We start from the raw sequence: 72,089 nt of genomic DNA on the forward strand, positions 1-72,089 counted from the left end.
CGAAATCTGATATTTCGCGAAATACCAAATTTCAGCCAAAATTTCGCTTCGAAATTTCTAGAAAATGGCATTTTTTTAAAAAAATGTAACAAAATTTCGGAATTTCAGTCCCAAATTTCGAAGCTTAATAACAAATTTCAGATTTCGGTGGGGTCCGAAATAGGTACCGAAACCGAAATTTAAAACCATGTTTATGACTTCCATTTTACACTATAAGCAATGGCCCAAGTAAGAAAAAGGGACGAATGTATCATTTCCCATTTTTTAAAATGAAGATAAGGCTGATGGTATATGTTGTTCCATCAAACATCAGATCATAGGCTGTTTTTTAAAATTTTAATTAACAAATCATTTGTATCCATAACCCATGATTATATGTTTGATTTTTGTTTAATATAATTTATTATCATGTCATAATTTTTTGAACTTTTATTGATTTATATCTCTGGATGCCCCACCTTAGCCATAATTCCATCTGATCGCCATGCCTTACAGAAAAATCTCCATAGTGAAATGGGTTTTCTTTTTTCATTATGATTAAAGGCGATGGCAACTTGCACTCACACATATGGCATATGTGTAACAGGGCGAATTAGCACTCGCCCCACCTTTAATAAATCTGGGCCGTTCATCTAGTGAGTCAGATGAGAAAGGTGGGTTCAGATCAAATTGGACGATGTAAGTCCATTTATTTTTAAAAAGAAGAGAGGGAAGTTCATAGCACCATTTTATTAACCATGGAAAACATCCTAAGAACTCTTCTTTAGTGTTTCTGTATGGGGTTATCTTAAAAAAAAATACATTGGAGCCCATTTTATTCATTGATCCAAACCATTTATTTGTTGGATGATACGTACTTGTTATGGTGTATATATGATTAAGTTACAAAGCAGTTATCGTGGTATTATGCATTTTAGATAACAAGGTGTTAGCTAGTTACTTGGTTATGTGTCATGTAAGTGGGTTAATTATCAGGGTATTGATGTGGAGCTCTCTTTGTGTTTGTATTTTTAGTTCTTTATTTCAATGAAATGGAGGAAGAGAATTCTGCAACACCAAAGGCTGTGTTCTTTAACTATTCTCCAGAATAGTTTTTCGATTAGTTTGCTCCGATTAGATCATCGTCACAGCCAGAAAAAGAAAGATCCGGCAAAAAGAAAAGATCGGCATGTTAGAGTCATCGCTCATAGTGTGGCCCACATTACTTTTAATCCATATTTATGAGTCTTATTAATCATGGTTTTAGATGATTAAACTTAATCCCGTTGAGTTCAAAATTAGAAAGGAAGTGTTGCATTGGGAGACCAAGCCCTAATCCCATTATTATAAATATGTCTTTGCTTAATAGGAGCATGACACTTACTATAGAAAGGTGATATTTAGGGTCTCTCTTTGTTGGTCCCTGATCTTCCAAGGCAAACCTATTGATGACACCCAAAATCTGACTGCGCGAACTAGTTTGGCAGAACCTGGAATCCTGCGCTCACAGAAAAAGCGTCGGTGTTCCTGGAGTTGTGGCTCCGAACAGCCACTTCGACACTCAAGTCAGAAATAGGCAATCATGGACAATGGACGATGAATGGAGGAAGGCCAAATCAAGTTACCAAACCAAAGGGGGAGAAGGAGAAGTGACTGAATGCCTTCGCTTGAGTGTGTAGACCCTTTTTTATAGGGAGGGAGATCCATGATCTTGGAGATATCAATTAGGCCTTTAATTTAGCCCACGTGGAGCGTGATAGATGGAGAATAAAATCGTGGAGATATGATTTTGGATGATTCTGGGCGGAGATCTTGGATGGTGGCCTGGGAGGGATGTTTGAATTTTGAATATCGCGTCTGGCATGCAACGGTAGTCCGGATTGGTCGCACAATGGCGAGATTCCCGTGATTGTGTTTGACTTCTTTTGAGGTTCGTTACCGTATGAAGGTGTAGTCTTATGGGTGTGGTTCGTTAAAGAGTGTTGCTGTGGAGGTCAACGGGATCTAGTCGAATGACGAATGATGGATTTGAGGGTCGGTACTGTGTATACCGATTTTACCCATAACACCTATATATGATTCCATTTATCTGATCATTAGGACATAGATTGGAAGATCCTTGCAATAATCAATGGAGCAACTTCATCGGCCAGATCGAGTGGATTGCAAAGCATCATCAGTCTGATCATCATGGCCAAGTTATGATCGATTTTCGCACTTTGGTTTGATAATAAAGTTCTAAATCGGCAACCATCCACAATAAAGGAGTGTATCAATCAGAACGTTTGAATCACTTTTTTTGGAGTAAATTTTCAAGCCCTAGCCAATCCAAGTGGGACCCATTTGGTGGGCGGTCCTGATCAATAATCTGATTATCCAGATTTACAATACGAGTTGAATTATGAAAGGGAAATGATATATTCTTACCCACGCCATCCCCTTGTATTGTAAAATGAGTAGTCGTAATATAGACCAGAGGCGGTGGCCCAGGGATGAAAAGGCAGTAACTACAGTAATGTGGAGTTTTCTACTGTTAAAATTTTTTATGAAGAAACAAACGCAATACAACTCAAACACACCCATGCAATCCACACAAAGCTGTACAAACACCAACATACATAGAAGGCAGTAAAGCAACAACTGGTTTGCATTAAAACCTTCCAATCTAAATACATCTACCTACTATTAATCCCACCAAAACAAACTATCTCACAACATATAAATATCTTAACCTCCATCTTCAAAAAATCATATTCCCGCCAATAACTTAACCACCCTAATGCAATATTCTCAAGCCACCAAAAAATCGAATTCCAGCAGCAGCTCCGGCGCCGGACGTCCACCTCCGGGGCGCCACCCTTTCTACCGGGGAGTAAGGCGTCGGAGCTCCGGCAAATGGGTGTCGGAAATCCGTGAGCCGAAGAAGCCGAAACGAATTTGGCTCGGCTCGTTCCCCTTGCCGGAGATGGCGGCCGTGGCTTACGATGTGGCCGCATTAGCCGTCAAAGGGCGTGAAGCCGAGCTGAATTTCCCCGGCTCGGCTTCCGAGCTTCCGGTCCCGGCTTCTAAGTCCCCACGTGACATCCAAGCGGCCGCAGCTGCCGCCGCAGCTTCTTTTTCGATGTTTAAAGGTGCAGAGAATAATTCAATAGTCTCCGATGAACAACCACCGCCTTTTTCGAATGAGTTTATGGATGAAGAAGTTATCTTTGATATGCCCAATCTTCTTAGAAATATGGCTGAGGGAATGTTGGTTAGCCCTCCTCGTCTCGATGACACCGGAGATGAATTCGCAGGTGAAAATTCCGGCGATCAGAATCTGTGGAATTATCCCTAATTAGGAGTAGCCATGAATTATCCCAAGTTAAGTTGTTTGGATTTCACGGATGATGCTTAGATCAAAGCCAAAAGCCAAAACCCATGAGAAGTTGATCAGTCTTGGTGTTTTGCATATAGGAATGTGTGGGACTTTGTTCTGTATATATAGTGTTTGGTATCTCCATTTCAGCTTCAGTTGCACCCTCTATCTGTTGATAATCTAATAAGATTCATGAAATTAATCTTCACATTATCATCCAATCAGTAGATAAAGAGTCATACATCAATACCCATTAAAAAACATCTTGAGATTACTTTGAAGGCAAGTTGTAGTCATTGCACCACTGACCCATTTCTTGGATTCATCTTGGAATGCTGCAAGAGGGGAAATAACCCATATGAGAAATATTAAGTATTTTGTTTTACTTCGTTTCCCTCTGGATCAACAATGCAAAGAGACAAAAAGGAAGCCTTTTTATCATGAAAATTGTGGAATTTATCTGTAGCTTTAACTCATCACCCACAAGCCATGAGATCATATTAATATGTGAATTATCACAATTTTATGACTTCTACTGTCATTTTAATCTGGAAGTATGAGCTGTGAATTATTTTTATGACCCTGAATCTCCCCACCCAATTGCCATTAAGGGGACATATAAATTTGAAGTACAACGCAGATCAAGAACCACTTGGAATGCCACCAAATTTAGCCCCCATATTTGCATATAAGAATATTTTAATTTGATCCTATCAACAAATGGGGCACTAAGGTCTCTTTGGAAGCTATTAAACAGTTCATATTCAAATTACGGATGCAGGCCAAAATGCGGCCGAAGCAAATCCTAGTCAACTTGACATGTCGCATTCGAATACTCAGTTGACACGGGCTCAGATAAGAACATGGTCAAGGTTAAAGGGAGTCGACTCAGATGAGTAGATGAGGACCATATCATTTGTAAAACTCTCATAACCATTATTTGCTAATAATCATAATTAGCTTCAAAACCATTTGTAAACAAGATTATATGCAAATAATTTTCAGACGTATCCAAAGAGGTCTTAATTCTCTAATCTGAAATTGTAAAATGACCAAACGAATAGGAGTGGGACGGGATCGATGTATCTGTCCACAACCCACAAATTTTAGATTGATTTGAACCCATGTTTCGCAAATTCAGGATTTCTCTTTTTCCTCTAAGACTAAGAAAAATTATAAGTAAATATAAATAAATAAATGAGGATACAATGAATTGCACGTTTGAGATTGTTCATTAGCAACAAATCCCAGATCGAGTTGCACCTTCATGGCCTTGATTTCATCTAACACAAAGAGAACTGTAAAATCTGATGCAGGAAACACCCATGAAACACTTCAAATCAAATGCTAGAAACTTGAATTGTTGACCCAGTGAAGAAGGAATTGAAGGGGGAGAGAATTAAAATTGTGAGAGTTTTAGTTTAGTTCTCTATAGCTGCCTTAGATAAAAAGGAGAAGGGAAAACAAAGTTTCAAAAGGTTGGTGAAGAATTACAATCTATGGTTGGAGTTTAGTCAATTAGAATTATGAAGATGTTGACAGTTAGTTTTTTCCTAACCATGATAAAATCATATATTGTTTTCATTTTTACAGTTTTTTATATGATGCATACAGATACCTGGCCATATTTTTCAAAAAGTATAGTGGGGGCCACCTTTTTCGAAGATCTAAACCGTTCATTTTGATCGATACGACTTAGATTGGCTGGGTCCCGAAAATCATCATCAAAGGATAATCCTGATCCTCCGATCTCTACAGCATCTATAATGTGCCGTCATATGGATCGAAGTGTTAGGTTCATGTTTTTGTGATCAGTTTTTTCGGTTGAATCTATTTATATTGAGGCCATCCAAAGGAGTGGCTCCACTATAAAAAAAAATTTAAGAAAAAAAAAAAGCAAGTACCTGTGTGGAGATCACATATATAAAACTTATTTACATATATGGCTTGTATTAACTAGTAATAAACAATGTGGTTAAGGAGGAAAGCTTCCTACCACCCGGACCCAGCCATTGTAATTCTTTAGGATGACAAAGCAACACGTGGCATTATGTTATTGGGCAACTTGCACATTTTAGCCCATAAATGTCAATGGTGTGCTCTCACTTTCCACTCAACAACATAAATGGAAGATTGAGTAACAAAAAAAAAATGGAATTCCTTGCACAATTGTTTTGTTGGCCTTGAATTCAAGTGGTATGGCCAAGCTCCCCAATCAAGATTCTTATCTTTGGCTAGTAGGTTTTTCTTCTGGATGAAGCTTGAATTAGCAAAAACATGGTACTCTACACGGGCCAAGACTCTAGCATTCAAGCTTTTGCAACTATATTTTGAAGCAACTATATTATGGAGCATGGATTTAAGTATTATTAAGGTTAGGGTCACTGCTGTTACACATTGTTGGAGGGGATGAAAAAATTTCCAAGGAAAATAATTCTAGGGCCGTGTTGGTTTTCAATTTTCGAACTTGGAAATTTTAGAACTTGGAAATTTATTTTGGGCAATGATAAATTCGCACCACGAGTGGGATAATTCGCACCCCTGTAACATACCTCCTTTAAAGGGGTGTGAATTTATCATCGCCTTTTTTTTTCATAGTAAATGAGTTATCAAGTGCTGGAAAATTCATTTTTCATTGATAAAATTTCCAATAAAAATTCTCCATGCATCCAAACTGCCCCTTAGAATTGCTCCTAGAAATAGGGGTGCAACTTGGGTCGGGCTCAACCCGAACCTTACGGGTTCAATCCGATTTTGGCTCGGGTCGGGTTGCCATTTTCTCGGGTTGGGTTGAGTTAGGGTTGGGAAAAGCCAACCCGATTTAAATTCAGGTTGGGTTAGGGTTTAGGCCTTGGCAACTCGACCCGACCTCCGTCATCTAATTTTATCATTATTTTCTCAAGATTATGTTTTTCTTTCTTGTACTTTTTCTGTTTGGTCGTAGATGAACCCGATCCCAACCCGACTCATCCCGAACCCAACCCAACCTAATTTGGAGGCGGGTTGGGTTAGGGTTGACCATCCTCAACCCGAGGCTTGGGTTGGGTCATATTAGGGCTGAGGGAATGCTATCCCGGGTTGGGTTACTATTGGGGGTAAGTTCGATATATACAGTACCGACCAAAAGACCACCTCACAAAACACATTCGACATAAGCCCATGAAAGGAGACCATCGGAACCAACCTCACCCCGAAACCACACCACACATGCAACGGATGCATCCAGAATCATCGATACCGACACTCCAAAAGAATAGAGCACAACCGCGAAAATCCCGCAAGTGAGCATGGAATCCGGCTGACTGTTACAAGAAACCCGTTGTCCACGTCAGAGAGATGAATCAAAGGTTCCCGCCAGGACCGTCACCCAATCCGCTACACGTGGGGGGAATTAAGGACATGACTGGCGTCATGGGCATCATGGGTCTCCTCCCCTATAAAAGGGCATCCACACACTCAAACTGGGCATCCAATTGATTCCCCCATCTTGCTGTTAATTTGTTCTGGTTCCCACACTTTCCCTTCGTCCTCTTTGTCTATGTTGCCCATCTCTGACTTGAGTGTTGAAGTGGCCGCCAGGAGCCACAACTCCGGGCCCGCTGACGCTTTGTTTGTGAGCGCAGGATCACAAGTTCTACCAAACTAGTACGAGCAGCTGGATTTTGGGCACCATCAGTTACCTAGAAATACCTACGACAAAATAAGCATATAGTGGAGGAAACAATTTTGTGGATTTTTCAGCTGCAGAGAATGTAAAGAAGGAAAGAAACGGGAGGAACGTGGTCGGAAAATCTGACCCACGACACTGTTTCTAAAAATACAGCATAAATGGTGGTGAAGAATCAGATTTTCCTAAGCTAAACAAAATCTCCCCAGAGAGATCTAACTCCGTAGAAGTCCCCACGGGTGATTGCACACATCCTTAGGGTCCAAGGAAAATAATTCTAGGGCCGTGTTGGTTTTCAATTTTCGAACTTGGAAATTTTAGAACTTGGAAATTTATTTTGGGCAATGATAAATTCGCACCACGAGTGGGACAATTCGCACCCCTGTAACATACCTCCTTTACAGGGGTGCGAATTTATCATCGCCTTTTTTTTTTCATAGTAAATGAGTTATCAAGTGCTGGAAAATTCATTTTTCATTGATAAAATTTCCAATAAAAATTCTCCATGCATCCAAACTGCCCCTTAGAATTGCTCCTAGAAATAGGGGTGCAACTTGGGTCGGGCTCAACCCGAACCTTACGGGTTCAATCCGATTTTGGCTCGGGTCGGGTTGCCATTTTCTCGGGTTGGGTTGAGTTAGGGTTGGGAAAAGCCAACCCGATTTAAATTCAGGTTGGGTTAGGGTTTAGGCCTTGGCAACTCGACCCGACCTCCGTCATCTAATTTTATCATTATTTTCTCAAGATTATGTTTTTCTTTCTTGTATTTTTTCTGTTTGGTCGTAGATGAACCCGATCCCAACCCGACTCATCCCGAACCCAACCCAACCTAATTTGAAGGCGGGTTGGGTTAGGGTTGACCATCCTCAACCCGAGGCTTGGGTTGGGTCATATTAGGGCTGAGGGAATGCTATCCCGGGTTGGGTTACTATTGGGGGTAAGTTCGATATATACAGTACCGACCAAAAGACCACCTCACAAAACACATTCGACATAAGCCCATGAAAGGAGACCATCGGAACCAACCTCACCCCGAAACCACACCACACATGCAACGGATGCATCCAGAATCATCGATACCGACACTCCAAAAGAATAGAGCACAACCGCGAAAATCCCGCAAGTGAGCATGGAATCCGGCTGACTGTTACAAGAAACCCGTCGTCCACGTCAGAGAGAGGAATCAAAGGTTCCCGCCAGGACCGTCACCCAATCCGCTACACGTGGGGGGAATTAAGGACATGACTGGCGTCATGGGCATCATGGGTCTCCTCCCCTATAAAAGGGCATCCACACACTCAAACTGGGCATCCAATTGATTCCCCCATCTTGCTGTTAATTTGTTCTGGTTCCCACACTTTCCCTTCGTCCTCTTTGTCTATGTTGCCCATCTCTGACTTGAGTGTTGAAGTGGCCGCCAGGAGCCACAACTCCGGGCCCGCTGACGCTTTGTTTGTGAGTGCAGGATCACAAGTTCTACCAAACTAGTACGAGCAGCTGGATTTTGGGCACCATCAGTTACCTAGAAATACCTACGACAAAATAAGCATATAGTGGAGGAAACAATTTTGTGGATTTTCAGCTGCAGAGAATGTAAAGAAGGAAAGAAACGGGAGGAACGTGGTCGGAAAATCTGGCCCACGACACTGTTTCTAAAAATACAGCATAAATGGTGGTGAAGAATCAGATATTTCTAAGCTAAACAAAATCTCCCCAGAGAGATCTAACTCCGTAGAAATCCCCACGGGTGATTGCACACATCCTTAGGGTCTATGGGCGGAGCCACATATAGCATGAGGAACCCCCCCCCCCCCCCCTCGCACTCAATGACTTGCAATAGCCATTATATATGCAAATACATATGGATTTTACCGGAGTTCAGGAACGCCGCTAAAAAAGAGAATTCATTTACCGGCCTTCGTGAACGCCGGTAATAGTAAGCGGCCCCCCAAGTGTAAATTCCTGGCTCCGCCCCTACTTAGGGAATAGTCCCGTCCTAAAAATTGGGGTGGTGATACCCTATGTCACCAAAAGAAAGAAAAAATGAAAGCCTTGCCGAACAAGCCCAACATGGCAGTTCTAATCCAAGCAAAATCTCTGCCAAAGCCGGGATTTCGGGCAACCAAATAGAGCCTAAACCTTTTGCACAAGAAACCGATGTTGCGTTTTAGTAATGTAAGACCTCGTCACTCTACCAGCTAGACTTCTATTACAAGTCATTATTTTATCCACGTGGCATCATGAGAGCCAAAATTAGAGATCATCCATGTATTTTATGAGGTAGAATACAAAAGTTTGTTTATTCTATAAAATGCATTAGTTGTATTGGCATGCAAGTAGGGACAAATTAGTAATTTCATGTATGCGAGGGGTTACGAATTCAAGTGTACCAAACTCATACTAATTAATCACATTTGCTAGGTTATGATAGATAGCCTCCAAAGAGATGTATATATAATTTAGGGGTGTAAACGAGCTCGGCTCGGGCTCGAACCAGGCTCAGGCTCGGGCTCGGCTCGGCTCGGTCAGGCTCGGCCAGGCTCGCGAGCCTTACCGAGCTCGGGTTATATTATGTTCACACCCCTCATCTTCCCTGGACAGCCCTACTAGTGTAATTTGACTACTTTTTTTACACTATGGGGGGTGGTCCTAGTAACAAATGGGATTCCAAAAATGAAGTGACATATTTTGCCCCCCCTCCTTTCACTCCCTGGACAACCCTTTTAATGTATAAATTAATATATAATATATATATTTAAATATATTAAATTCTTAACGAGCCGAGCCGAGCCGAGCCTGGCCTAAATTAGGCTTGGCTCGTTAAGCTTAATGAGCCTGGTGAGCTGGCTCGGCTCGGCTCGGCTCGTTAAGGATTCGAGCCGAGCCTCCGAGCTCGAGCGAGCCTCCTAGCCCGAGCCAAAATTGACACCCTTAATATACATTAATGTAAGGGCAAATTAGTAAATTAGGAGTGATGAGGTGGAGATGCAGCCATTTTAGGAAAAGACAAATAAGAAGGGGTGGAAATATCATTTCCCTTTGGGTGTATGAAATACTTTTTGTCGTGTGTTGAGCCCACCACATCGGTTCCGTCCATCATATGGGCCACCACCAAAGAATACAGATGTACGATCCAATTTCTTGTTGAAAATTCTCCAATTTGATCGAAGAATTAGGATCATCCATCTGGCATGAGATCAAGACATCTAGTATAATCTAGCGGTGGCCCACAGGATAAATGGTTCAGATCACTCTAAACAATCATGTATAGAAGAGTATCAGTTGCTCGAGTGGCTACATAAAAGGGAAGGATCCAATGAAGGAGCTTAATTTTGAGAAAGGGGCTGTATTTACCAAAACAAGGGCAGTAAATATGAGTCCTTATTTTAATTCCCGATTTACCCTTTTTGTCGCTTCCTAACAATCTTGGTCGGCACTTTGTATTCGCCGCGTGTACGCCACGTGTCGGTGCGTGGCGGTTTGAACTTGGTGCTGAAGAAAAGGCAGAACGGAACTTTTGTGAGATGGTAATATTGGCACTACTTAGTTTTGATAATGGAACTAACTCACGTTGCCTTTTATTAATAAAGTAGCCGTGATGACATCAGATGGTTGTAGAATGACGAATCCAACTTCTTACTATTCCTAAAATGCCCTTACAAGTTTAAATACTTGCACCCATTTTTTTCGTCTGACATCTCTTTGGGCTAACTTGATAAGAAATTGAGGAATGCTAAACTCAAGGGTACCCTTGCAAGGTGGGCTAAAAGGGCGTCCCATTGGCTATATGGGATGAGAAGGGTACATACAACATTTTCTCTAAGTTTAAATGTGGACTATTTTTTTTGACGGATTTGCTAGTGTCCATCACAGAAGGCATCTCGCGGATAGCCTTTTGAATGTGAGAGCAGCCACCTCATGAATGAAGACAAAATATGCTGAAAAGTGAGCCTTGGTAGTTACTTTCACATGCAACAGTCCATCCGTGAAATGCCTTCTGCGATGGACGCTAGCAAATCCCTCTTTTTTTAATTTTGGTAAGAAAAAAACACTTTTAAAAAAAAATATTTAATGACAAACTATAATAATTAGAATTTTTAAAATATTATTTTAATAAAAATACTAACATATTTTGTTGTGCATATGTCTTGTATTCGGGCAATAATTCATCTTCTTAACTGACTAATGTGCATGACACACGCAAGTCGAGCTGGTCGTGTAGGGGTGGCAGCACCCTTGCTACAGTTTTCGGATGCCTGAAAAAAAAAAAAATTATTTTCAATTTTCCGTTTAAGAATTTCCTTAAATTTTTTGACCTAGGGGTAATAATATATGTATATAAGCCACATAATAGGGTTACAGAGTGTGAGCTAGGTTAATTTCTGCATTTCTTCGCCGAGTGGAAAGGAAAGAGCGAAGTTGTGTAACCCTAATTGAAATAATGAAATTCTCTTCTCTCGTACGAACTTCGTAAATCTTGTGTTTCTGCTTTGTGTATCTGTATTTCTTACATCTGATCTCTAGATTATTTACCGAGCTCTTGTGGACAGATGCAATATAGCATCATAGAAGAATCATGCTAGTGACCGGCTGTCTGTCAAAAAAATGAATCCAAAATCTAATATAGATTATGAATATGTTCTCGAGAGGCCGGTGGCCCATATTTGGCTAGTCGGACTCTCCTCCGAGTCCTAGGCGTGCAACTTGGGTCGGGTCGGGTTGAGCTTTTGAAATCGACCCTAACTCAACTCTATTTTAGGGTAAAGGCTCAACTCAAAATTCCAAAAATAGAAATGAGTTCCACCCTTACCTCCCATATTATAGGCCAGACAGAGAAATAGAATTTCAGGTCAGTGTTCATTGCATTTGGACGCATATAATAGTTTTGAGAGGAATTCTAAACTATGGGGGACCCTTGCATAAATAAGATGAAAGGGCGCCCCCATCGGTTGAAAGTCAACCAATGGGGGCGCACTTAAGTTTAGCATTTCACCGACTTTTAATGGTTGTGGTATTTATATGAAAGTTAATCCAAGGAAGGTATTTTTATCATTTTTGACATTATTCTGTTTTCTAAGAGGAAACCAACAGCATCTTACCTTGAAAAAAAGAAATAAATCAAATAGAGTGATTTGAACGTCCAAAAGCATGAGTTAATCATATGGTCTGCAATTGTCTATGTAAACGAATAAAATTACTAGTTTACTCTTTTTTCATAAGAGAGATGAATTAGCTAAACTACTAAATTCCTCAGCTTTTACTGTCAAGTACCGTGCGAGCGGTACTGCTTGTTGGATCAAATATCAAGGGTGGGAATTGATGAGAAGTTCATAGAAATAGGAAACAAAAAACTCTGCTCAAAACAGGATCAATATTTTCCGGATTTTTTGCAACTTCCCATCATGGAGAAAGTTGTTTCTTCCGGGATCTTGTTTCTTGATTTTTCAAGGACTTCACACTTGAAGATGCTCGATTTATCATGAAAATAAAGTCCTTGCAGACCAACGTGCAGGAAAGTTTTCCTCACTTTTGAGAGTTTAGAGTAAAGGTGGTAAAATCAACCAAACCGAACCGAAACCAAACTAAAAATTCGGTTTTGGTAAATTTTGGTTCGATTTCGCTCAGGTAGAACAAAACTGATGATTGGTTCAGTTCGGGTTCGGTTTCGGTTTCGGTTTGGTTTCGGTTCGGTTTGGTTTGGACAATGATAAATGCGCCCTTTTTTTCATAGGAAAATGATAAATGTGCCCATTTTCATCGGTTCCGTTTCGGTTTGGAGGTAAGCTTGTGCGGTTCGGTTTCGGGGTCAAACCGAACCGTTGCCACCCAAGTTTAGAGGCTAATTTTGTAATTTCATTTAATATCGGCAATAGGCGTTACGAAACACGTGATGACAAGAGCTTGCAAACGTACCGTGGAATCTTTCCAGTTTTGTAAAACGATTTTGGGTCAAAACGTGTCATCTAAAAACCGATCTTTCATAGACACGTGTCGGTGTGATTGACGGTCAGTTTGAATATAACCCGCTAGATTCTCGGATTTGCCTGTTGAAACGTACTTCCAAAATAGCCCTTAAACTTGATCTTAATAACGAAAACTAACCCATCTTGTTAATTTCGTCAAACTCTAGAATTTCATCTTTTTGAGACCAAAAGCATGAGAAAAAAAGTGGGACATGAAAAGTAAGGGTGCAGCTTTGGTCGGGTTTAGAAATCATGGGTCTTGGGTTGGGACAGGTTTTAGGTTGAAAATCTACCCATTGGGTTGGGTTGAGTTGGGTTGGGTCTGTGTTTAAAGTAAAAAAATCCGAAACCCAAAACTTGACCCAACTCATATAGGTGTACTAATGACTTTCTTAAATATATCTTGAATAATCTAACAAATTATTTTCTCATATATTGATATAATTGTTTTCGTTGAGATGTTCATGTTTGTCATTTGAAAAATTAATTTCCGTTTTTTAAATTTATAAACTTGATGGTATAAATTTAGAGAAATTTGGTATGAACATTTGTTGTTTCCTACTTGAAATTAGTCACAATCCAACGCTAAAAACTAAAAGCCTGTCCCCAGAAAGTAGGGTCAGGTTTATGATTCTTGTGTTTTCCCGTAAAAAATTAGACCTAACAAGACCTAAGATAGAATTTTGGTATGCAAATTTGTTGTTTCCTACTTCAAATTAGTCACAATTCAATGCTAAAAAATAAAAGCCCGACCCCAGAAACTATCTCAAGTAGGGTCATGTTTATGAATCTTGTGTTTTCCTGTAAAAAATTAGACCCGGCCCAACCCAAGATAATTTCTCAAGTAGGTTAGGGTTTTGGAAAACCCAACTTGCCCAACCCAAGTTGCAACCCTAATGAAAAGCCAAATCTAGGGCTCATATTTTTCCTTGGGGGTGCAACTCGGGTCATGCAGGTCAGGTTTTCCAAAACCCTACCCTACCCGAGAATTATCTCGGGACGGGTTGGGTCTAATTTTTTAGAGAAAAACCTGAGATTCGTAAACCCAACTCTACCCAAGATAGTTTCTCTGTTTGGGTCGGGTTTTCATTTTTGTTTAGCTTAAGATAATGACTAATTTTTTTTAAAGATTGTAGGAAAAAAACAAACAAATCTTCACCAAAAATCTCTAAATTTATGTCATCAAGTGTATAAATTTAAGGACACTATATTTTCACATAACAGACCTGATCACCTTAATGAAAACAATGTTATCAATATATTGGAAAACAATTTTATCAATTTATTGGAAAATAATTATCTATGTTATTCAGGAGATATTTAAGAAAGTCACAGTACACCCATATGAGTCAGGTTAGGTTTCGGGTTTTTGTTCTTTAAACTCGGCCCTGCCCTAGACCCATGATTTCTAAACCCAACACGTTATTTTCAGATTGGGTCGGGTTGATGCAGTCGGGTAAAACCTGACCCAAGTTGCAACCCTAATCCGAACTTACGCGATGCGAGTTCATCCGTAGGGAATAGTCCCACCCGAAAAATTGGGGTGGGGATACCCTATGTCTCAAAAAAAAAAAAAAAGGTAGAAGGGTGTATCTCTACAACAGAAGGTTATGATAGTAAACAGCCACCTCTAAAAATGGGCAACTAGACTCTGAACTCTCAGGGGCAATTTCATCATTTCACTATGTCAGCTAGCTACAGGTGAAGTCTCTCTGTAACTTCTCTACACCTTCCATCTGAAGCCTCTCTCTCTCTCTCTCTTTCTGTGTCTCTCTCTCTAAACCTGTGAGAGAGAGACTTTGCTTCCCACGTTTTCCTTTGCAGTTTGTTTGTTTATTTGACATGCGTACAAGCTATCCTCTTTGCATTTTCTTCTTCTTAGCTTTCTCTGTTCTCTAACGTTTTGTTCATCAAAATCTTTAAAAGCTCCTTTTGTCATTCTCACCATCTACTCTTCCCTAATATTGCTTAAAAAACCATCTTTTTCCTTTTTTTAATGGCTTCTCTGCTGATTCAGAGCTTTCCTACCTTTGATTAGCTCACAAAGGTAAAAAAATTAACCATTCTAGGTCATCTGAAACATCATCTGGGTGTCTTTGCTTATCGTTTCTGTTTTAGTATTCAAGAAAATTGTCGGATCTGAGAGTTGGGTTTTTCAGTTTGACAAAGCTTGAAGGTGGGTTTTCTCTGGAATTTCTTTATTTGAAATTGGGGATAGATTTTAGCTTAAATTTTAGGGGCTTTCTTCTTTAAATTGGGGTTTTTTTTTTTGGGTCAGAATCAAATGATCGGATTTCAGCTTGAATAGGTTGATTTTGGGCGATTTTTTTGTTTGAGAGTCAAAGATCTTTGAAGAAGAGCTTCAGCTGGATTTTTCTAGTGAAAATTAGGGCTTTTTTATTACAAAATGCAGATGGGTTCTTGCATGGGTTACTTATTTTTTAGTAATTAGAGCCTTTTTTTCCTGTTAAGAAGCAAAGACCTGTCTGGAATGCTAGAATTTTATGGAAAAGTTTGGAAAGGAAAGAATTTGTAAAATTGTCTATTTTTTTTGCCCATGAAAAAAAAAACTTGAACCAACCTTGTTCAATTTTAATTTAGAGGAACCTTCAATTTAAGATGATGTTACTCTAAATTAACCATAATCATATTATTTCCCTCTAAATTGTTGAAAGAAATTTTTTTATTCCATCAGAAAAGTTTTTCTTGCAATCCAAACAGGGTTAGGGTTGAGGATTGTAATCTACTCAAATTCCGACTGATTATCTGGATGTTTTGAAACATAGGATTAAGAGGACATTTAGATGGGTTTTGATGTTTTCAATCTAAGTAAAGGTTTTCATTAGTTTCTGATTGGCAAACTGATAGATACTGTGTCTTTGTTTCAGAATTTTCAGCAATGGGAGGGCAACTCAGCAAGAAGTCCGGCGAGTCACCGCCCGTTCTCCAAGTCAACAATGAATTACTCTACTCAATTGGGCTTAGCTCTTATGAAGCAGCTTGCCAAATTGACCCTGAATTACAAACCTTTGATAGCTCTCTCCAAGCCCGCACCAATCGCGTTATCAATACGCTTGCGGTGGGGGTCGAGGTGGGGGTCGAGGTTCGATCACTTTCCTTCGATTCTTTAAAAGAAGTAACAGGTTGTATGCTAGAAATGAATCAGGAAGTTGTGAAAATCATCTTAGATTACAAAAAAGACATATGGAAAAACCAAGAACTGTTTGAACTTGTGGAAGAGTACTTTGAGAACAGCTTGCAAACACTTGATTTCTGTACTGCTTTGGAGAAATGCCTTAAGCGAGCCCGCGATAGCCAATTGATCATACATGTTGCACTTCAACAATTCGAAGAGGAGGACGGGATTGGAAATAAGAATTATTTAAGGACTATGGAGGAATTGAAGAATTTCAAATCCGCGGGGGACCCATTTACGGAGGAGTTCTTTCAGGTTTTTCAATCTGTTTATAAGCAACAATTATCAATGCTAGAGAAGTTGCAACTTAGGAAGAGCAAACTTGATAAGAAATTGAAGTCTGTGAAGGCATGGAGAAAGGTCTCAAGTATTATCTTTGCGGCGGCTTTTGCGTCCGTTTTAATATGTTCGGTTGTGGCGGCGGCCATTGCGGCAACCCCCGTGGCCGCTGCATTGGCTGCGGCAACGGCTATCCCTTTAGGATCAATGGGGAAATGGTTTGATTCACTTTGGAGGGGTTATGAGGTTGCATTAAGAGGGCAGAAGGAGATAATTAGTACAATGCAGGTGGGCACTTTTGTTGCAATTAAGGATTTGGATAGCATTCGGGTTCTTGTCGATCGGTTGGAGAATGAGATCAATTCACTATTGGAGAATGCTGATTTTGCACTTAAAGATGAGGATGCCGTGAAATTTGGGATCGAGGAGATTAAGAAAAAGCTGGGCTTGTTTATGAAGAGTATTGAAGATTTGGGTGAACATGCTGATAGGTGCAGCAGGGATATACGGAGGGCGAGGACGGTGGTCTTGCAGAGGATTATTAAACAGCCCAAGTGAATTGGAGAAACTTATCGGTATACTCTGCTTATAATCTTCTTAAATTTATAAGTTTTATGTGATTCTCACACTATATATGTTATGCAAAGATCATTAACTGTGTACCTTGGATCCATTGCTTTGGAATCCCTTACATTATGAAGAATAATAGAAGATTGGCCATGTTTAGGTCTATACCTTGATGGATGTGTTGTTTTCAATTTTAGCCTCCCCTTATGCACACAAAGAAAGTGGCAGAAATTGTTCTCATTTTGTTCTAAATAATGTTCATCTACTTCAGAGCTTCCTAGAGATTTGAAGTCGTCCACACATACTAAAAGTTAGTCAATTGTTTGTTTCAAGAACATTACAAAAACGGAATTTTGCTATTTCATGAAGAGAATCCATTGCCGCTAGTCTTATTGACTTTCTTTGATTTGTTAAATGTGTTATCTCCTTGGATTCAATAACCAACCAATGGGTATTCCATCCATGACTATTTTGAGTCACTAGGACATGATCAGTTTAGAAGAAACAATAATCAGTATTCAATTGTGGCGAAATGGTATAGCTCTCAACTTTTTTGTTTTTATTTACTTCGACCGTAGAAATCAATCTATGTTTGTGGCCAGCTAGAAAATCAAAAGCTAAAATTGAAGAAGCTTGTTTTGTTATGCAACTAACAAACTTTTCCTTGATGTTTTCTGTTAATGGGTGTGGAACCCAATCCCGAGGACGGCTGCCGAGGGACGCGAGATCCCTCCTGCGATCCTCTAAGATCTCCACAATGTGAGAGAGCTCTACCAAGGAACTCTCGAAATGGTGCCACCCTCACAGCATAGCATGAGTGGCGATATAAAAAAGAAAGAGATATGTCTCGATCCGGAACCGAGGTTCGAAACCGAGACATACCTGAAATAAACTCAGAGTCGCCATCCATGGATGCGCCATGGAACCAAAACAAATGCTCTGTTTGCAATGGATAACCAGAGATACAAAAGGTCCGTGCCTGGTTACGAATGGGGAAGGGGTTAGGCGCCCCCAATTCGCCCAAGTGCAAGCACCTGGTCTCTTATGCCATTTTTAGTAACTCCAAAGAAGTTTGAATAAAAAATCATGTGAAATGGGAACAATCCTCAGGACTCGTCTACCTAAGCATGCATTTCCTGAGGATAAAAATAATAAACACATATAAAATAAAATGAAAGATGTGCCACCTAAGCATAGCTAGGTTATGAGTGACAAGCCTAATGGGTGTCTAAGTTCTGATGTACAAACACATGCAAGCTATAGCTAAAGGTATAGGATCAGTACTAGAAAGTAAGAAAAAACATCAAAACATACAATAATTAAACAAAATCCTAAGACTCTAAATTATTAGCCCGAGTCCTCGGATGGTCTGGTATTCATCCAAAGAAGCCTACGTATCCCCGCCTCCACGAGAATCAAGGCAACGTAGTTCTTCGCGCCTATTCTAAGCTATGATGCCTAAGACACCTAGCCCTCTATCCTAAACTCGATCTAAAAGACCGGACCAATTATTAAAGTTTATTGTACGATTATTTAAATTCCAGTGAATTGTGGATTTCATGACACCCTATATGCCCTAACTAAATGCATATTAGCCCTAGGCTAATGCAGGTGGTTCCTACAACCTACGTGTAACTAGGCTGTATGCCCTAAGGAAAACAATAGGATTGCTAGCGTATCCAAGACCTAGTCATCAGTCGGCAATGTGAATCGCCAACTGACCGGACGGAGGCGCTCCTATAACTCTAGGACAAACCCCTAACTCTAAAACAAACACACAACAAACAAACAATCAAACAACCAATCAAAAGAAAAACCCTAACTCTAAAACTCTCTATCTAGGAGAAACTCCTAACTCTAGAGGAAGATCTTTTGAAAAACAAGATTTTAAAGGTTTTTGAAGAAGGTTTAAAACATTTATTTACAAAAAAAGTTTGGCTGGACTTGGGATATGGATCCCAAGCTGCACTACGTACCTCGTGAGAGAGGATCAAGCCAACGTAGTTCGAAACGAACTCTCAAACTACGCTTCTAAAAGAAACACTCACACTTCAGATTTTTTTAAGGTTTTTATATTTTCAAATGTTTTTTGATATTTTTAAAGTTTTCAAATATTTTTGAGTTTTAAATTTCTAATGTTTTTGGATTTTAAAGCTTTTCCAATGCTTAGGACCTTTAAATGTTTTCAATCTTAAAGGGAACACGCAAGAACAACCACAAACTAGGGCAAAGCCCTAAATCCAAAAGGGGAAACCCCGAATAAGCAACTAGCGTCGCAAAGAGACAAACCACAACAAGAAAGATAGCGTCCCAAGAAGAGAGAAAACGATCCAAGATCCCAAGCAAGCAAAGCTCTAATAAGACTGAGTTAGCCTCTAATCAAAAGCGAAGTAATCAACAACTCTAAAGGAGAAACTCCTAACTAAAGAAACTAAAGAGGGGAACAAATGAGTCAGAGACTCTCTAGTAACACTACCGAGAAAAAAAGACTCGCTCTAAAAGAGGAGGCCACTCTAACATGAGGCTAGGTAAGCCTCCTAAAGGGGAAACTCTCTACATGAGACAAGGCTTGTCTCCGAGACACAAATGACGTAAAAAGGAATAAGAGACCTTGTGCACATTTGGCAAAGGTAAAACACCCAGCCGGGCCGGACAGCTACCTAGCCCTAGGGTGCAACAGATGTGCAACCCAATACCCATAAGGGTAGGGGTATGAAGCCAAGCCGAGTAGGGTGTTCTCCCAAAACCAAACGGCGCACAAAGAGGACTAACGAGAGAATGAGACCGGGCGGGTCTCCCAAACACACACAAAGATGGGCTCCAAGTAACCTTATCATTGCCCTGAGAAGGGTTCTAACTAGTTAAATACTCTAAGAGAAGGAAATCCCTTAACCTGCAAAAACTCTAAGGCAGGAAGGGAAGAGGTTGGCTCAAGAAACGTTCCGTCATAGCCTGATCCTTGAGGACAGGAACTCTGAAACTGAATCCTCAGGCGAGGACTAAAGAATTGACGAAATCGTCGGAGTTGGGAGTTCGGATTCCGTTGGAGTCAACAGAGCTGAAGATAAATGATTGAAAGCTCACACAGTAAACGGACGATGTGAAGGCGCAAATTGGATCGGGCGCGGTCTTGGCTCCGGCCAAACTACCGGAGAAGAAGATCAAGGACTCTTCCCCTCCTCTTTCTGCTATTTTCCTCCCTCTGGTTTTTCTTCGCGAGAGAGAGAGATCGGAGGGAGACTCATCATGAGTCATCATTAGGGGGAGAGAAAAATGAGAGTGGTTGTCCCCCTCATGCCCCCCCCATTTTCTTAATTTTTCAAAAAAAATAAAAATAAAAATCATTACATGCATCGGATACCAAAAGAAAACAAAAAAACATACTCATTACGCCCGTTTTAAAATCAAAAGAAAATGATGATGTCCTTTTTCTCTCTTTGAATACAAGCGGGCCCCACATCAGCGGGCCCCACACAAGCGGGTTCCACACACAGTGGGTCCCACATCAGCGGGCCCCACACAAGCGGGCCCCACATAAACGGGCCCCACACAAACGGGTCCCACACAAACGGGCCCCACACAAAACGGGTCCCACATCAGCGGGCCCCACACCAGCGGGTCCTACATAAACGGGTCCCACACAAACGGGTCCCACACAAACGTGTCCCACATCAGCGGGCCCCACACCAGCGGACCCCACACAAGCGGGTCCTACATAAACGGGTCCCACACACAGCGGGTCCCACATCAGCGGGCCCCACACAAGCGGGTCCCACATAAACGGGTCCCACACAAACGGGTCCCACACAAACGGGTCCCACATCAGCGGGCTCCACACCAGCGGGCCCCACACAAGCGGGTCCTACATAAACGGGCCCCACACAAACGGGCCCCACACAAACGGGCCCCACATCAGCGGGCCCCACACAAGCGGGCCCCACACAAAAGCGGGTCCCACACAAGCGGGCCTCACACAATATGCCGTGACAAATCAACTAGAACAAAAGAAATGAAAACTAGCAGACCTATTCAAAACCAAAATAATCAAAGTACCAGACTCTTCCTATCATCAAAAATTACAGCAGCACTCCATGATGAATTTGCAAGAAGAAATGAGAAAAATTATAAGTAAAACCCTTACCTGAAACGGTGATTGACCGGAATCCGATTGGATTGATCGGAGAAATAGCTAGAGAAGATCGGAAAAAATGGAAGAAGATAGGGGATGGAAGAGTGCGGTGGCTAACCGGTGGTGAAGTGAAGAGACCGGTTGGAAATGGATGGAGCTCCGACGAAATCGTCGGAGAAGATGATCGGAGGTGAATACTCTCAGATCCTCTCTCTCTCTCTCTCACAGATTTTTTCCTTTTTTTTCTTCTTTTTTGCTGTGTTTTTTCTTCTGCTGTTCTCCTCCTCTCCTTTTTTTTTTCTCTGGTTTCTTCTTCTTCTTTTTTCTCTGGTTTCTTCTTTTTTCCCTCCTGCCTCGTTCTCTCCTCATACGAGAGAGAGATCATGAGTGGGAAGACTCATCATGAGGAGAGGAACTCATGATGAGTTCTTGTCCCCCTCATGTCCCCCCCCATTTCCCATTTTTTGCAAAAATAAAAATAAAAAAATAAAAAAAACAATCATCACATGGCATTGGATGCCATACGAAAACCAAAACGCTATTAAAAAAAAAAAGAAAATGATGACATTCCTTATTCTCTCCTTGAATATAAGCGGATCCCACATCAGTGGGCCCCACACAAGCGGGTCCCACACAAGCGGGTCCCACACGAGCGGGCCCCACACGAGCGGGCCCCACACGAGCGGGTCCCACATCAGCGGGCCCCACACAAGCGGGTTCCACACAAGCGGGCCCCACACAAGCGGGTCCCATATCAGCGGGCCCCACATTCATTCATTTTCCGCCTGACCTCGGGATTTCATTCGAATACGCGGGTTTAGGGTCCTGTCAAAATAGGGTGTGTACACTTAGCTCGTTCGCTGGGCAAACGTGGTCGGATCTTGACAAAATTTCACAGGGACCTTGGTGGGACCCTAAGCTAGCCCAGGGTGCAATTTGGGACCCTAACGCACTGATTTGGAAAAGTTAAGCACAAAACATGGAGGTGCAGGGCACGGTCAAAATGGGGTGTCTACAGGGGCCCGCTTGTGTGGGGCCCGCTGATGTGGGACCCGCTCGTGTGGGGCCCGCTCGTGTGGGACCCGCTTGTGTGGGGCCCACTGATGTGGGATCCGCTTATATTCAAGGAGAGAATAAGGAATGTCATCATTTTCTTTTTTTTTTAATAGCGTTTTGGTTTTCGTATGGCATCCAATGCCATGTGATGATTGTTTTTTTTATTTTTTTATTTTTATTTTTGCAAAAAATGGGAAATGGGGGGGGACATGAGGGGGACAAGAACTCATCATGAGTTCCTCTCCTCATGATGAGTCTTCCCACTCATGATTTCTCTCTCGCATGAGGAGAGAACGAGACAGGAGGGAAAAAAGAAGAAACCAGAGAAAAAAAAAAAGGAGAGGAGAAGAACAGCAGAAGAAAAAACACAGCAAAAAAAAAAGAAAAAAAAGGAAAAAATCTGTGAGAGAGAGAGAGAGAGGATCTGAGAGTATTCACCTCCGATCATCTTCTCCGACGATTTCGTCGGAGCTCCATCCATTTCCAACCGGTCTCTTCACTTCACCACCGGTTAGCCACCGCACTCTTCCATCCCCTATCTTCTTCCATTTTTTCCGATCTTCTCTAGCTATTTCTCCGATCAATCCAATCGGATTCCGGTCAATCACCGTTTCAGGTAAGGGTTTTACTTATAATTTTTCTCATTTCTTCTTGCAAATTCATCATGGAGTGCTGCTGTAATTTTTGATGATAGGAAGAGTCTGGTACTTTGATTATTTTGGTTTTGAATAGGTCTGCTAGTTTTCATTTCTTTTGTTCTAGTTGATTTGTCACGGCATATTGTGTGGGGCCCGCTTGTGTGGGACCCGCTTTTGGGTGGGGCCCGCTGGCGTGGGGCCCGCTGATGTGGGGCCCGTTTGTGTGGGGCCCGTTTGTGTGGGGCCCGTTTATGTAGGGCCCGCTTGTGTAGGGCCCGCTGGTGTGGGGCCCGCTGATGTGGGACCCGTTTGTGTGGGACCCGTTTATGTGGGACCCGATTGTGTGGGGCCCGCTAATGTGGGACCCGTTTATGTAGGACCCGCTTGTGTGGGGCCCGCTGGTGTGGGGCCCGCTGATGTGGGACCCGTTTGTGTGGGACCCGTTTGTGTAGGACCTGTTTATGTAGGACCCGCTGGTGTGGGGCCCGCTGATGTGGGACCCGTTTTGTGTGGGGCCCCGTTTGTGTGGGGCCCGTTTGTGTGGGACCCATTTATGTGGGACCCGCTTGTGTGGGGCCCGCTGATGTGGGACCCGCTGTGTGTGGAACCCGCTTGTGTGGGGCCCGCTGATGTGGGGCCCGCTTGTATTCAAAGAGAGAAAAAGGACATCATCATTTTCTTTTGATTTTAAAACGGGCGTAATGAGTATGTTTTTTTGTTTTCTTTTGGTATCCGATGCATGTAATGATTTTTATTTTTATTTTTTTTGAAAAATTAAGAAAGTGGGGGGGACATGAGGGGGACAACCACTCTCATTTTTCTCTCCCCCTCATGATGACTCATGATGAGTCTCCCTCCGATCTCTCTCTCTCGCGAAGAAAAACCAGAGGGAGGAAAATAGCAGAAAGAGGAGGGGAAGAGTCCTTGATCTTCTTCTCCGGTAGTTTGGCCGGAGCCAAGACCGCGCCCGATCCAATTTGCGCCTTCACATCGTCCGTTTACTGTGTGAGCTTTCAATCATTTATCTTCAGCTCTGTTGACTCCAACGGAATCCGAACTCCTAACTCCGACGATTTCGTCAATTCTTTAGTCCTCGCCTGAGGATTCAGTTTCAGAGTTCCTGTCCTCAAGGATCAGGCTATGACGGAACTTTTCTTGAGCCAACCTCTTCCCTTCTTGCCTTAGAGTTTTTGCAGGTTAAGGGATTTCCTTCTCTTAGAGTATTTAACTAGTTAGAACCCTTCTCAGGGCAATGATAAGGTTACTTGGAGCCCATCTTTGTGTGTGTTTGGGAGACCCGCCCGGTCTCATTCTCTCGTTAGTCCTCTTTGTGCGCCGTTTGGTTTTGGGAGAACACCCTACTCGGCTTGGCTTCATACCCCTACCCTTATGGGTATTGGGTTGCACATCTGTTGCACCCTAGGGCTAGGTAGCTGTCCGGCCCGGCTGGGTGTTTTACCTCTGCCAAATGTGCACAAGGTCTCTTATTCCTTTTTACGTCATTTGTGTCTCGGAGACAAGCCTTGTCTCATGTAGAGAGTTTCCCCTTTAGGAGGCTTACCTAGCCTCATGTTAGAGTGGCCTCCTCTTTTAGAGCGAGTCTTTTTTTCTCGGTAGTGTTACTAGAGAGTCTCTGACTCATTTGTTCCCCTCTTTAGTTTCTTTAGTTAGGAGTTTCTCCTTTAGAGTTGTTGATTACTTCGCTTTTGATTAGAGGCTAACTCAGTCTTATTAGAGCTTTGCTTGCTTGGGATCTTGGATCGTTTTCTCTCTTCTTGGGACGCTATCTTTCTTGTTGTGGTTTGTCTCTTTGCGACGCTAGTTGCTTATTCGGGGTTTCCCCTTTTGGATTTAGGGCTTTGCCCTAGTTTGTGGTTGTTCTTGCGTGTTCCCTTTAAGATTGAAAACATTTAAAGGTCCTAAGCATTGGAAAAGCTTTAAAATCCAAAAACATTATAAATTTAAAACTCAAAAATATTTGAAAACTTTAAAAATATCAAAAAACATTTGAAAATATAAAAACCTTAAAAAAATCTGAAGTGTGAGTGTTTATTTTAGAAGCGTAGTTTGAGAGTTCGTTTCGAACTACGTTGGCTTGATCCTCTCTCACGAGGTACGTAGTGCAGCTTGGGATCCATATCCCAAGTCCAGCCAAACTTTTTTTGTAAATAAATGTTTTAAACCTTCTTCAAAAACCTTTAAAATCTTGTTTTTCAAAAGATCTTCCTCTAGAGTTAGGAGTTTCTCCTAGATAGAGAGTTTTAGAGTTAGGGTTTTTCTTTTGATTGGTTGTTTGATTGTTTGTTTGTTGTGTGTTTGTTTTAGAGTTAGGGGTTTGTCCTAGAGTTATAGGAGCGCCTCCGTCCGGTCAGTTGGCGATTCACATTGCCGACTGATGACTAGGTCTTGGATACGCTAGCAATCCTATTGTTTTCCTTAGGGCATACAGCCTAGTTACACGTAGGTTGTAGGAACCACCTGCATTAGCCTAGGGCTAATATGCATTTAGTTAGGGCATATAGGGTGTCCTGAAATCCACAATTCACTGGAATTTAAATAATCGTACAATAAACTTTAATAATTGGTCCGGTCTTTTAGATCGAGTTTAGGATAGAGGGCTAGGTGTCTTAGGCATCATAGCTTAGAATAGGCGCGAAGAACTACGTTGCCTTGATTCTCGTGGAGGAGGGGATACGTAGGCTTCTTTGGATGAATACCAGACCATCCGAGGACTCGGGCTAATAATTTAGAGTCTTAGGATTTTGTTTAATTATTGTATGTTTTGATGTTTTTTCTTACTTTCTAGTACTGATCCTATACCTTTAGCTATAGCTTGCATGTGTTTGTACATCAGAACTTAGACACCCATTAGGCTTGTCACTCATAACCTAGCTATGCTTAGGTGGCACATCTTTCATTTTATTTTATATGTGTTTATTATTTTTATCCTCAGGAAATGCATGCTTAGGTAGACGAGTCCTGAGGATTGTTCCCATTTCACATGATTTTTTTATTCAAACTTCTTTGGAGTTACTAAAAATGGCATAAGAGACCAGGTGCTTGCACTTGGGCGAATTGGGGGCGCCTAACCCCTTCCCCATTCGTAACCAGGTACGGACCTTTTGTATCTCTGGTTATCCATTGCAAACAGAGCATTTGTTTTGGTTCCATGGCGCATCCATGGATGGCGACTCTGAGTTTATTTCAGGTATGTCTCGGTTTCGAACCTCGGTTCCGGATCGAGACATATCTCTTTCTTTTTTATATCGCCACTCATGCTATGCTGTGAGGGTGGCACCATTTCGAGAGTTCCTTGGCAGAGCTCTCTCACATTGTGGAGATCTTTGAGGATTGCAGGAGGGATCTCGCGTCCCTCGGCAGCCGTCCTCCGGATCGGGTTCCACAATGGGACACTGCCATAGTGGTTGTTCTTTCTTCCTTGAGTGAGGTCACTTTGATGCTTGATAGCATGAATTTAAGAACATAAAGATGATCGATTCTTACATACTCTTTTTTTTTTTTTGGAAAAAGGTAATGATTTATTGAATAATAACAGAAGTCATAATACATGCCAGGGGACAAGGCATCCCAGACATGGATTACAACCATTGTTACATCTAGTACTCCTATCCTATCAGCCCACACCTTGTGTCTCTAGATGCTCAAGGGCCAATGGTTACAATGTTGACCTTTTCCGGTCCCTCTTTTATCAAATGATCCACCATCTGATCAGCGGATCTCTTCATATGCACAAACTCAGGTTGTATAACTGCACAAATGTCCCCCATTTTTTTAAATGATAAAGAATTGGACTAATAAGAAAAAAAGACCGTAGAGTGTGAACTGTGAACTGTACAAGTTACTAATAACATTGAGTAAATGAGGGAAGGAGCTCTGGTGTATAGAGAGGCAATTGTTTGGATCTATTATGACATAGTCGTGAGGTGCTTAACGGACTCTTCTAATCTTGTCAAACCTCTTCCTGGCGTGGCGCAAAAACGATTTTTTGGTGCTTCCATCGTTTCTATGATTACTTCTTAAACAGTGATCAGGCCGACGATCAAGATGATCAATCTACAACCCAGGAAGAGAAAATAAAATAAAAAAGAACATGGCAACCCACATCAAGGAAGGAGAAAATCAAACATTTCCAATGCCACTCTCGAAGCTCCCTCCCTCGCTGGTCTATCCACCTCAGCGTTTGCCGGTCTTCTAACACGATGGAAAGAAATGGAAAATCGCTCTGCTCCATCCATGATCTCCTCGATTTACTGTGCGAACTGCCAAGGATGGGTGAGAGACCCTTCGACTATTTTATCACATTGAGTTAATCCCCTATCCACTATAACCTGATTCATGATATTATGATCAATCAACCTTATACCTTGATGGACGGCTCTTACCTCCGCCTCATTAGAATCTGCAATCCCAATGGGGCCTGAGAACGCCCAGCACATATTTCCACCGTGGTCATGAAGAGGGCTACCTACTTCAGCCGGTCGCTGGTTACCCAATCTAGAACCATCATAGTTCATCTTAAAATAACCCTCCATGGGCGCGTCAAATAACAGCACTAAGATTTGCCTATGCTCCCCACTGAAGCAAACTTCCTTCCACACCCGCCATAAGTCGTCTGCTGAGACAAATCTGAAGCTAGGAAGAGCCCTAACCCATGCAATGGTCAGTGCTACCACCTTAACGAAGTGATATTGAGGAGTCTTCACTAGAGAATACCCCGATGTTTCTGTCTTTCCATAACACCCAAATAGGAGTCAACAGTATAACGTTCCGTAAGATTTTGCCTCGATTCGGAAAAAAATAATAATAATTTGCCTCGATTCTACCATGGAAATATGGAATGCACGTCCAATTTTCCAAAAGCTCATAAAGCTTGGACGGAAACACCCAATCTATACCAAATCTACCAAGAATCTTGCTCTAGACGTATCTTGTTCTACAGTGGAGGAACATGTGGTATATTGTTTTTCTTGCCTCTACACATAGCGCACAATGATCTATTATCTACATATTCTGATTCCGTAGATTCTCCACATTAAGAAATTTGTCCAGAACTGCGGCCATACTTTAGCCACGGGCAAGAGGCGGAATTGGATGTAATCAGGCTGTAAAATGACTTGACGGTGAAAGACCCAGAAGAGCACCAAATCCAAACCCTTTTGTCAGCACCAGACTTTTTTATGCAATAATACACCATCCTTTATAAGAGCTCTGCCACTTTCTCTATCTCCCTATCAAAGAGGTTCCTCCTGAATACAATATTCCATGATATCCCATCCCCCTCTATCCATTCAATCTTTCTCCCAAGCCTCTCTACTCCCACCGCGAACAATTGTCCCTCACTTCTGTAATGATATTTGCCAATTCCCAAGTGTTAGGTGATTTATTACTTGCTCATGCCAATACATTTGATGAGTCTCCTTCAATAATTAAGGGTCCCAATCTATGTTTTACGAACCATCTTAAGCTTGCACCTCAGCTTCGTTTGAGCCACAAATCCGAGTTGGCCTGGGAAAGGAAACGAGAGTACTACCATATTCATCCCGGAACACTCCACTAATCCCCTCTCTTCTCAGGTTGGCTTTGGAACTCCCATCAAAGTTGAACTTTACCCATCAAGCGAGGGAAAGTTTTGACTTTGAGGATATTATAATTTGACCCTCTTTCAAATATAACTGTTCTCTAATTCCTTATGATGTCGCCCATATTGTAAAGTGATAACATGTTAGTTGTCAATTCCGTTTCATTCATTGTTTCGTTTTGGTTAGTAGAGCAAGACATTTCGGTGTTTCAGCCATTTTGGTGTTTCATTTTGGAAAAGATGATGCGACCAGTGAAATTGTTTTTAATAGTTAAAATAAAAAAATAAAAAATGGGTAATTGTTAGAAAAATATAAGAAATTATTACAACAACAAAATCTAACAAAAAACTCATTTATTACTAAAAACATAAAATTGGATAATATATGGTGTGCAACTAAGGTATACGACATAGATGAGTTTATCTAGGTTTTTTTTTCGTTTGGAGAAGCAAAAAAGAAGAAAAACCTTCAAACGGCTATGAAATAGTTAAAATTGACATAAAATAAAGGTAAAATAGTCAAAAAGCAAACTATAGCCATAGGAAAGGAATTCTTTAATTTTTTTTTTTAAAAAGTATGTTCCGGTTGCGCCCTATTTCGGTTGAATAGGGCGGAATGGATCGGAATTCAAGCCATTGGAAAGTAACTCTTTAATGAGTGATAAATCGACCCCTTTTGTGTTAAAACGTTAGGGCGTGTGAGTTGTCCACCACTCCACCTATACGCCATTTAACAGTAGGACCGAAACGTAACGTTTCGTTCGTTCCGGCCTAAATAGAACAAAATTGAGAACCGGGGATAACAATTTTTCATTTCTTTCCATATAAACCAATTCAACTTTGGTTTCATTTATGATTCTCTCAATCTACCTTTCTTTTCCTCAAAGGTACGTGTATTCCTCTCCTTCCACAAATGCCAAATCACGGCGTAAGGAACTAGTCTCCATAGGATTCGCTTGGCTAAACAAAAGGATCTGCTACTCCAATTCAAGATTGTTGCCTTGATTGTTTCATGGGATACCCAAAGAACTCCAAAACTCCTTATGACCGTCTGCCAAATCCGATAACGAAGGGGAAATGAAGCAAAATAGTCCAATGATTCCTCCTCCCGCTTGCAAAAAATGCACTACTTGGTTAGATGCAAAGCTCTACTTTTTAATTGCTCACAAGTATTTACTTCCTTCTTTGCCACCTATTGGCCCAGGTGGCAACACGAGAAAGGGGGGGGGGGGGGGGGGGGGATGAACTGGGTTTTAAAAATATTTTGTTCAATTAAAATAATTTCACAGTTAAAACAATGAACAAAGACAAACTAAGAAACTATAAAATAAAAACAATGCACAAGTAGATGGAGAGAAGAGAGAAAGAGTGAGTGCATTGTTTTTATAGAGGTTCGTCCCAAGGTTACCTAGAACGCAGTTCGTTCCGTTATGCGGTACGAGAACGGGTACGGGGTACGAAGATAGCCCGGTATGCGGTACGATGAGGGTAGGCTAAGTTGGTTCGCTGTATGTGATCGTGGGTCGGTTTGGAGCGCTAATTCGAATCACTCTGGTGCTCTCTCTAGTTTAATGTCATGCCAAGAGATGCTAAAGCATTGTTGGGCCTTATCTTAAATATGATTGTCAAGCATATCAACTGGTGGCTGCTGACAGTTTTTGGAAAAGGGTAATCACATTTGACAGCTATTTAAAAAAGATATTAGAACTTGTAGTGCCCATATCAGTTTTTGGGAAAGGTAATAACATTTGACAATTGTTTAAAAAAGAGATTAAACTTGTAGTGTCAATATCAATAGGCTTGTGGTTGGATTGTTTAGGGTTTGTAAGTGGTCGCATGCCTTTCACGGATTGTTTAGGGTTTGTAAGTAGGGAAGAAGGTTTTACAATGCTGTACATAGATTTCGATTGGCGATCTTCAGTGGAAGTTTCTGCTGGAACAACATTTGTTTCAGCTTAATCTCTTTACCTCTTCTCAGTTTCTTCTTTTTTGTCGGCCTTCAAGGAAGTATGATTAGATTAAAGATGGGAAGGAGAGTTGTTTCTTTTGTTCTCTTTCTCCCATCTTCCCTCTCTCTATGCATCTCTCCCTTTCCTGTAAAAAACGACCCACGTTTGGGGCCGGTGGCCCCAGATCGAGGGTCGGAGGGCGATCCCGGTAACATTGGAACTTCGGCCCATTACCGGCCTACATCCACTCTCACGAAGATATCCCCTCTTCGTGCTTCCACTATCTCATTCTTCTTACGTGTGAAAACCAAAACGGTTACAAGCGTCCGCTCTCCCGAGGTTGATACGGTGCCTCGTCCACCAAATCGAGCTTTATCCCCAAGATCGACTTCGAGGGTTGATGCGGCGCCCTCCACTAATTACAAAGAAGAAAGAAAGAAAAGTATCCTTCTCAAAGGAGGATTTACAAGGTATAGGTAACTAGATAAACACTCGAGAGATTTACAAGTGAATTCCTACTCTAATCCCTCAAAGGATATACAAATAATGACACAAAGGGTTTTTTCACATGTATCTAGGTCAAAGATAGTCTCAAGTGTGTCATCCAAGTGTTTAGGAGTCATGGAACCCCTTTTACATAGATTAGAGCACAAAACTAGCCGTCATAGGCTTCTAATGGCTCTCTCAGATGACCTCATGGTCGGCTCTCTAGAGAGACATTAGAATCCAGAAAAAGTGGCAGAGATCATGCAAGGGACGATCGGCTGTCTGAGGGTTTCCTAATTTTGGACTGGTTTGTGCAGTTAACTTTGGACAATAATATATCCCTCGTTTCTTATTGGATTTTGATATTCTTGTGCATTCCGAAAACCTTAGTCTACTTTTTGTTAAAAATGATTTAATTTTTTTTTGAAGCTTTCATAGTGCCATTATCCACAAGTTACTACGAGGGACTAGAATTATACTCTAGACTTGACAAAAACTTCTTCAATTCTTCACTTCAAGTCTTGAGATCTCATATTCTTCTCCATGGATCTTCTTCTAGTTTAAAAGTCTTCTCACTTAGCTCCATTCTCCATGGCTTTGAGTTCCATGCCTTCAAGCTCACATCTTCAATTTGGTCCTTTGAAGAGCATTCTTAAACACACTTCAACATATTTTAAATATTAGTATAAACAGCTAATATAAAGTATCAAATTGTGTTTGGAGTAATCAAAACATGACTTGGAATGTTGCCAAGGTTGACCCCTTCAGCTTACACCACCGTCCAAGCGATGGCTGTTACCCTAGGAGGGGCTGAAGATCGCCATATTTTCCTTTAGTTAGTTTCGGCTTACACCACCGTCCAAGCAAAGCTGTAAAGGCTGTTACCCTAGGAGGGGCTGAAGATCTCCACATTTTCCTATAGTTAGTTGTCCTGTCCATCAAAGCCAACTTGTGAAAGAAAGAAAGAACGAAGAAGGTACCAGTGATGTTAGGAATCCACCTTGTAGTCACGGCACGATGGTGAACAGTACTGTGAACCTGGACCACCTAACAACAAGGACAAACTCTCTATTTCCCTATCCTTAAGGTTCCTCCTAAGCTTTACCACTCGAACCACACTTCCATCCCACCCTCTTTCGTGTAATCACATACTCTCTCCCCTCTATTCGGCGCTTAGAGATAAAGGTAGAAAGCGTGGCATAACAAGGACACTCCTAACCAAAAATCTACCCAGAAATGAGTCCCCTCCCCCCAACATGCGTGTGTGCTCGCACACGCACACGCGCACACACACACACAATACCTGACTAATGTTTCATACAACTGTCTCCACACACAAATGGACCTACACACCTCCAAACCTTTTTCAAGACATGGGTTCCTACGCTTCCAAACATACCCAACCCCGCCCATATTTATAGCCAATGGTTTTGTCCCTATAACTACATAACCATTTTCCCAATAAAGATTTGTTTCTGAATCTAATTCTCCCAATCCCTAATCCTCCCAATTCCTTCAACTTACACACTTTGTTCCATTTCAAAAGGTGTTTCAATTTCCTGTTCTCCAGTTCTTCCCATAAGAAATCCCTCTGAAGTTGTTGCAACCTCTTTGCTACCTTTGTCATTACTTTATATAACAACATGAAATAAACTAGCATATTGGCTAGGGCCGCTTTCATCAAAGTGATCCATAGCCATGGTCGTGCACTTTCTTCATGTCAATTTTTCATATTTTGCCCTTATCCCCTTCCCATTTCCTTGAGTCGACAATCTCATATGCAATAGAGAATGCCATCAAGGATCTGCCTGCCTTTTATGAGCTCACCTTGGAACTGCAAGATAATGTTCTCCATCACCTCTTCGACTCTTCTTGCTAGAACCTTGGACGAGATTTTATAATCAATTTGTACTATGCAATAGACAATGCCATCAAGGATCTGCATGCCTTTTATGAGCGCACCTTGGAACTGCGAGATAATGTTCTCCATTACCCCTTCGACTCTTCTTGCTAGATGGACGAGATTTTATAATCACTCTGTACTAGGACAGAAATCCTTAAGCTTAGTGGCACACTCTTTCATTTGTATGAGTGATATTTGAGTCGATCATCTTCCTCTCATTCTATTAGGAAATTCGAAGGTTATACTAGATTAAAGATATCTTTCAAAAAGTGGATGCCACGGAGACCGAAGTGCGAGCTGTTGGCCAAGGTTTAAAATTATTGGTGAGAGATCGAGTGGAAATGTAGTAGTTGAAGGGGACTCCTTGAATGTCATTCGGTGACTCAAAGGTTCTTAGAAGCGCCCTATTTGTGATTTGATAGGTACTTGGTTGAAATGTTTGATTGGGTGGCTTCTTCTTCTGTGGCGTTTCAGCATGTTCGTAGTTCCGCAAACAAGGTGGCGAATAGCCTAGCTAGAGGAGGGGTTTCTAAAGAAGCCCTGGCATTGTTCGAGTCCCTTCCACCTTGAGTTCTTTCTTCTTGTAGTAGCATTTAGCTTTCCTCTCATATGTGTCTTGTATCTTTTGTATTCGACCATCCCGATCCTTTATATTGCAATAAAATCGGCTACGATTCAAAAAAGAAGAAGAAGATATATCTTTCATAAAAATACTAGATTAAAGATGAGCTAGCTGTTCTTTATTACAATAGAAAAGTGAAAACCCATATGTCTCAACACCGTGGAAATATGTGGAGATACATACCAACTAGAGACTTGTACTGTTGATTGTGCACCCTAGAAACTAGTCAGCAGTACAGTATAATGATTTGTGCTCCCACAAGGTGTTCAATCTGTGATCTATCTTCAGATCTCTACAGCAATTTTACTGGGAGGGGAAGAGGAATAATTTTGATTTTTTTCTCAAATTTCAAGAGCTGCAAGCTCCCATGTTCTAGGTATGCCTTTAAGTTCTTGGAGGTAAGGGAAGAAAGGGATTTTATGAAATCATGAATGAATCATGTGATAACGCAAATAGGAGAATGAACTGGGAGGTGAACATTTTCAGGAGACACCAAGTTTGGGGTTTTTTTTTTGTGGATATAAAGAAAAAGCTAGTGTCAGGGATTGAACCCATGTTCCCCATGTGACAGACGAATTACTCACCACTATACTACAACAATTTCTGTACTGGGCTTGGATATTTTCCAAAGCTTTTATATAGTTCCTATTTAGGCCCTAGGTTTTGGAGAATAGACATCTAAGATACAGGCAATTGAAGGGGAATTTTTCTTGTGGGTAGCTTAAGATTGTGACAGGTTAATTGACAAATGAAGGCAATGAACACGTGTTTTTTCACGGAGCATTACAACTTCAACATATGATGCCTCTGATCAGGAATCATCCATTTCATTTTGAATGGTTTATCCAACTGAATCGCATTTAAATATTTTTAGATGTTAGAAGTACCTTTGAGCCAATAGTTGGACCTATTCTGAGATTGTATTTGATGTGTATATCCACATCCAGAGAACCCTGTCAAAGTGGTGTTTTCTTTGTTACTATGGCCATGTTTGGCAACCATGGAATTTTTTTCTGAGGAATATTGACGTTTCCACAGAAATATTTTTATGGCTGCCTAACATGGAAAATTTTGCAAGCTTAGCATCAATTAGAAACAAGTAGCATCCATACTTATTATTCCCTTCTAGTCCTAGTGTTTTGTGTAATCCTATTTGTGTGATAAGATGAATTTCATGGAATTGTGCTCTTGCATTGCGAAAAATTTATAAAGGAACCATGGTTTTGATGCAGTCACAAGGTGTAACCAGTTCATGAAACCGATGTTGCTTTGCTTTTTCTTCTTTTTCCTTCTGTAAACCTACGAAAAATGTCTGCAGTAGATTCCCACCTTCCCTCCCTCCCATTTCTCAGTTTTTGCTTCTTTACTTAATGCCTTTTATTTCTTTTATTTGGTTTTTCTTGTGAGAAGAAAAGAAGCACTAGTCTGCTAGCTCTTGTATTGTCCCACTTTCTATTATTAGTTACCAATCCTTTCACAGAGTAGTATTAGCTCTAGTTCTCATCCATCGTTTCTTTGTTCTGTCTTTTGTTATCTCTCTTTCCTCTCTTCCAATCATTTTGTTATCCTTAATGCCTCAAAAATTTTTAGTGGTTTTCTTCTTTATGTTTATTACTCTGCAAAAGTTCGGTAATAAAATAGAAAAAATTATATTAAATTCGCACAATATGAATGCTCGGTCCTGCCATTTTGATTATTGTTTTTTTAATTGTATTCTTTAAAATATGAAGCAAAAAATACAAGAAATTCCATTATTATTTTTCTGGTACTTTGCGCTCTTTCCTGCTCACTTTTCCAGCTTACCAATGTTTCCTACGCAGAGATTCTTCCTGTATAAGGAGCTTTGGGCTTACGTTATATATTTAAGGTGTCTAAAAAATGTTGCTAATGTAGCACCTTGGAGCTCCATACAAGTATTTTTGACTTGTTCTTATCCATTATCATTTCTCTCTGCCTCTTTTAGTTTATTCAACAGTTGAGTGATGAAGAACTCTGCAACCTGAGTTTGTAATATCCATGATGGGAATGGACCACATGGGTACCTTTATTTTCTCATTTTCTTGTGATTGAGAGGTCTCTAAGTTAAACAATAGTTGGAAGTTTATCAAACAATGTTTGTCACTCCATCTAACTCAATAGTACTCAGCTCAGTGGGATATTCATTGATCAGATAGGGCTCATGATCTAGCCAGGTCTAGAAAGAGGATGACACCTTTTTCATTTCAAATCCTAACCATGAAGGTCAGAGAAAAAGGTCGGTAAAGAGGTTTAGAAATGAGAAAATGGGGGTAGCAAAAAACTGTAAAGAAGGTAAAGAGAAAACATATGGATGTATCATTGAAAGTCAATATGAAGTTAAACCGAAGTGTATAGAAAGATTTGGAAAATTGTAGGTTAGGAAGGATGGGTTAATGTAGGTAAGGATTACAAGTAGTAAAGATAACTTCACAGCTAATAAGAATTACCTGTTTTCAGGATTTATAGTTTCATATAGATTTAATGTTTAGTTTTTTTTGAAAAAGATCCTCACTAGTTTCATTTGACACCTGAGATGAGTTATTGAGTTTTAAATGCACTCTTTTTTAAATACGCTCCATTTATCAAAGTGAGGAAAACTCATTTAGGAAAATATTATCACATAAGGGTATGTTTGGCTACCATGAAATTATCACATAACCATCCAATTTAGATTTCATAAGCACAACAAGTGTAGGCTCCTTAACAGAAGCGTTCCCCGCGTCTTCACCTCTGTATATACTCTAGTTTTTCTTAGGGGCCTTAATCTCATTAGAACATAAGTTAATCATAGTATGATCGGTTGCTAGAGATCTAGAGTTGATAATCCAAGATCGAACCATGGCCCTGATACCAAATGATGTGAGTCGCAATACCAAATAATATGAGGTGAATGATGTGAGTCGCAATACCAAATAATATGAGGTGAATTGCTCACCATGGCTCTGATACCAAATAATGTGAGTCGCAATACCAAATAATATGAGGTGAATTGCTCTGACACTATAACACACCTTTGGATTTAGCATAAGTGATCTTGCTTTTATGACCTATTCCCAAATTCAAAAGCAGGAGTTTCTCAACTGAGAATTAATTTTCGAGTTATGGAAATGAGATTTTTGGATGCAACGAGAAGAATTAAGAAAATCAAAATTGCTTCACTAGAAAGCTAAATCAAAATTCAGACTTACTATTTTAGTAAGCACGGAATTAGTATATTTTATTAAACATGAATTAATTATTTTTTAGTAATAATACAAATTTACTATATTTAGTAAACACTACTTCTGATAAAAAAAAAAAAAGAGAATAAAAGCTCTAAGCTCCCACTCAAATTCTACATTTTCATCCTGGTCAAATGGTTTCAAATCCTAAACAAACTAGAAGTTCTAATCTTAGACAAACTTGAGTTATTAATCTTAATCAAAGTAGAATTCCTAGTTTTAAAGAATCTGAATCTCTAATCTTAAAACAAATTAGAACTCATAGTTGTTTGTAGCATATATCCAACTAAACAACTTTCATGCCTATTGTCATCAAGATATCATGATGCTGTAATGGTTATCATGATGTACTGCTAGAACTAGTCATGGTTTAACGAGCCAATCTCAACACAAGGCACCAAACCAACTATGTGATCGCTCAAAACTGAGGATTTTCGGTCGGTGTTTTGGTCATTTGTCCAAATTAGGTGATTACGGAGGTCTTCGGCAGCGGATCACGAAATCTTGGCGATTTTCTCTATCTAATGAATGAGGAGTCCGTTTTGAAATCTTCCGCCCTGCACCGACCTCCGAGTCTATCCTTCAACAGGAATCACACAAGGGTAGATTGATACAATAGAAACCTCTGGTAAAATGCCCGCCCGTCACATCACCCAGCAGATAAAGTATATTACATAGTCTGTTTTAGGGATTGGCGACTTCCCCATTCAGTAACTTTGGCACTGGACATTCCCAAAATGGATACTATCTGGGTTCCCCTCTTATAGGCCCTCTCTAAGTACAATCATAGAAAGAGCCGTTTTAACAAAAGACCCTGTGAAATCATCAAAACATAGAAGATTGCCAAGGTGGAAATCTTTGTGCGTACGCCCTGTCATAATCATAAACCAACATGGTGTAAATTTTTTATGGAGGAAAATCTATTCCACCATTTTCAACAACTTTAAGCTCAAGAACGCAGAAGGGGGAAATGGAGCAAAATGAAAACCATCAAATTAGAAGCATTGTAATAATGTGGGACGGGTCATTGCATTCACATATGGAACAATCTTAACCATCCAATCGAGGGACATTTAATGGGGGCTCCTTACTTCAGTCACAAGCCTTCCGATTGGCTCAGATTCATGGGACCAGGGCAATTTTGTTCTATATTCATCCACGTGGACCCACAAGATCAATGGACCAAATCTCATGCAAGTGTAAAAGCAAGAATCGGACGGTTCAGATTTAGCGCTTCTGATCTGAGGGTGAATTATGTATGCAGCGGATTTCCGGTTATGGCGGGAAACTAGATTTCGAGAAAAGGCAGATATTTTAATTGGGGAAATAATATATTGACCCCTTTTTCTTTGTCGGGCCACCCTCTTTAGCGTAAAAGCCTAAAAGGGTAATAATAAATACAATAGATTGGGCTGGCCCAGGTAAGAAAAGGGAGGGAATATATAACTTCCCTTTAATTGGAAGGAAACAAGGTGGGTCCCGTGTCAGATAACGCCATACCAACCCTAGATAAGAAAAATCTTTCGTGGGACCCACGGATGGGATTTTGCCTGGTTATAGTTTTTACTTTTCACAACGACATAGCCTTTTGTTTCTAAAAAATTACCTGAAATCACCTTATTCTTAAATGACCAGAATAGCCTTTTGTTTCTAAAAAATGACGAACGTGCCCTAGCGATTGGAATACTTTTGTTTTTTTTTTGCTAGTGATATTTGCACCACCATTGTTTAATAATTGCACAAACTCAGCTTGTCTTTTCTTTTTTGGGCTTTTTTTTGGAAACTGTTATTAACCTTTGACACCTGTTTAAATAAAAAACAAGATGAGATACTGCAATTATTAAAATATGGTAGTGCCAAAATCAGTGGCCTTTTTTTGGTGTTAAAATTTATAAGGGATTTGCTAGGGACTTTCGCAAAAAAGGCATTTCGTGGTTTGGTGTTACTTGAGAGCAGCCACCGAGGCTCACTTTTGCTCAAATTTTGCCTTATTCATTTAATTCATGAGGTGGCTGCTCTCTAGTGTAACAGCCAGTGTAGATATCCCTTTCGGCGAATGTCACTAGCAAATCCCAAATTATAAATGAAATGTTAAAATTATAAATGAAAGGACCTGTAAAAGCACTTCCATTTTTGCTCATAATAAGGGGCTTTTCTTGGATCAAATCTCTCATTGAGAAATTATAAGGTGGCCTACCGTGTAGTAACAAGGGCGGAGAGTGAAAATCTGCCACCTTGATTTTATCGAGAAAAAGTAAAAAAATGGGGCTTTTCTTTGATAAAAATGGGGGAAGGGGTCAAGGTGGCAAACGGGCCGTGTTGGCCCGCAGCCCGGCAAGGCACGGCACGCCACAGATAGCAATAGTGACCCGTGCCGGGATTGGTTGGGCGGCCCGGCGGGCCTGCACAACACGGCCCATTTGCCCATGCCCGGCACGACGGTACAGCCCGCGAGCCCGGTTCCCCTTTATAAAATATATATTTTTAAAAAAACCCAAAAATAACCCCCAAAAGTACCCTCAACAACTCTTCTTGGGGGTATTTTGGGAAGTTAAAAGCTTTTTACCAAATTACCCCCCCAACAACTAGTTTTGAGGGTATTTTGGATTTTTATTGTTTAAATCTTTTACCTTCCCTAAATACCCTCCCCAACAACTCTTTTTGTGGATATTTAAGTCATTTCATGTCTTTTACCAAATTAACCCCCTCAACAACTAGTTTTGGGGGGTATTTTGGATTTTTATTGTTTAAATCATTTACCTTCCGTAAATACCCTCCCCTACAACTCTTATTTGTGCATATTTAAGTCATTTTATGTCTTTTACCAAATTAACCCCCCAACAACTAGTTTTGGGGGGTATTTCGGGAAGTCAAAAATTAACCCACCCAATCCTATAAATACAACTTTCCACCCCCTTCATTTATCACCGAAGCTCACTCTCTCTCTATTATTTAAACTCTCCAATTAACTTCTCTCTCTCTAATCAAGTTCTCTCTCTCCCTAATCAAGTTCTTCCTCTCTCTCTCTCTCCCAATCAACTTCTCCCTCTCTCTCTTCAATCTACTTCTCTCTCTAGTTAGTAGCATTAACTACTCATCAAGAGGGTGGTGATTGGCGATAAACAAGAGGGCGAGATTTTGCTCAAATAGGTTGAGGTTGGTACCCATTTAAATATTTAATTGTAATTCTCCTTTCACTAATTTTTTTAAACCTCTCTTAATGGCTGATTCGAAAGAAGTTTTCTACCCCAACATTGGCCATGACAACAACCAAGTCATGGGCAATGATGACTTAATAGAAGCTTCTTTTGGAGGTCAGTGGAGTGAAGACGAGGTTGAATTTGAAGTCCAAAATGAACCCAACCTTAGTACTAGTAGGAGCCAAGCTCCTTTTTTTTTTTTTTTGAATGGTTGGGAGCCAAGCTCCTTCTCGCTCTAAAGTTAAAAGGGGTAGAACTTCAACTGTTTGGTCTACCTTCACTCGTGAAGAGATAAGACGTCCCGATGGGAAAGTAGAAGTTAGGTAATTTGTAAACATTGTAAAATGGATCTTAGTTGTAATGTTTCGAGTGGAACGGGCTACTTAAAAAGGCATGCCGACGCTTGTGGTAAAAAGCATGGCCCGTTAGACCCTGAACAAACTCAACTAAGTCGCACGTCTAGTTCAATAGGAACATTTTTCTACTCTCATGATAATAATAGAAGAGAACTAGCCGCATACGTTATACACTCCGAACAACCATTTGTTTTTGGAGAAGATAAACGTTTTGAAAAATATGCTAAACAAGCTTTAAATCCTGCTTTTAAAAGGGTATCTAGAAATACTCTAAAATCAGACAGTTGTAAATTTTTTAATGAACGTAAACAACAATTGATTTCATATTTTGAAGGATTTAATGGGAAAATTGCACTTACTTCCGATATTTAGAGTACAAAAAGGGTTATTCATATATTTGTGTAACCACACACTATATCAACTCTAACTGGCTTTTAGAAAAAAGAATTATTAGCTTTAGTCTTATTGATTACCCACATACTGGAAATGTTATATCAACACATATTTTAAATATTGCTCGTGAATATAATATTACAATTTTTTGTTCTATAACCCTAGATAATGCTACTAATAATACTTCCGCAGTAGAGTTATTAAAAACTGAATTGAAACCTATTTTAAGTGAAACACTTTTTCATATTAGATGTGCATGCCGTATTTTAAATTTGGCCGTGCAAGATGGTTTAGCTCTTATTGACCCACAAATAGAAAATATTAAAATTTATATTACATTTATCAATTCTTCAATATCTACAAGACAAGAATTTGTAAAATTATGCAACACCTATGGAAAAGAATTTTCTAAATTCAAATTAGATGTTAGACATAGGTGGAATTTAACTTATTTAATGTTGAAACATTGCCTCCCATATAAAAATTTAATTCACTCATTTGGTAATGAAAATATACACCAACCTCTCCGTTACACTATAGGTCTCCCAAATTGGAACACTTGTGAGGGTTTCATGAGTTTTCTTGAAGTTTTTTATACTGCAACTAATACTTTTTCTGCTGTTTACAAACCAACCTCAAACATAATTATGAGTAACTTATATAACATCACGCTTACTTAAAAAAAAATAGAACTGACAGACATGAACAAATAATTGAAGTCATGGAGGCAAAATTTAAAAAATATTTTAATGAAATTCTACTTTTATATTCCTTCACTACAGTAATGGTCCGTAGGTTTAAGTTACAATTTTTAGAAGTCTTGTTAGAAGAGTGCAATAACAACATTGGTAATGATTATAAAGATTCAAGGAATAGTATAAATGAAATTAAATCATTATTAAGGTCTATGTATCATATATATGAGGTGGAACATGGACAAAGAAGACCAAGTTCTTCTACGAGCTCGGGGCCTAAAAATAATCGAATTTTTACTTTAATAAGCCTAAAAAGAGCAAAACCTAATAGTGTTGGTGAAGCATCTTGCAATGAGTTATCATTGTATTTGAAAAATGAATGGGAAACTTTTGAATGGGAAACTTTTGAAATTTTGCCTTGGTGGAAAGCAAATGAGAAAACATATCCAGTGCTATCCGTTATTGTACGTGATCTACTAACCCCCCGATGTCTACAGTAGCATTGGAGTCCGCTTTTAGTGCAGGTAACAGAGTGTTAAAAGACAAAGGAACCAAATGTCATAAAAAAACATTGGAGGTATGTGTGTGCTTGAAGGACTGACTTGATGCAGATGCTAAGATACAAGAACTGGAATCCTCAAGCTCATCATCTGAAGATTGCTGAAGACTTTTAATTTAGAAGTTATTGTAATTTTAAAGTTGTATTTATTTTTCTCTTTTCTTTCCTTTAAAGGGTTAGAGGCAAGGTTCTATGTCCTCCTCAGCTCCTCTTTTCTTGTTATAATATTTGATATTAATAAAATTGAAAGGTGCCGCCCGGGTTCCTAGATAAATATTCCGAGTACAATCGATCTTTGTTTCTAAATTACTATTGTAAAGTAATTGTAAATGAAATTGACAAAAGGAGGACCAAGTAAACAAAAATTGACAAAAGGGGACCAAGAAAATTGTTTACAAAATTTGAAAAAAAAGTTTTTTTTTTAAAACAGAACATTTCTCAGAACTCCGTGGGAATCCACGGAATTCCGAGAACAATTCTCGGAACTCCGTGGGATCCTCACAGAGTTCCGAGAAATGTTCTGTTTCAAAAAAAACTTTCTCGGAACTCCGTGGGGATCCCACAAAGTTCCGAGAATGTTTTAATTCAAAGAAAAAATAAAAAACACGGCCCGGCACGGAGTGCCGCGGGCCGTGCCTAGCCTAGCCTCGAGGATTCCGGCCCGGCCCATGAAGCCTTCCGTGTTGTGCTGTGCTCGGCCCCGCGGGCCTATCCGGGCCTCATTTGGTCGTGTTGCCGGGGGGGTTGTTTCTCTCTCTGACCTTTACATGTAAAGGTCGGCCACCATATAAAATCTCTCATTCTCGAACTTTATTATTAGATTGTTGATAATTACACCCTTAAAACGTTTAAATATTCTCAAGGGTAATTTCGTCATTTTCAAACTTATACTCTGTACTTATCTAAGCTAGTAAGCTAACAATTTGGCAATTTTTCAATAGTTAAAACCCAACATTTTTTGCATTCAATGAAAATGTCCCTTATCTTCTTACATGATCCATCCATTTCACTCATTTTCATGCAAAATGCTAACAGTACCCTTGTTTTTAGGATCTTTCCTAACAACCACTTTTTTGGCCTCATGTCTGCCACGTGGAGGTGATCAGATGGGTTGATCCAATTGTTGATCACAATTTTTTGTCATTCCAAAGTCCATCTATTCATATGAAAAGAACGAGGAATGATAATATGAGGAATGGGTGATACCAACCATCCGGATCTATAGAGGTTTCCAAAATATACAGTAACTCTACCAATGATTTTTCGGGAACTCTATATAAAAACTCTAATTGGAGGAGTAGGGTTAGGGGTGTAAACGAGCCGAGCCGAGCTCGGCTCGGCTCGGTCAGGCTCGGCCAGGCTCGCGAGTCTTATCGAGCTCGAATTATATTAATTTTACACCCCTCATCTTCCCTGGACAGCCTTATCTAGTGTTTTTTTACTACTCTTTTTACACTGGGGTAGGGGTGGCCAACCGGTTCGGTTCTCGGTTCTCGGTTCCTTTTTTTTCGATTCTCGGTTCCATGAACCGTAAGAACCGAACCGAACCGTAGTACACAGTAGGACCGAACCGAACCGGACCGAACATAATCGGTCCGGTCCGGTCCGGTTCTTCGGTTCTAATGGCTAATTATTAATTATTAATTATAATTTATAAAAGCTTTTAATTAAAGTTATAATATAACTTACTTTCTTATTATAATAATAGTATTAACTATTACTTATTAATATTATAAGTAATTTATATTATTAAGTATATGTATAATAGAAATATAAAAATATTATATATATATATATATATATATATATATATATATATATATATATATATATATATATATATATATATATATATATTCAAAGTTCGGTTCTTCGGTTCCGGAACCGAACCGAGAACATTAGACCCGGAACCGAACCGAATAAGTTCGGTTCTTCATCAGTGGAACCGAACTGGACCAAAAATATTTTTTTACAGTTCGGTTCCGGTTCGGTTCTTCGGTTCCGGTTCGGTTCTGGCCACCCCTACACTGGGGGGTGGTCCAAGTAACAAATGGGGTTCCAAAAAAGAAGTGACATATTTTGCCTCCCCCTTTCACTCCCTAGACAACCCTTTTAGTGTATATATTAATATATAATATATATATTTAAATATATTAAATTCTTAACGAGCCTTAACGAGCCGAGCCGAGCCTGGCCTAACTCGGGCTCGGCTCGTTAAGCTTAACGAGCCGGCTCAGCTCGGCTCGTTAAGGATTCGAGCCGAGCTCGAGCGAGCTTCTGAGCCCGAGCCAAAATTGACACCCTTAAGTAGGGTTATTGTGCGGGTGGGCCGGGCTCCGAATAGGCTTCCCATAGCCCATGGTTTTAAATTTCGGTATGAAATTTAGGATTCCGGTAACACTGAAACCGAAATTACCAATACCCGAAACGGTACCAGATTTTGACAGAAATTTCGGTTTTCTACTATTTTGTCCGAAATTTCAAGAAAATAAAGCCAAAAATCTCAAATTTTCTACCCACAGCATTTTTCCAGAGATTTCAGCCGGAATTACCCAAATTTTGGAAATTTCAGCCAAAATTTGGTACCAAGAAAAGGGATTTCTAGGGTGCATCTCAAAAGACATTTCGCAGCTGGTCTTTTGCATGTCAGACCAGCCAACTTGTGAATGAAGACAACAGCATGCGACGGACCAGCCGCGAAATGCCTTTTGCAATGGATGCTAGCAATTCCTTAAATAAAATATTATTTTAATTGTGCATCCAATTTCAGCCAAAATAATTTCGAAATTTCTGCCGAAATTTGGGCCTAAACGCATTCACAAACTAAAATTTAAAACCATGGCGATAGAGGTCATTTGAGTCATTTTAAAGGCAAGGATATTTTCGTCAGTATATTAGTCAACGAAAAACTACAGGAAAAAAAACACAAAAGTAAAAAGCTTTCTCTTTTATGTGGAAATCTCCGCCCTACTTGTCCCACTATAATAACCGCTAGCGGTCTTCCCATGCAAGCGCTGACGTGGCATCATCCGATTGGCTAATTAAAGCTCATCTGGATTTAGACCCGCAAAAAGAGATAGATAAATAAAAAACATCTTCACTCTCACATCATCTTCACTCTCTCTCTCTCTCTCTCTCTCTCTCTGCGCGTGTTTTTTCTTCAGTCCTAAAAATTTCTCGGATTTTATTTTCCTCTGTTTGGTAGAAGCAAAATGTTAGAGGGGGTGGTGGAGAACTCGTCCGTTAATGGGGGGTTGTTTGGTTCGCAATTTCAGTGCTCCTGCGAGAGCAGTGAGGAGGAGCTTTCGGTGCTACCGAGGCATACCAAAGTGGTGGTGACGGGGAATAATAGGACAAAATCTGTGCTTGTGGGTTTACAAGGAGTGGTGAAGAAGGCTGTTGGTTTAGGAGGGTGGCATTGGTTGGTAAGAGGTTTTTATTTTTATGGTGAATTTTAAGGGATTTTTTTGGATTTTTTGATATCGGCACTGCTACTGGTTTTTTTATAATTGCACGAATTCGCATTGTCTTTTATTATTTGAACTGCTGTTAATGGTTATTAGAGTTACCAAAAAGCTAATTAAAACAAAAAAGACAAAATGAGTTCGTGCAGTTATTAAAACAAGTTAGTGCCAATATAAGTAGCATTTGGGAAATTGGGTTTTGGGTTTGGGAGGATTTGGTGGTTGGTTGTGTAATTTTGGTGGTTTTGTTTTATTTATTGGGGGTGCTTTTTTGCAATGTGGGAATTCATTGTTATTGTGGGAATTTCGGGTATCATTTGGTTTTTTTGTTGGATTTTGATTGTGGGTTTATTGTCAGTTTTTTTGGTGGTGGATCTGGGTTTTTGAGTTTAATTTGATTGGATTTTTGTCTTGAGGGATTTGAATTGGAGTGTCTTGGCCAATGTAGGATAATTGAGTAGGTTTGGCTTCTGTCTATGCAATTATTATCATTATATTTGCTTATTTGAACTTTGATGGTGTTTAGTTTTTTTTCACTTGGATTATTTTTATCTTTCCTTGCTATTGTTTTCATGAAATCGATTGTGTTAATAATTAGCATTTGGTTCTCCTTTTTCTGTGTAATTTCTTTTGCTGACTGTCGATATAGGATTGTTAGCATGATTTGTTCCTTAATGGGATCTGCAGTTTTGAGTGAACCGTCTCTTAGGATTTTAGCTTTTATTTTTTTTATTTTTGTTGTTGTGCTTTTTACCCAAGGTGCTTGTGTCTTGTGATTTAATCAAGTTTTTATGATTAAATTCTATTGCAGGATACATGAACTTCAATGGCTTTCTTTATAAATTCTTGATGGAACTTGAATACGGTGTTGATTTGCATGATTTCCATCATTTTTCGGATTTGTGTTTTAGCCAGGATTGGTAAAATTTCATGGTTTGCTTCATTGATTCTAAGATAGACAGTGTAAAACATTATTCTAGGCATAGATTATGAAGGAGAGTTGTAACATATCCTTTTATAGTGTAATTCACTCTCAAGTCTAATCATGTAGAATAATTGAAAGCCTGTATCATGTTTCCCTTTTCATTAAATCTTTGTGATTTCTGCTTCCTTACTGCACCCAATCTAGTCTACATCTACATGTGAAATTCTGCACCAGGGACGAGGAGCTTCACGAATGTTCTATGATTTTTTATTTTTTAGAACTGACTTTTGCCTTGCTTTCGTCTAGGCTTGCTATATGAATGAGTCTTCTTGCATAGCCTTATTAGGCCTAGTAACAGTTATTGGTAATTTAAATAGCTTTCAGTCTTTAATTTGGAAGAATTCAGGCAATTTTCTGGATTTTCACTATCCATAAAAGGGAAAATTGAATTGATATTTTTGCTCCATTTTTTTAATAATTGCAATCCTCTCTTAATTCAGGATTTATTTAAATAGATATTTGAACAATTCCCAAAAAGCTATCTAAGCCAGTTTGAAAAGTGTTTAATGAAATCAGAAGACTTTATCAGAAGATGTGTGTGTGGACTGTGGATGGACACTCCATTTTCTTGGGATTGTTTGTATTTCGAATCTTTGTCCTTATATGTCATAATTCTCAAATTCTCTTTTCTTTATGTTTTCATTCTCTTTTCTGCTATTTTCAGCGGGCCCCACACAAGCGGGTCCTACATAAACGGGTCCCACACACAGCGGGTCCCACATCAGCGGGCCCCACACAAGCGGGTCCCACACAAACGGGTCCCACACAAACGGGTCCCACATCAGCGGGCCCCACACAAGCGGGCCTCACACAAGCGGGTCCTACATAAACGGGCCCCACACAAACGGGCCCCACACAAACGGGCCCCACATCAGCGAGCCCCACATCAGCGAGCCCCACACAAGCGGGTCCCACACAAGCGGGCCCCACACAATATGCCGTGACTAATCAACTAGAACAAAAGAAATGAAAACTAGCAGACCTATTCAAAACCAAAATAATCAAAGTACCAGACTCTTCTTATCATCAAAAATTACAGCAGCACTCCATGATGAATTTGCAAGAAGAAATGAGAAAAATTATAAGTAAAACCCTTACCTGAAACGGTGATTGACCGGAATCCGATTGGATTGATCGGAGAAATAGCTAGAGAAGATCGGAAAAAATGGAAGAAGATAGGGGATGGAAGAGTGCGGTGGCTAACCGGTGGTGAAGTGAAGAGACCGGTTGGAAATGGATGGAGCTCCGACGAAATCGTCGGAGAAGATGATCGGAGGTGAATACTCTCAGATCCTCTCTCTCTCTCTCTCACAGATTTTTTCCTTTTTTTTCTTTTTTTTTGCTGTGTTTTTTCTTCTGCTGTTCTCCTCCTCTCCTTTTTTTTTTTCTCTGGTTTCTTCTTTTTTCCCTCTTGTCTCGTTCTCTCCTCATGCGAGAGAGAGATCATGAGTGGGAAGACTCATCATGAGGAGAGGAACTCATGATGAGTTCTTGTCCCCCTCATGTCCCCCCCCATTTCCCATTTTTTGCAAAAATAAAAATAAAAAAATAAAAAAAACAATCATCACATGGCATTGGATGCCATACGAAAACCAAAACGCTATTAAAAAAGAAAAGAAAATGATGACATTCCTTATTCTCTCCTTGAATATAAGCAGATCCCACATCAGTGGGCCCCACACAAACGGGTCCCACACAAGCGGGTCCCACACGAGCGGGCCCCACACGAGCGGGTCCCACATCAGCGGGCCCCACACAAGCGGGTTCCACACAAGCGGGCCCCACACAAGCGGGTCCCATATCAGCGGGCCCCACATTCATTCATTTTCCGCCTGACCTCGGGATTTCATTCGAATACGCGGGTTTAGGGTCCTGTCAAAATGGGGTGTCTACACTTAGCTCGTTCGCTAGGCAAACGTGGTCGGATCTTGACAAAATTTCACAGGGACCTTGGTGGGACCCTAAGCTAGCCCAGGGTGCAATTTGGGACCCTAACGCACTGATTTGGAAAAGTTAAGCACAAAACATGGAGGTGCAGGGCACGGTCAAAATGGGGTGTCTACAGGGGCCCGCTCGTGTGGGGCCCGCTCGTGTGGGACCCGCTTGTGTGGGACCCGTTTGTGTGGGGCCCACTGATGTGGGATCTGCTTATATTCAAGGAGAGAATAAGGAATGTCATCATTTTCTTTTCTTTTTTAATAGCGTTTTGGTTTTCGTATGGCATCCAATGCCATGTGATGATTGTTTTTTTTATTTTTTTATTTTTATTTTTGCAAAAAATGGGAAATGGGGGGGGACATGAGGGGGACAAGAACTCATCATGAGTTCCTCTCCTCATGATGAGTCTTCCCACTCATGATCTCTCTCTCGCATGAGGAGAGAACGAGACAAGAGGGAAAAAAGAAGAAACCAGAGAAAAAAAAAAGGAGAGGAGGAGAACAGCAGAAGAAAAAACACAGCAAAAAAAAAGAAAAAAAAGGAAAAAATCTGTGAGAGAGAGAGAGAGAGGATCTGAGAGTATTCACCTCCGATCATCTTCTCCGACGATTTCGTCGGAGCTCCATCCATTTCCAACCGGTCTCTTCACTTCACCACCGGTTAGCCACCGCACTCTTCCATCCCCTATCTTCTTCCATTTTTTCCGATCTTCTCTAGCTATTTCTCCGATCAATCCAATCGGATTCCGGTCAATCACCGTTTCAGGTAAGGGTTTTACTTATAATTTTTCTCATTTCTTCTTGCAAATTCATCATGGAGTGCTGCTGTAATTTTTGATGATAGGAAGAGTCTGGTACTTTGATTATTTTGGTTTTGAATAGGTCTGCTAGTTTTTATTTCTTTTGTTCTAGTTGATTTGTCACGGCATATTGTGTGGGGCCCGCTTGTGTGGGACCTGCTTTTGTGTGGGGCCTGCTGGCGTGGGGCCCGCTGATGTGGGGCCCGTTTGTGTGGGGCCCGTTTGTTTGGGGCCCGTTTGTGTAGGACCCGCTTGTGTGAGGCCCGCTGGTGTGGGGCCCGCTGATGTGGGACCCGTTTGTGTGGGACCCGTTTATGTGGAACCCGCTTGTGTGGGGCCCGCTGATGTGGGACCCGCTGTGTGTGGGACCCGTTTATGTAGGACCTGCTTGTGTGGGGCCCGCTGGTGTGGGGCCCGCTGATGTGGGACACGTTTGTGTGGGACCCGTTTGTGTGGGACCCGTTTATGTAGGACCCGCTGGTGTGGGGCCCGCTGATGTGGGACCCGTTTTGTGTGGGGCCCGTTTGTGTGGGACCCGTTTATGTGGGACCCGCTTGTGTGGGGCCCGCTGATGTGGGACCCGTTGTGTGTGGAACCCGCTTGTGTGGGGCCCGCTGATGTGGGGCCCGCTTGTATTCAAAGAGAGAAAAAGGACATCATCATTTTCTTTTGATTTTAAAACGGGCGTAATGAGTATGTTTTTTTGTTTTCTTTTGGTATCCGATGCATGTAATGATTTTTATTTTTATTTTTTTTGAAAAATTAAGAAAATGGGGGGACATGAGGGGGACAACCACTCTCATTTTTCTCTCCCCCTCATGATGACTCATGATGAGTCTCCCTCCGATCTCTCTCTCTCGCGAAGAAAAACCAGAGGGAGGAAAATAGCAGAAAGAGGAGGGGAAGAGTCCTTGATCTTCTTCTCCGGTAGTTTGGCCGGAGCCAAGACCGCGCCCGATCCAATTTGCGCCTTCACATCGTCCGTTTACTGTGTGAGCTTTCAATCATTTATCTTCAGCTCTGTTGACTCCAACGGAATCCGAACTCCCAACTCCGACGATTTCGTCAATTCTTTAGTCCTCGCCTGAGGATTCAGTTTCAAAGTTCCTGTCCTCAAGGATCAGGCTATGACGGAACGTTTCTTGAGCCAACCTCTTCCCTTCCTGCCTTAGAGTTTTTGCAGGTTAAGGGATTTCCTTCTCTTAGAGTATTTAACTAGTTAGAACCCTTCTCAGGGCAATGATAAGGTTACTTGGAGCCCATCTTTGTGTGTGTTTGGGAGACCCGCCCGGTCTCATTCTCTCGTTAGTCCTCTTTGTGCGCCGTTTGGTTTTGGGAGAACACCCTACTCGGCTTGGCTTCATACCCCTACCCTTATGGGTATTGGGTTGCACATCTGTTGCACCCTAGGGCTAGGTAGCTGTCCGGCCCGGCTGGGTGTTTTACCTTTGCCAAATGTGCACAAGGTCTCTTATTCCTTTTTACGTCATTTGTGTCTCGGAGACAAGCCTTGTCTCATGTAGAGAGTTTCCCCTTTAGGAGGCTTACCTAGCCTCATGTTAGAGTGGCCTCCTCTTTTAGAGCGAGTCTTTTTTTCTCGGTAGTGTTACTAGAGAGTCTCTGACTCATTTGTTCCCCTCTTTAGTTTCTTTAGTTAGGAGTTTCTCCTTTAGAGTTGTTGATTACTTCGCTTTTGATTAGAGGCTAACTCAGTCTTATTAGAGCTTTGCTTGCTTGGGATCTTGGATCGTTTTCTCTCTTCTTGGGACGCTATCTTTCTTGTTGTGGTTTGTCTCTTTGCGACGCTAGTTGCTTATTCGGGGTTTCCCCTTTTGGATTTAGGGCTTTGCCCTAGTTTGTGGTTGTTCTTGCGTGTTCCCTTTAAGATTGAAAACATTTAAAGGTCCTAAGCATTGGAAAAGCTTTAAAATCCAAAAACATTAGAAATTTAAAACTCAAAAATATTTGAAAACTTTAAAAATATCAAAAAACATTTGAAAATATAAAAACCTTAAAAAAATCTGAAGTGTGAGTGTTTCTTTTAGAAGCGTAGTTTGAGAGTTCGTTTCGAACTACGTTGGCTTGATCCTCTCTCACGAGGTACGTAGTGCAGCTTGGGATCCATATCCCAAGTCCAGCCAAACTTTTTTTGTAAATAAATGTTTTAAACCTTCTTCAAAAACCTTTAAAATCTTGTTTTTCAAAAGATCTTCCTCTAGAGTTAGGAGTTTCTCCTAGATAGAGAGTTTTAGAGTTAGGGTTTTTCTTTTGATTGGTTGTTTGATTGTTTGTTTGTTGTGTGTTTGTTTTAGAGTTAGGGGTTTGTCCTAGAGTTATAGGAGCGCCTCCGTCCGGTCAGTTGGCGATTCACATTGCCGACTGATGACTAGGTCTTGGATACGCTAGCAATCCTATTGTTTTCCTTAGGGCATACAGCCTAGTTACACGTAGGTTGTAGGAACCACCTGCATTAGCCTAGGGCTAATATGCATTTAGTTAGGGCATATAGGGTGTCCTGAAATCCATAATTCACTGGAATTTAAATAATCATACAATAAACTTTAATAATTGGTCCGGTCTTTTAGATCGAGTTTAGGATAGAGGGCTAGGTGTCTTAGGCATCATAGCTTAGAATAGGCGCGAAGAACTACGTTGCCTTGATTCTCGTGGAGGAGGGGATACGTAGGCTTCTTTGGATGAATACCAGACCATCCGAGGACTCGGGCTAATAATTTAGAGTCTTAGGATTTTGTTTAATTATTGTATGTTTTGATGTTTTTTCTTACTTTCTAGTACTGATCCTATACCTTTAGCTATAGCTTGCATGTGTTTGTACATCAGAACTTAGACACCCATTAGGCTTGTCACTCATAACCTAGCTATGCTTAGGTGGCACATCTTTCATTTTATTTTATATGTGTTTATTATTTTTATCCTCAGGAAATGCATGCTTAGGTAGACGAGTCCTGAGGATTGTTCCCATTTCACATGATTTTTTTATTCAAACTTCTTTGGAGTTACTAAAAATGGCATAAGAGACCAGGTGCTTGCACTTGGGCGAATTGGGGGCGCCTAACCCCTTCCCCATTCGTAACCAGGTACGGACCTTTTGTATCTCTGGTTATCCATTGCAAACAGAGCATTTGTTTTGGTTCCATGGCGCATCCATGGATGGCGACTCTGAGTTTATTTCAGGTATGTCTCGGTTTCGAACCTCGGTTCCGGATCGAGACATATCTCTTTCTTTTTATATCGCCACTCATGCTATGCTGTGAGGGTGGCACCATTTCGAGAGTTCCTTGGCAGAGCTCTCTCACATTGTGGAGATCTTTGAGGATTGCAGGAGGGATCTCGCGTCCCTCGGCAGCCGTCCTCCGGATCGGGTTCCACAATGGGACACTGCCATAGTGGTTGTTCTTTCTTCCTTGAGTGAGGTCACTTTGATGCTTGATAGCATGAATTTAAGAACATAAAGATGATCGATTCTTACATACTCTTTTTTTTTTTTTTTGGAAAAAGGTAATGATTTATTGAATAATAACAGAAGTCATAATACATGCCAGGGGACAAGGCATCCCAGACATGGATTACAACCATTGTTACATCTAGTACTCCTATCCTATCAGCCCACACCTTGTGTCTCTAGATGCTCAAGGGCCAATGGTTACAATGTTGACCTTTTCCGGTCCCTCTTTTATCAAATGATCCACCATCTGATCAGCGGATCTCTTCATATGCACAAACTCGGGTTGTATAACTGCACAAATGTCCCCCATTTTTTTAAATGATAAAGAATTGGACTAATAAGAAAAAAAGACCGTAGAGTGTGAACTGTGAACTGTACAAGTTACTAATAACATTGAGTAAATGAGGGAAGGAGCTCTGGTGTATAGAGATGCAATTGTTTGGATCTATTATGACATAGTCGTGAGGTGCTTAACGGACTCTTCTAATCTTGTCAAACCTCTTCCTGGCGTGGCGCAAAAACGATTTTTTGGTGCTTCCATCGTTTCTATGATTACTTCTTAAACAGTGATCAGGCCGACGATCAAGATGATCAATCTACAACCCAGGAAGAGAAAATAAAATAAAAAAGAACATGGCAACCCACATCAAGGAAGGAGAAAATCAAACATTTCCAATGCCACTCTCGAAGCTCCCTCCCTCGCTGGTCTATCCACCTCAGCGTTTGCCGGTCTTCTAACACGATGGAAGGAAATGGAAAATCGCTCTGCTCCATCCATGATCTCCTCGATTTACTGTGCGAACTGCCAAGGATGGGTGAGAGACCCTTCGACTATTTTATCACATTGAGTTAATCCCCTATCCACTATAACCTGATTCATGATATTATGATCAATCAACCTTATACCTTGATGGACAGCTCTTACCTCCGCCTCATTAGAATCTGCAATCCCAATGGGGCCTGAGAACGCCCAGCACATATTTCCACTGTGGTCATGAAGAGGGCTACCTACTTCAGCCGGTCGCTGGTTACCCAATCTAGAACCATCATAGTTCATCTTAAAATAACCCTCCATGGGCGCGTCAAATAACAGCACTAAGATTTGCCTATGCTCCCCACTGAAGCAAACTTCCTTCCACACCCGCCATAAGTCGTCTGCTGAGACAAATCTGAAGCTAGGAAGAGCCCTAACCCATGCAATGGTCAGTGCTACCACCTTAACGAAGTGATATTGAGGAGTCTTCACTAGAGAATACCCCGATGTTTCTGTCTTTCCATAACACCCAAATAGGAGTCAACAGTATAACGTTCCGTAAGATTTTGCCTCGATTCGGAAAAAAAAAAAAATAATTTGCCTCGATTCTACCATGGAAATATGGAATGCACGTCCAATTTTCCAAAAGCTCAGAAAGCTTGGACGGAAACACCCAATCTATACCAAATCTACCAAGAATCTTGCTCTAGACGTATCTTGTTCTACAGTGGAGGAACATGTGGTATATTGTTTTTCTTGCCTCTACACATAGCGCACAATGATCTATTATCTACATATTCTGATTCCGTAGATTCTCCACATTAAGAAATTTGTCCAGAACTGCGGCCATACTTTAGCCACGGGCAAGAGGCGGAATTGGATGTAATCAGGCTGTAAAATGACTTGACGGTGAAAGACCCAGAAGAGCACCAAATCCAAACCCTTTTGTCAGCACCAGACTTTTTTATGCAATAATACACCATCCTTTATAAGAGCTCTGCCACTTTCTCTATCTCCCTATCAAAGAGGTTCCTCCTGAATACAATATTCCATGATATCCCATCCCCCTCTATCCATTCAATCTTTCTCCCAAGCCTCTCTACTCCCACCGCGAACAATTGTCCCTCACTTCTGTAATGATATTTGCCAATTCCCAAGTGTTAGGTGATTTATTACTTGCTCATGCCAATACATTTGATGAGTCTCCTTCAATAATTAAGGGTCCCAATCTATGTTTTACGAACCATCTTAAGCTTGCACCTCAGCTTCGTTTGAGCCACAAATCCGAGTTGGCCTGGAAAGGAAACGAGAGTACTACCATATTCATCCCGGAACACTCCACTAATCCCCTCTCTTCTCAGGTTGGCTTTGGAACTCCCATCAAAGTTGAACTTTACCCATCAAGCGAGGGAAAGTTTTGACTTTGAGGATATTATAATTTGACCCTCTTTCAAATATAACTGTTCTCTAATTCCTTATGATGTCGCCCATATTGTAAAGTGATAACATGTTAGTTGTCAATTCCGTTTCATTCATTGTTTCGTTTTGGTTAGTAGAGCAAGACATTTCGGTGTTTCAGCCATTTTGGTGTTTCATTTTGGAAAAGATGATGCGACCAGTGAAATTGTTTTTAATAGTTAAAATAAAAAAATAAAAAATGGGTAATTGTTAGAAAAATATAAGAAATTATTACAACAACAAAATCTAACAAAAAACTCATTTATTACTAAAAACATAAAATTGGATAATATATGGTGTGCAACTAAGGTATACGACATAGATGAGTTTATCTAGGTTTTTTTTTCGTTTGGAGAAGCAAAAAAGAAGAAAAACCTTCAAACGGCTATGAAATAGTTAAAATTGACATAAAATAAAGGTAAAATAGTCAAAAAGCAAACTATAGCCATAGGAAAGGAATTCTTTAATTTTTTTTTAAAAAAAGTATGTTCCGGTTGCGCCCTATTTCGGTTGAATAGGGCGGAATGGATCGGAATTCAAGCCATTGGAAAGTAACTCTTTAATGAGTGATAAATCGACCCCTTTTGTGTTAAAACGTTAGGGCGTGTGAGTTGTCCACCACTCCACCTATACGCCATTTAACAGTAGGACCGAAACGTAACGTTTCGTTCGTTCCGGCCTAAATAGAACAAAATTGAGAACCGGGGATAACAATTTTTCATTTCTTTCCATATAAACCAATTCAACTTTGGTTTCATTTATGATTCTCTCAATCTACCTTTCTTTTCCTCAAAGGTACGTGTATTCCTCTCCTTCCACAAATGCCAAATCACGGCGTAAGGAACTAGTCTCCATAGGATTCGCTTGGCTAAACAAAAGGATCTGCTACTCCAATTCAAGATTGTTGCCTTGATTGTTTCATGGGATACCCAAAGAACTCCAAAACTCCTTATGACCGTCTGCCAAATCCGATAACGAAGGGGAAATGAAGCAAAATAGTCCAATGATTCCTCCTCCCGCTTGCAAAAAATGCACTACTTGGTTAGATGCAAAGCTCTACTTTTTAATTGCTCACAAGTATTTACTTCCTTCTTTGCCACCTATTGGCCCAGGTGGCAACACGAGAAAGGGGGGGGGGGGGGATGAACTGGGTTTTAAAATTTTTTTGTTCAATTAAAATAATTTCACAGTTAAAACAATGAACAAAGACAAACTAAGAAACTATAAAATAAAAACAATGCACAAGTAGATGGAGAGAAGAGAGAAAGAGTGAGTGCATTGTTTTTATAGAGGTTCGTCCCAAGGTTACCTAGAACGCAGTTCGTTCCGTTATGCGGTACGAGAACGGGTACGGGGTACGAAGATAGCCCGGTATGCGGTACGATGAGGGTAGGCTAAGTTGGTTCGCTATATGTGATCGTGGGTCGGTTTGGAGCGCTAATTCGAATCACTCTGGTGCTCTCTCTAGTTTAATGTCATGCCAAGAGATGCTAAAGCATTGTTGGGCCTTATCTTAAATATGATTGTCAAGCATATCAACTGGTGGCTGCTGACAGTTTTTGGAAAAGGGTAATCACATTTGACAGCTATTTAAAAAAGATATTAGAACTTGTAGTGCCCATATCAGGTTTTGGGAAAGGTAATAACATTTGACAATTGTTTAAAAAAGAGATTAAACTTGTAGTGTCAATATCAATAGGCTTGTGGTTGGATTGTTTAGGGTTTGTAAGTGGTCGCATGCCTTTCACGGTTTTCCTTTTCCCTCCTCTTTTATGCCATTTATACACCCTCATCTTTCTCTGCAAAAGCAAGGAAGTAGGGAAGAAGGTTTTACAATGCTGTACATAGATTTCGATTGGCGATCTTCAGTGGAAGTTTCTGCTGGAACAACATTTGTTTCAGCTTAATCTCTTTACCTCTTCTCAGTTTCTTCTTTTTTGTCGGCCTTCAAGGAAGTATGATTAGATTAAAGATGGGAAGGAGAGTTGTTTCTTTTGTTCTCTTTCTCCCATCTTCCCTCTCTCTATGCATCTCTCCCTTTCCTGTAAAAAACGACCCACGTTTGGGGCCGGTGGCCCCAGATCGAGGGTCGGAGGGCGATCCCGGTAACATTGGAACTTCGGCCCATTACCGGCCTACATCCACTCTCACGAAGATATCCCCTCTTCGTGCTTCCACTATCTCATTCTTCTTACGTGTGAAAACCAAAACGGTTACAAGCGTCCGCTCTCCCGAGGTTGATACGGTGCCTCGTCCACCAAATCGAGCTTTATCCCCAAGATCGACTTCGAGGGTTGATGCGGCGCCCTCCACTAATTACAAAGAAGAAAGAAAGAAAAGTATCCTTCTCAAAGGAGGATTTACAAGGTATAGGTAACTAGATAAACACTCGAGAGATTTACAAGTGAATTCCTACTCTAATCCCTCAAAGGATATACAAATAATGACACAAAGGGTTTTTTCACATGTATCTAGGTCAAAGATAGTCTCAAGTGTGTCATCCAAGTGTTTAGGAGTCATGGAACCCCTTTTACATAGATTAGAGCACAAAACTAGCCGTCATAGGCTTCTAATGGCTCTCTCAGATGACCTCATGGTCGGCTCTCTAGAGAGACATTAGAATCCAGAAAAAGTGGCAGAGATCATGCAAGGGACGATCGGCTGTCTGAGGGTTTCCTAATTTTGGACTGGTTTGTGCAGTTAACTTTGGACAATAATATATCCCTCGTTTCTTATTGGATTTTGATATTCTTGTGCATTCCGAAAACCTTAGTCTACTTTTTGTTAAAAATGATTTAATTTTTTTTTGAAGCTTTCATAGTGCCATTATCCACAAGTTACTACGAGGGACTAGAATTATACTCTAGACTTGACAAAAACTTCTTCAATTCTTCACTTCAAGTCTTGAGATCTCATATTCTTCTCCATGGATCTTCTTCTAGATTTAAAAGTCTTCTCACTTAGCTCCATTCTCCATGGCTTTGAGTTCCATGCCTTCAAGCTCACATCTTCAATTTGGTCCTTTGAAGAGCATTCTTAAACACACTTCAACATATTTTAAATATTAGTATAAACAGCTAATATAAAGTATCAAATTGTGTTTGGAGTAATCAAAACATGACTTGGAATGTTGCCAAGGTTGACCCCTTCAGCTTACACCACCGTCCAAGCGATGGCTGTTACCCTAGGAGGGGCTGAAGATCGCCATATTTTCCTTTAGTTAGTTTCGGCTTACACCACCGTCCAAGCAAAGCTGTAAAGGCTGTTACCCTAGGAGGGGCTGAAGATCTCCACATTTTCCTATAGTTAGTTGTCCTGTCCATCAAAGCCAACTTGTGAAAGAAAGAAAGAACGAAGAAGGTACCAGTGATGTTAGGAATCCACCTTGTAGTCACGGCACGATGGTGAACAGTACTGTGAACCTGGACCACCTAACAACAAGGACAAACTCTCTATTTCCCTATCCTTAAGGTTCCTCCTAAGCTTTACCACTCGAACCACACTCCCATCCCACCCTCTTTCGTGTAATCACATACTCTCTCCCCTCTATTCGGCGCTTAGAGATAAAGGTAGAAAGCGTGGCATAACAAGGACACTCCTAACCAAAAATCTACCCAGAAATGAGTCCCCTCCCCCCAACATGCGTGTGTGCTCGCACACGCACACGCGCACACACACACACAATACCTGACTAATGTTTCATACAACTGTCTCCACACACAAATGGACCTACACACCTCCAAACCTTTTTCAAGACATGGGTTCCTACGCTTCCAAACATACCCAACCCCGCCCATATTTATAGCCAATGGTTTTGTCCCTATAACTACATAACCATTTTCCCAATAAAGATTTGTTTCTGAATCTAATTCTCCCAATCCCTAATCCTCCCAATTCCTTCAACTTACACACTTTGTTCCATTTCAAAAGGTGTTTCAATTTCCTGTTCTCCAGTTCTTCCCATAAGAAATCCCTCTGAAGTTGTTGCAACCTCTTTGCTACCTTTGTCATTACTTTATATAACAACATGAAATAAACTAGCATATTGGCTAGGGCCGCTTTCATCAAAGTGATCCATAGCCATGGTCGTGCACTTTCTTCATGTCAATTTTTCATATTTTGCCCTTATCCCCTTCCCATTTCCTTGAGTCGACAATCTCATATGCAATAGAGAATGCCATCAAGGATCTGCCTGCCTTTTATGAGCTCACCTTGGAACTGCAAGATAATGTTCTCCATCACCTCTTCGACTCTTCTTGCTAGAACCTTGGACGAGATTTTATAATCAATTTGTACTATGCAATAGACAATGCCATCAAGGATCTGCATGCCTTTTATGAGCGCACCTTGGAACTGCGAGATAATGTTCTCCATTACCCCTTCGACTCTTCTTGCTAGATGGACGAGATTTTATAATCACTCTGTACTAGGACAGAAATCCTTAAGCTTAGTGGCACACTCTTTCATTTGTATGAGTGATATTTGAGTCGATCATCTTCCTCTCATTCTATTAGGAAATTCGAAGGTTATACTAGATTAAAGATATCTTTCAAAAAGTGGATGCCACGGAGACCGAAGTGCGAGCTGTTGGCCAAGGTTTAAAATTATTGGTGAGAGATCGAGTGGAAATGTAGTAGTTGAAGGGGACTCCTTGAATGTCATTCGGTGACTCAAAGGTTCTTAGAAGCGCCCTATTTGTGATTTGATAGGTACTTGGTTGAAATGTTTGATTGGGTGGCTTCTTCTTCTGTGGCGTTTCAGCATGTTCGTAGTTCCGCAAACAAGGTGGCGAATAGCCTAGCTAGAGGAGGGGTTTCTAAAGAAGCCCTGGCATTGTTCGAGTCCCTTCCACCTTGAGTTCTTTCTTCTTGTAGTAGCATTTAGCTTTCCTCTCATATGTGTCTTGTATCTTTTGTATTCGACCATCCCGATCCTTTATATTGCAATAAAATCGGCTACGATTCAAAAAAGAAGAAGAAGATATCTTTCATAAAAATACTAGATTAAAGATGAGCTAGCTGTTCTTTATTACAATAGAAAAGTGAACCCATATGTCTCAACACCGTGGAAATATGTGGAGATACATACCAACTAGAGACTTGTACTGTTGATTGTGCACCCTAGAAACTAGTCAGCAGTACAGTATACTGATTTGTGCTCCCACAAGGTGTTCAATCTGTGATCTATCTTCAGATCTCTGCAGCAATTTTACTGGGAGGGGAAGAGGAATAATTTTGATTTTTTTCTCAAATTTCAAGAGCTGCAAGCTCCCATGTTCTAGGTATGCCTTTAAGTTCTTGGAGGTAAGGGAAGAAAGGGATTTTATGAAATCATGAATGAATCATGTGATAACGCAAATAGGAGAATGAACTGGGAGGTGAACATTTTCAGGAGACACCAAGTTTGGGGTTTTTTTTTTGTGGATATAAAGAAAAAGCTAGTGTCAGGGATTGAACCCATGTTCCCCATGTGGCAGACGAATTACTCACCACTATACTACAACAATTTCTGTACTGGGCTTGGATATTTTCCAAAGCTTTTATATAGTTCCTATTTAGGCCCTAGGCTTTGGAGAATAGACATCTAAGATACAGGCAATTGAAGGGGAATTTTTCTTGTGGGTAGCTTAAGATTGTGACAGGTTAATTGACAAATGAAGGCAATGAACACGTGTTTTTTCACGGAGCATTACAACTTCAACATATGATGCCTCTGATCAGGAATCATCCATTTCATTTTGAATGGTTTATCCAACTGAATCGCATTTAAATATTTTTAGATGTTAGAAGTACCTTTGAGCCAATAGTTGGACCTATTCTGAGATTGTATTTGATGTGTATATCCACATCCAGAGAACCCTGTCAAAGTGGTGTTTTCTTTGTTACTATGGCCATGTTTGGCAACCATGGAATTTTTTTCTGAGGAATATTGACGTTTCCACAGAAATATTTTTATGGCTGCCTAACATGGAAAATTTTGCAAGCTTAGCATCAATTAGAAACAAGTAGCATCCATACTTATTATTCCCTTCTAGTCCTAGTGTTTTGTGTAATCCTATTTGTGTGATAAGATGAATTTCATGGAATTGTGCTCTTGCATTGCGAAAAATTTATAAAGGAACCATGGTTTTGATGCAGTCACAAGGTGTAACCAGTTCATGAAACCGATGTTGCTTTGCTTTTTCTTCTTTTTCCTTCTGTAAACCTACGAAAAATGTCTGCAGTAGATTCCCACCTTCCCTCCCTCCCATTTCTCAGTTTTTGCTTCTTTACTTAATGCCTTTTATTTCTTTTATTTGGTTTTTCTTGTGAGAAGAAAAGAAGCACTAGTCTGCTAGCTCTTGTATTGTCCCACTTTCTATTATTAGTTACCAATCCTTTCACAGAGTAGTATTAGCTCTAGTTCTCATCCATCGTTTCTTTGTTCTGTCTTTTGTTATCTCTCTTTCCTCTCTTCCAATCATTTTGTTATCCTTAATGCCTCAAAATTTTTTAGTGGTTTTCTTCTTTATGTTTATTACTCTGCAAAAGTTCGGTAATAAAATAGAAAAAATTATATTAAATTCGCACAATATGAATGCTCGGTCCTGCCATTTTGATTATTGTTTTTTTAATTGTATTCTTTAAAATATGAAACAAAAAATACAAGAAATTCCATTATTATTTTTCTGGTACTTTGCGAGCTCTTTCCTGCTCACTTTTCCAGCTTACCAATGTTTCCTACGCAGAGATTCTTCCTGTATAAGGAGCTTTGGGCTTACATTATATATTTAAGGTGTCTAAAAAATGTTGCTAATGTAGCACCTTGGAGCTCCATACAAGTATTTTTGACTTGTTCTTATCCATTATCATTTCTCTCTGCCTCCTTTAGTTTATTCAACAGTTGAGTGATGAAGAACTCTGCAACCTGAGTTTGTAATATCCATGATGGGAATGGACCACATGGGTACCTTTATTTTCTCATTTTCTTGTGATTGAGAGGTCTCTAAGTTAAAACAATAGTTGGAAGTTTATCAAACAATGTTTGTCACTCCATCTAACTCAATAGTACTCAGCTCAGTGGGATATTCATTGATCAGATAGGGCTCATGATCTAGCCAGGTCTAGAAAGAGGATGACACCTTTTTCATTTCAAATCCTAACCATGAAGGTCAGAGAAAAAGGTCGGTAAAGAGGTTTAGAAATGAGAAAATGGGGGTAGCAAAAAACTGTAAAGAAGGTAAAGAGAAAACATATGGATGTATCATTGAAAGTCAATATGAAGTTTGTAATAAACCGAAGTGTATAGAAAGATTTGGAAAATTGTAGGTTAGGAAGGATGGGTTAATGTAGGTAAGGATTACAAGTAGTAAAGATAACTTCACAGCTAATAAGAATTACCTGTTTTCAGGATTTATAGTTTCATATAGATTTAATGTTTAGTTTTTTTGAAAAAAGATCCTCAATAGTTTCATTTGACACCTGAGATGAGTTATTGAGTTTTAAATGCACTCTTTTTTAAATACGCTCTATTTATCAAAGTGAGAAAAACTCATTTAGGAAAAAATTATCACATAAGAAATTATCACATAACCATCCAATTTAGATTTCATAAGCACAACTAGTGTAGGCTCCTTAACAGAAGAGTTCCCCGCGTCTTCACCTCTGTATATACTCTAGTTTTTCTTAGGGGCCTTAATCTCATTAGAACATAAGTTAATCATAGTATGATCGGTTGCTAGAGATCTAGAGTTGATAATCCAAGATCGAACCATGGCTCTGATACCAAATGATGGCTCTGATACCAAATGATGTGAGTCGCAATACCAAATAATATGAGGTGAATTGCTCTGACACTATAACACACCTTTGAATTTAGCAGAAGTGATCTTGCTTTTATCACCTATTCCCAAATTCAAAAGCAGGAGTTTCTTAACTGAGAATTAATTTTCGAGTTATGGAAATGAGATTTTTGGATGCAACGAGAAGAATTAAGAAAATCAAAATTGCTTCACTAGAAAGCTAAATCAAAATTCAGACTTACTATTTTAGTAAGTACGGAATTAGTATATTTTATTAAACATGAATTAATTATTTTTAGTAATAAATACAAATTTACTATATTTAGTAAACACTACTTCTGATAAAAAGAAAAGAGAATAAAAGCTCTAAGCTCCCACTCAAATTCTACATTTTCATCCTGGTCAAATGGTAATCAAACTAGAAGTTCTAATCTTAGACAGACTTGAATTATTAATCTTAATCAAAGTAGAATTCCTAGTTTTAAAGAATCTGAATCTCTAATCTTAAAACAAATTAGAACTCATAGTTGTTTGTAGCATATATCCAACTAAACAACTTTCATGCCTATTGTCATCAAGATATCATGATGCTGTAATGGTTATCATGATGTACTGCTAGAACTAGTCATGGTTTAACGAGCCAATCTCAACACAAGGCACCAAACCAACTATGTGATCGCTCAAAACTGAAGATTTTCGGTCGGTGTTTTGGTCGTTTGTCCAAATTAGGCGATTACGGAGGTCTTCAGCAGCGGATCACGAAATCTTGGTGATCTTCTCTATCTAATGAATGAGGAGTCCGTTTTGAAATCTTCCGCCCTGCACCGACCTCCGAGTCTATCCTTCAACAGGAATCACACAAGGGTAGATTGATACAATAGAAACCTCCGGTAAAATGCCCGCCCGTCACATCACCCAGCAGATAAAGTATATTACATAGTCTGTTTTAGGGATCGGCGACTTCCCCATTCAGTAACTTTGGCACTGGACATTCCCAAAATGGATACTATCTGGGTTCCCCTCTTATAGGCCCTCTCTAAGTACAATCATAGAAAGAGCCGTTTTAACAAAAGACCCTGTGAAATCATCAAAACATAGAAGATTGCCAAGGTGGAAATCTTTGTGCGTACGCCCTGTCATAATCATAAACCAACATGGTGTAAATTTTTTATGAAGGAAAATTTATTCCACCATTTTCAACAACTTTAAGCTCAAGAACGCAGAAGGGGGAAATGGAGCAAAATGAAAACCATCAAATTAGAAGGATTGTAATAATGTGGGACGGGTCATTGCATTCACATATGGAACAATCTTAACCATCCAATCGAGGGACATTTAATGGGGGCTCCTTACTTCAGTCACAAGCCTTCCGATTGGCTCAGATTCATGGGACCAGGGCAATTTTGTTCTATATTCATCCACGTGGACCCACAAGATCAATGGACCAAATCTCATGCACGTGTAAAAGCAAGAATCGGACGGTTCAGATTTAGCGCTTCTGATCTGAGGGTGAATTATGTATGCAGCGGATTTCCGGTTATGGCGGGAAACTAGATTTCGAGAAAAGGCAGATATTTTAATTGGGGAAATAATATATTGACCCCTTTTTCTTTGTCGGGCCACCCCCTTTAGTGTAAAAGCCTAAAAGGGTAATAATAAAAACAATAGATTGGGCTGGCCCAGGTAAGAAAAGGGAGGGAATATATAACTTCCCTTTAATTGGAAGGAAACAAGGTGGGTCCCGTGTCAGATAACGCCATACCAACCCTAGATAAGAAAAATCTTTCGTGGGACCCACGGATGGGATTTTGCCTGGTTATAGTTTTTACTTTTCACAACGACATAGCCTTTTGTTTCTAAAAAATTACCTGAAATCACCTTATTCTTAAATGACCAGAATAGCCTTTTGTTTCTAAAAAATGACGAACGTGCCCTAGCGATTGGAATACTTTTGATTTTTTTTTGGCTAGTGATATTTGCACCACCATTGTTTAATAATTGCACAAACTCAGCTTGTCTTTTCTTTTTTGGGCTTTTTTTTGGAAACTGTTATTAACCTTTGACACCTGTTTAAATAAAAAACAAGATGAGATACTGCAATTATTAAAATATGGTAGTGCCAAAATCAGTGGCCTTTTTTGGTGTTAAAATTTATAAGGGATTTACTAGGGACTTTCGCAAAAAAGGCATTTCGTGGTTTGGTGTTACTTGAGAGCAGCCACCGAGGCTCACTTTTGCTCAGATTTTGCCTTATTCATTTAATTCATGAGGTGGCTGCTCTCTAGTGTAACAGCCAGTATAGATATCCCTTTCGGCGAATGTCACTAGCAAATCCCAAATTATAAATGAAATGTTAAAATTATAAATGAAATGACCTGTAAAAGCACTTCCATTTTTGCTCATAATAAGGGGCTTTTCTTGGATCAAATCTCTCATTGAGAAATTATAAGGTGGCCTACCGTGTAGTAACAAGGGCGGAGAGTGAAAATCTGCCACCTTGATTTTTATCCAGAAAAGTAAAAAAATGGGGCTTTTCTTTGATAAAAATGGGGGAAGGGGTCAAGGTGGCAAACGGGCCGTGTCGGCCCGCGGCCCGGCAAGGCACGGCACGCCACAGATAGCTATAGTGACCCGTGCCGTGCCGTACCAACACGAAGCCGCGGGCCGTGCCGGGATTGGTTGGGCGGCCCGGCGGGCCTGCACAACACGGCCCATTTGCCCATGCCCGGCACGACGGTACAGCCCGCGACCCCGGTTCCCCTTTATAAAATATATATTTTTTAAAAAACCCAAAAATAACCCCCAAAAGTACCCTCAACAACTCTTCTTGGGGGTATTTTGGGAAGTTAAAAGCTTTTTACCAAATTACCCCCCCCCCTCCCCAACAACTAGTTTTGGGGGTATTTTGGATTTTTATTGTTTAAATCTTTTACCTTCCCTAAATAGCCTCCCCAACAACTCTTTTTGTGGATATTTAAGTCATTTCATGTCTTTTACCAAATTAACCCCCTCAACAACTAGTTTTTGGGGGTATTTTCGATTTTTATTGTTTAAATTTTTACCTTCCCTAAATACTCTCCCCTACAACTCTTATTTGTGCATATTTAAGTCATTTTATGTCTTTTACCAAATTAACCCCCCAACAACTAGTTTTGGGGGGTATTTTGGGAAGTCAAAAAATAACCTCCCAATCCTATAAATACAACTTTCCACCCCCTTCATTTATCACCGAAGCTCACTCTCTCTCTATTATTTAAACTCTCCAATTAACTTCTCTCTCTCTAATTAACTTCTCTCTCTCTAATCAAGTTCTCTCTCTCCCTAATCAAGTTCTCCATCTCTCTCTTCAATCTACTTCTCTCTCTAGTTAGTAGCATTAACTACTCATCAAGAGGGTGGTGATTGGCGATAAACAAGAGGGCGAGATTTTGCTCAAATAGGTTGAGGTTGGTACCCATTTAAATATTTAATTGTATTTCTCCTTTCACTATTTTTTTTAAACCTCTCTTAATGGCTGATTCGAAAGAAGTTTTCTACCCCAACATTGGCCATGACAACAACCAAGTCATGGGCAATGATGAATTAATGGAAGCTTCTTTTGGAGGTCAGTGGAGTGAAGACGAGGTTGAATTTGAAGTCCAAAATGAACCCAACCTTAGTACTAGTAGGAGCCAAGCTCCTTTTTTTTTTTTTTTGAATGGTTGGGAGCCAAGCTCCTTCTCGCTCTAAAGTTAAAAGGGGTAGAACTTCAACTGTTTGGTCTACCTTCACTTGTGAAGAGATAAGACGTCCCGATGGAAAAGTAGAAGTTAGGCAATTTGTAAACATTGTAAAATGGATCTTAGTTGTAATGTTTCGAGTGGAACGGGCCACTTAAAAAGGCATGCCGACGCTTGTGGTAAAAAGCATGGCCCGTTAGACCCTGAACAAACTCAACTAAGTCGTACGTCTAGTTCAATAGGAATATTTTCCTACTCTCATGATAATAATAGAAGAGAACTAGCCGCATACGTTATACACTCCGAACAACCATTTGTTTTTGGAGAAGATAAACGTTTTGAAAAATATGCTAAACAAGCTTTAAATCCTGCTTTTAAAAGGGTATCTAGAAATACTCTAAAATCAGACAGTTGTAAACTTTTTAATGAACGTAAACAACAATTGATTTCATATTTTGAAGGATTTAATGGGAAAATTGCATTTACTTCCGATATTTAGAGTACAAAAAAGGGTTATTCATATATTTGTGTAACCACACACTATATCAACTCTAACTGGCTTTTAGAAAAAAGAATTATTAGCTTTAGTCTTATTAATTACCCACATACTGGAAATGTTATATCAACACATATTTTAAATATTGCTCGTGAATATAATATTACAATTTTTTGTTCTATAACCCTAGATAATGCTACTAATAATACTTCCGCGGTAGAGTTATTAAAAACTGAATTGAAACCTATTTTAAGTGAAAAACTTTTTCATATTAGATGTGCATGCCGTATTTTAAATTTGGCCGTGCAAGATGGTTTAGCTCTTATTGATCCACAAATAGAAAATATTAAAATTTATATTACATTTATCAATTCTTCAATATCTAGAAGACAAGAATTTGTAAAATTATGCAACACCTATGGAAAAGAATTTTCTAAATTCAAATTAGATGTTAGACATAGGTGGAATTCAACTTATTTAATGTTGAAACATTGCCTCCCATATAAAAATTTAATTCAATCATTTGGTAATGAAAATATACATCAACCTCTCCGTTACACTATAGGTCTCCCAGATTGGAACACTTGTGAGGGTTTCATGAGTTTTCTTGAAGTTTTTTATACTGCAACTAATGCTTTTTCTGCTGTTTACAAATCAACCTCAAACATAATTATGAGTAACTTATATAACATCACGCTTACTTAAAAAAAATAGAACTGACAGACATGAACAAATAATTGAAGTCATGGAGGCAAAATTTAAAAAATATTTTAATAAAATTCTACTTTTATATTCCTTCACTACAGTAATGGACCGTAGGTTTAAGTTACAATTTTTAGAAGTCTTGTTAGAAGAGTGCAATAACAACATTGGTAATGATTATAAAGATTCAAGGAATAGTATAAATGAAATTAAATCATTATTAAGGTCTATGTATCATATATATGAGGTGGAACATGGATAAAGAAGACCAAGTTCTTCTACGAGCTCGGGGCCTAAAAATAATCCAATTTTTACTTTAATAAGCCTAAAAAGAGCAAAACCTAATAGTGTTGGTGAAGCATCTTGCAATGAGTTATCATTGTATTTGAAAAATGAATGGGAAACTTTTGAAATTTTGCCTTGGTGGAAAGCAAATGAGAAAACATATCCAGTGCTATCCGTTATGGCACGCGATCTACTAAACCCCCGATGTCTACAGTAGCATTGGAGTCCGCTTTTAGTGCAGGTAACAGAGTTTTAGAAGACAAAAGAACCAAATGTCATAAAAAAACATTGGAGGTATGTGTGTGCTTGAAGGACTGACTTGATGCAGATGCTAGGATACAAGAATTGGAATGCTCAAGCTCATCATCTGAAGATTGCTGAAGACTTTTAATTTAGAAGTTATTGTAATTTTAAAGTTGTATTTATTTTTCTCTTTTCTTTCCTTTAAAGGGTTAGAGGCAAGGTTCTATGTCCTCCTCAGCTCATCTTTTCTTGTTATAATATTTGATATTAATAAAATTGAAAGGTGCCACCCGGGTTCCTAGATAAATATTCTGAGTACAATCGATCTTTGTTTCTAAATTACTATTGTAAAGTAATTGTAAATGAAATTGACAAAAGGGGGACCAAGTAAACAAAAATTGACAGAAGGGGACCAAGAAAATTGTTTACAAAATTTGAAATTTTTTTTTTTTTTTTAAAACAGAACATTTCTCAGAACTCCGTGGGAATCCACGGAATTCCGAGAACAATTCTCGGAACTCCGTGGGATCCTCACAGAGTTCCGAGAAATGTTCTGTTTCAAAAAAAACTTTCTCGGAACTCCGTGGGGATCCCACAAAGTTCCGAGAAATGTTTTAATTCAAAGAAAAAATAAAAAACACGGCCCGGCACGGCGTGCCGCGGGCCGTGCCTAGCCTAGCCTCGAGGATTCCGGCCCGGCCTATGAAGCCTTCCATGTCATGCTGTGCTCGGCCCCGCAGGCCTATCCGGGCCTCATTTGGTCGTGTTGCAGGGGCGGGGGGGGGGGGGGGGGGGGTTTGTTTTCTCTCTCTGACCTTTACATGTAAAGGTCGGCCACCATATAAAATCTCTCATTCTCGAACTTTATTATTAGATTGTTGATAATTACACCCTTAAAACGTTTAAATATTCTCAAGGGTAATTTCGTCATTTTCAAACTTATACTCTGTACTTATCTAAGCTAGTAAGCTAACAATTTGGCAATTTTTCAATAGTTAAAACCCAACATTTTTTGCATTCAATGAAAATGTCCTTATCTTCTTACATGATCCATCCACTTCACTCATTTTCATGCAAAATGCTAACAGTACCCTTGTTTTTAGGATCTTTCCTAACAACCACTTTTTTGGCCTCATGTCTGCCACGTGGAGGTGATCAGATGGGTTGATCCAATTGTTGATCACAATTTTTTGTCATTCCAAAGTCCATCTATTCATATGAAAAGAACGAGGAATGATAATATGAGGAATGGGTGATACCAACCATCCGGATCTATAGAGGTTTCCAAAATATACAGTAACTCTACAAATGATTTTTCGGGAACTCTATATAAAAACTCTAATTGGAGGAGTAGGGTTAGGGGTGTAAACGAGCCGAGCCGAGCTCGGCTCGGCTCGGCTCGGCTCGTTAAGCTCAAAAGGTGGGCTCGGCTCGGGCTCGAACCAGGCTCGGCTCGGTCAGGCTCGGCCAGGCTCGCGAGTCTTATCGAGCTCGAATTATATTAATTTTACACCCCTCATCTTCCCTGGACAGCCTTATCTAGTGTTTTTTTACTACTCTTTTTACACTGGGGTAGGGGTGGCCAACCGGTTCGGTTCTCGGTTCTCGGTTCCATGAACCGTAAGAACCGAACCGAACCGTAGTACACAGTAGGACCGAACCGAACCGGACCGAACATAATCGGTTCGGTCCGGTCCGGTTCTTCGGTTCTAATGGCTAATTATTAATTATTAATTATAATTTATAAAAGCTTTTAATTAAAGTTATAATATAACTTACTTTCTTATTATAATAATAGTATTAACTATTACTTATTAATATTATAAGTAATTTATATTATTAAGTATATGTATAATAGAAATATAAAAATATTATATATATATATATATATATATATATATATATATATATATATTCAAAGTTCGGTTCTTCGGTTCCGGAACCGAACCGAGAACATTAGACCCGGAACCGAACCGAATAAGTTCGGTTCTTCATCAGTGGAACCGAACCGGACCAAAAATATTTTTTTACAGTTCGGTTCCGGTTCGGTTCTTCGGTTCCGGTTCGGTTCTGGCCACCCCTACACTGGGGGGTGGTCCAAGTAACAAATGGGGTTCCAAAAAAGAAGTGACATATTTTGCCTCCCCCTTTCACTCCCTAGACAACCCTTTTAGTGTATATATTAATATATAATATATATATTTAAATATATTAAATTCTTAACGAGCCTTAACGAGCCGAGCCGAGCCGAGCCTGGCCTAACTCGGGCTCGGCTCATTAAGCTTAACGAGCCGGCTCAGCTCGGCTCGTTAAGGATTCGAGCCGAGCTCGAGCGAGCTTCTGAGCCCGAGCCAAAATTGACACCCTTAAGTAGGGTTACTGTGCGGGTGGGCCGGGCTCCGAATAGGCTTCCCATAGCCCATGGTTTTAAATTTCGGTATGAAATTTAGGATTCCGGTAACACTGAAACCGAAATTACCAATACCCGAAACGGTACCAGATTTTGACAGAAATTTCGGTTTTCTACTATTTCGTCCTAAATTTCAAGAAAATAAAGCCAAAAATCTCAAATTTTCTACCCACAGCATTTTCCAGAGATTTCAGCCGGAATTACCCAAATTTTGGAAATTTCAGCCAAAATTTGGTACCAAGAAAAGGGATTTCTAGGGTGCATCTCAAAAGACATTTCGCAGCTGGTCTTTTGCATGTCAGACCAGCCAACTTGTGAATGAAGACAACAGCATGCGACGGACCAGCCGCGAAATGCCTTTTGCAATGGATGCTAGCAATTCCCTTAAATAAAATAATATTTTAATTGTGCATCCAATTTCAGCCAAAATAATTTCGAAATTTCTGCCGAAATTTGGGCCTAAACGCATTCACAAACTAAAATTTAAAACCATGGCGATAGAGGTCATTTGAGTCATTTTAAAGGCAAGGATATTTTCGTCAGTATATTAGTCAACGAAAAACTACAGGAAAAAAAACACAAAAGTAAAAAGCTTTCTCTTTTATGTGGAAATCTCCGCCCTACTTGTCCCACTATAATAACCGCTAGCGGTCTTCCCATGCAAGCGCTGACGTGGCATCATCCGATTGGCTGATTAAAGCTCATCTGGATTTAGACCCGCAAAAAGAGATAGATAAATAAAAAACATCTTCACTCTCACATCATCTTCACTCTCTCTCTCTCTGCGCGTGTTTTTTCTTCAGTCCTAAAAATTTATCGGATTTTATTTTCCTCTGTTTGGTAGAAGCAAAATGTTAGAGAGGGTGGTGGAGAACTCGTCCGTTAATGGGGGGTTGTTTGGTTCGCAATTTCAGTGCTCCTGCGAGAGCAGTGAGGAGGAGCTTTCGGTGCTACCGAGGCATACCAAAGTGGTGGTGACGGGGAATAATAGGACAAAATCTGTGCTTGTGGGTTTACAAGGAGTGGTGAAGAAGGCTGTTGGTTTAGGAGGGTGGCATTGGTTGGTAAGAGGTTTTTATTTTTATGGTGAATTTTAAGGGATTTTTTTGGATTTTTTGATATCGGCACTGCTACTGGTTTTTTTAATAATTGCACGAATTCGCATTGTCTTTTATTATTTGAACTGCTGTTAATGGTTATTAGAGTTACCAAAAAGCTAATTAAAACAAAAAAGACAAAATGAGTTCGTGCAGTTATTAAAACAAGTTAGTGCCAATATAAGTAGCATTTGGGAAATTGGGTTTTGATTGTGGGTTTATTGTCAGTTTTTTTTTTGTGGTGGATCTGGGTTTTTGAGTTTAATTTGATTGGATTTTTGTCTTGAGGGATTTGAATTGGAGTGTCTTGGGCAATGTAGGATAATTGAGTAGGTTTGGCTTCTGTCTATGCAATTATTATCATTATATTTGCTTATTTGAACTTTGATGGTGTTTAGTTTTTTTTCACTTGGATTATTTTTATCTTTCCTTGCTATTGTTTTCATGAAATCGATTGTGTTAATAATTAGCATTTGGTTGTCCTTTTTCTGTGTAATTTCTTTTGCTGGTTGCTTGAATTTCAATTTTCATTAGGATTTTGTGTTTTTGATCATTTATTGCATTTGGGTTCTGTATGCATGATTTATTTTTGTTTAAAGATCTGTTGATAGAATGCTGTTGAGTGGGATTTGGGCGTTTTAGATTATTAGTAGGGTTTGA

General features: G+C 40.0%; 1 protein-coding gene and 1 pseudogene across 3 annotated transcripts; both read left to right on the plus strand.

Annotated features, from left to right (window-relative positions):
• Window positions 1-2,758: 2,758 nt before the first annotated feature.
• Window positions 2,759-3,399, plus strand: LOC143857958 (ethylene-responsive transcription factor ERF024 pseudogene; annotated as a pseudogene).
• Window positions 3,400-14,682: 11,283 nt separating this feature from the next.
• Window positions 14,683-35,515, plus strand: LOC143857744 (UPF0496 protein 1-like). 3 transcript variants are annotated; one of them, XM_077368208.1, is made up of 3 exons: window positions 14,683-15,143; window positions 15,856-17,017; window positions 35,212-35,515. In XM_077368208.1, exon 2 carries the CDS (start codon window positions 15,867-15,869, stop codon window positions 16,998-17,000), a length of 1,134 nt encoding a protein of 377 aa, XP_077224323.1. In that variant the 5' UTR covers window positions 14,683-15,143; window positions 15,856-15,866; the 3' UTR covers window positions 17,001-17,017; window positions 35,212-35,515. The 3 variants fall into 3 exon arrangements, with proteins under 3 accessions (XP_077224323.1, XP_077224321.1, XP_077224322.1); XM_077368206.1 differs by lacking the exon at window positions 35,212-35,515 and having other exon boundaries at window positions 14,684-15,143; window positions 15,856-17,174; XM_077368207.1 differs by lacking the exon at window positions 35,212-35,515 and having other exon boundaries at window positions 14,684-15,014; window positions 15,856-17,174.
• The last annotated feature ends 36,574 nt before the right edge of the window (window positions 35,516-72,089 follow it).

This window comes from Tasmannia lanceolata, unplaced genomic scaffold (assembly GCF_043159265.1).
Source record: "Tasmannia lanceolata isolate RefF3 unplaced genomic scaffold, GAP_Taslan_0.1 ptg000025l, whole genome shotgun sequence".
NCBI classification, from domain to species: Eukaryota; Viridiplantae; Streptophyta; class Magnoliopsida; order Canellales; family Winteraceae; genus Tasmannia; species Tasmannia lanceolata.

What these genes read in the sequence shown, in the direction of transcription:
- LOC143857744 (XM_077368208.1), top strand. Translation starts at nt 15,867, where the DNA reads ATGGGAGGGCAACTCAGCAAGAAGTCCGGCGAGTCACCGCCCGTTCTC.